This window comes from Hyperoodon ampullatus (genome assembly GCF_949752795.1).
Source record: "Hyperoodon ampullatus genome assembly, chromosome: 1".
NCBI classification, from domain to species: domain Eukaryota; kingdom Metazoa; phylum Chordata; class Mammalia; order Artiodactyla; family Ziphiidae; genus Hyperoodon; species Hyperoodon ampullatus.
Genome location: NC_136914.1, coordinates 198,728,961 through 198,799,571, shown reverse-complemented (window position 1 = coordinate 198,799,571; position 70,611 = coordinate 198,728,961). Strand labels below are relative to the sequence as shown.

The following is a 70,611-nucleotide window of genomic DNA, read 5'->3' as shown; positions in this document are numbered from 1 at the left end:
CTTAACCCAGCTTTAGTTTTCCTCATAGAACTTATCACCGCACGGCAGATTACACATACGGTCGTTGGCTCCTCCGTGAATGTAGGCTCCTAAGAACTGGGACTTTCCCCCATCTGGTCACTGCTGTAGCCCCAGACCCTTTTTTTAAATATTAAAAATCACTACACTAGCACACAGCACACAGCAGGTGGCTCGTGCCTGGAGTCTGGCCGCTGGGAGCTCCCGATGACTGACAGTCCGACCTTTGGGCCACTAGGGCAGATTGGAAGCCTTCCTTTGGAGTTTAGGATACCACAGACCACTGTGGATCGAGCAATGGTGAGGCTAAAAGAAAATCCAAAGAAGGAACTTCTTCCATGTTAACATGGTACCCTCCAAAGCCAGCTAACAGAGCACTGGGCACAGAGTAAATGCTTGTTAAATATCTGTCATCTGAACTGATTTACTTTGGAAATATATTCAGAAAAATCTAACAGCCTGGGAAGGATATCTGAGTTTCAATCAGACAAAGAAGAGTCCTACTAAGACATAGAAGATGAGGTTTTATGTGAAACGGGTTTATTTTCAACCCATTGAAACCACAGGAGGCAAAGGAGACACTTGAGAAATGTGAATTCAATAGAACAAACGCATGAAGAAAGGACTCAGCTCCTCAGAACGTTCTGCCCCAGGCCCTTCACTCATTTCCTCTGAGGGGTTTGGCTTTTTCTGCGGCCATCTGCCAGTTCCGACTAAAAGGGCTGGGTCCCAGCATACCTTGTCATAAAAGGTCCCTAGGAGACAGCACTATCCAGGACCCCACCAGCTACCCACCTGTCCACACATCAACCTCAAAGGCTTCATGCCACAGACCCCTCACCACTGGTGACTGCCCAGCAGCCCCGGCCAGGCTCACTTGCTGAGCCAGAGAAAATCAACAGATGTGGCAAAAATCCCTGATCAGCTCACCTTCCTAGTACCTTCACCCCATGTCATGTCCCCAAATGACCCCAGAAACCAAAATGGGAAAAGGTTAATGCATCAGCATTCAGTCCAGAAGGAAATAATAATAATAGTTATAATGTGTTGACTGCTTATTCTGTGTGAGGAACTATGTTAAGTGTTACACATAGATTTTCTCAATCCTCACAACGACCCTCTGAGGAAAGCACTGTTACTATCCTCCCTTCAGAGATGAGGAAAATTAGGCCTTAATGGACAGGTTCAAGAACTTCCGAGGCCACACCAGTGGCCCAGCCGGGATTCTAGGTGGGTCTCTCAGGAGCCTGTGTTCTGACATCGAGCAGACACAGAGGGAGGCCAACTCCATGGTGAGACAGGTGGCTCCCTCACATGGGCCGCTTCTCAGAATTCCTCCCCACATTCATTCACAAAAAACCCCTGGCCCCTGATTCTTACCCTCATTCAAGGTGAGGAACAAGATGTTGAGGCCCAGGCAGGTCAGCAAGGAACACAATGGTGTCTGCCACCTACAACACAGAGAGTCCTGGTCACTGAAGACAGCTGCCCCTCCAGCCGGGAAGGGGAGACGGGCACACAGGCGGGTCTTCAAAACCAGGAGGAAGAGGAGGCCCTGGAGCTCAGAGGGTCAGGGAGAAATGAAAAGTGGGTCTCTCACTTGGACAGGCGACCGGGAGAGGAGCTGAGGTCACACCTTAGGCCCTGGCGTGAGAAAGGGCATCCTCTCAGAGCCTGAAGACCTATAGAACCTTTTCCCAGGAGGAGGAAGAATTTATGAAATTATCTGTTAATGTTATAACCCTGTTTAACCTGTGTTTTGTAAGGTTCTATTCTCTTTAAGAGGTGCCGATGACATTCTTCTTAAAAGAGTTTTCCTTTATTCTTTGTATTTACTGAGACAGAGTTGATATGTAACGTATTCTTTTTTTACAATTTCGTAAGAACACATGCTTACTGCACAAGACTCATCTAATACGGAAATTGAGAGAACAAAACATAAAGGATTTCTTTGACCTTGTTTGCGACTTTCTCTTATTTCTGTGATTTTGAGAGTTTGTTTTAAACATACATTAATTCCAAAGGAAAGAAAATAATAAAGATTTCATTTCAACATATAAAAAATGAAGACAAAACCAGGGTTGGCATTCCCTCAGCAAACACGCCCAAAGTGAACTGGAACTTCTAGAAGCAAACACAGACCCAGCTCCCACCACCACCAAATGCCAAGCAGAAGCCCCCAAAGACGGAGGAAAGAAAATCAGAGACAGGTTGCTGAGGACAAGCAATGCTGCTGGCTTAGTCCTTGATAAAGGACATTTAACAGGGTAAAGGGAGCACAGACGTAATCACAAAGCCACTGACACCTACATTCTAAAGAGCAGTGTCAGTGGATATAAGGTAGGCCCTCAGAGGAGAGAGTCAAATAGAAAAATCGACAGGTAAGTTGCAATGTATTCAGAACTTCAATGCATTTTCTTTTGCTCTAATTGGGATATTTCACAGCTACTAAATGAGGTTAACTAATTTATGGGGTGCTTTTTATAACAAGAGTTATGAGTAAAGAAGTGAAATGACCTCTCTCTGCCTTTGTCTTAAAATTCCATACACTCCAACTACACCACCCTAATTAGGCCTCAGACCCATCTAGTGGCTGCTACCAGGGTAAAAGCAAATTAAAAGTCAGGTCTAAGGCCAATCCCATCTCAGAAATAAAAATATCACAGAGCCACTGAGATCGCTTTCATTTTAAAAACTCTCTCTCTCTTTTTTTTTTTTTAAAGATCTGGTTGTTTATTTTTTGGCCATGCCATGTGGCATGTGGGGTCTTAGTTCCCCGACCGGGGATCGAACCTGCGCCTCCTACAGTAGAAGCGCAGAGTCCTAACCACTGGACCGCGAGGGAATTCCCAGCCTCTCCCATTCTATCTGATGTCTTTACCGACACTTTGGTCATGGAGACCCACCTACTGGAGTAGCTGATCCCAGAAGAGAGAAGTCTTTTAAAAATCTACTGTAGCTCCAGGCTTCAGACCTCATAGAAGCTCAAGATTAGATCCCTCTGCAAAGTCAAATCCTCTTTACTAAGAAAAGGACAACCAAACACACAAACTAATCTGACAGCCACTTTCACAGACCAGCACTCCATCTCCCAGCGGCTCAGAGACCATAAGCTCCTGGGGGCTTCCGAGTCCCAATGCTTAATCAATCCCACCACATCCTCAGATTTCTAATTTCATAAAATGGAAAAATCCTAATACATTAGTGCCAAGAAGCACTAAGAGACCAGTGCTGGAAAAGGAGAAGGGCGGGATATAGTTAACTTCTGTGCTTTGCCACGAAAAGGCAAAATACACATACGTACATACACACGTATATACATACACACAGGTGCTTGCGCGCACGCGCACACACACACACAGTAGAAAATGCCAGAGAGCACAGCCCCGTGGTTTCCAGAGCCCACACACTCCCCTAAGGAAGACCACAATTCATTTCAGCTAGTTGGTCATGGTGGGATTACAAAGCGAGCCCCTCCTTACACCACCTCCTTACCCCTTACATCAACAGCATGGTCTTCTAAAAGTAGAGAACATTGATCTGGAACACTGACCAGCTCATCTCTAGGGATAATGCCGTAAATTAAAGGGGTTCGGGCTTCCCTGGTGGCGCAGTGGTTGAGAGTCCGCCTGCCGATGCAGGGGACACGGGTTCGTGCCCTGGTCCGGGAAGATCCCACATGCCACAGAGCGGCTGGGCCTGTGAGCCATGGCCGCTGAGCCTGCGCGTCCGGAGCCTGTGCTCTGCAACGGGAGAGGCCACAACAGTGAGAGGCCCGCGTACCGGAAAAAAAAAAAAAAAAGAAAAGGGGTTCTGGGGTGAACAAGAAAAACTCAGGGCCTTGGTGAGAGTTAAAAATAAACCTCCCACTATTTCCAGACTGAGGTAAGAATAAATACTCCAGAGCACTCTGAGAGGTTAACCCAACCCTACCCGCCCTTGTCTCCTACCTGTGTCTCTCAGGCATCTGAGATGGTTGAAGGCCTTTAAAAGAATCTGATGAAAACTAGAAGCTTCTCCCTAGAAATACGCACATGTGTGCCCACACTTTACATGCAGGTTCAGGAGATTCACTGACCCCGAGAGCCCCACCCACAGGCTCTAGATGAAGAACATCTGCTCTTTAGGACAAGCTGGTTTTATGTGACTTCCATTACAATGCAGTATTAGGAACACATAACCTTTGCACACACACAAAAAATTTTTTTTTTTACTCAGATCTAATCCAACCTTTAAATTTAACTTCCAGTCTGCACCAGGAAGAAGCAGCAACCAGACAAATCTAGGTAGGAAATTCTCCAGCAAGTCAGTGTCGTGAAAGAGACCATTTGATTGAGAAAGACCTAAGAGACATAATAACCACACAGAATGCATGGTGCTGGATCGGAGCCTGATTTGACCGAAACAATGGTAAATGACATTCTTGGGCCAACTGAGAAAATCTGAATATGAACTGGGTATAGGGTGACATCAAGGAATCATTGTTAATTGTGTTAGGTATGATGTTACCTTATTTTTTTTAAAAAAAGTCATTATTATTTAGAGACAAACTAAATAATGTGTTTAGGGAGCAGAATGGTATGTATCTATAATTTTCAATACTTTAGCATAAGAAATAAAGTGAGCTGAAAGGAGAAAAAAGAAAATTACCAATTATCAAAGCAGAACAGGAACAAAAACTTTTGAGAGCCATAATCCTAAAGGATTAGTGAAAACAGTGCCTGCTTATTCATAGTTATTTGCATCCTAATTTTAATATGCATTATGCTAATGTTGGGAGAGAAGGGAAAAAAAGCCTGCTCTGGATAGAGAAGGCCCAATGGTCAAGGCTAGCTAGCAGTCCTGAGGTATGAGCTTATTCAGCCACAAAGAAGAAACCCTGGTGAAAGGCCAGATGGTTCCCAGTGCCTGCCTCTCCTGGGTTGGGCCCGAGACACAGGGTCTAGAATAAGCCCAGAGGCCCAAAGGACCTCCCAGAACTGTTCCTCACCAGCGCAGAAAGGATAACCCAGCCACTGCCTAAGTGGCCAGCGCAACTACAAAGCAGGAAGGCAGAAGGCCCAGCAGGTTAGAGCAACCCTAAATAAAATCTGTACCTGAGCAAATACCGGACACCATCACCTGCATCCTTCAGAGGTTCCAGGTAGATCTCCAGCCTCTTGTAGGATAGAACCAAGTTGAAAAGATCAAATGCTGGGGACTTGGCAGGAGCAGTTGGAGACTCCAGGGGAGCCTCGGGGACCATGCTGGGGCTCACCTCTGGCCCACACCCCTCTCGCTCTGAGGTCTGCATCCTGTAATCATAAGAATTCCTGACATTTGCATTGCACTTCCAATGTCCAACACACTTCTACTTGCATTATTTCATGTGGTGCCATAATAAACCTGAGGTAGGCAGGGCTACAGGTGGAAAAGCCTATTTCACAGAGGAAGACACATTCAGCAAAGTGAAGTGAATGACCCAGATAGAGCTGACCCTTGAACAACATGGGTTTGAACTTCATGGTTCCACTTATTATGCAGATTTTTTCCAACAGTAAGTACTACAGATCTACACAATCTGCAGTTGGTTGAATCCTCGGATGCCCAACGGCCGATACGGAGGAACCGCGTGGAGGGAGGGGGTACTGTAAGTCATATTCCAATTTTTGACTTCACAGAGAGTCAGCGCTCCTAACCCCTGCGTTGTTCAAGGTTCAACTGTATAAAATCCTGCTCTTCTGACTCTCCATCTAATGTTCTTTTCCCCACAGACCCATCAGGAGTATAAACCATAAAGACCAAGCACACATGGTTGCTGGTGAGAGGGAGCCTGGGGTCTCAAGTGAAACGATGTCCTGAAATATTTTTCTCCCACTCTTTACTTAGTTAATTCCTACTCATCGCTCAGGTATCGGCTTAAACACCACTCCCTTGCTCTGAGAAGTCTTTGCCAACAACTCCAGTCTGAACTGGGAGACCCTCCCCAACGCTCCCAGAGGATCATGTACTCACCCTAACAGCATTTATCACACCAAAGCAAAACTCCCTTCTTTCTTGCCAGTCTGCCCCTCTTAACTTTGAGTTCCAGCAGGTCAAAGACTACGTCTTCCGTTCACCACTGTTTCCGCACGCAATGGGAATGGAATAAATGCTCGCTGAGTGAGTGAATTAATTGCCCACCCTCCGGGACCCCAGAGCTTTCTTCCACCCTGCTCATCCTCTAAGCTTTCCCTCTCCCTTCTGTTCCCAACAACCTCCTGAACCATCCCTGCCCATTACCCGCCCCTTTGTCCCCTTGAACTCTACGGGGCAGTCACCACCTTCCATAAAACCACATTCCCTTCTCTCTTCTCTGATGGGGATAGCCACAGAACTCTCACCCTCTCTCCTAATTTGAAAGTCCGACCCAAACGCTAAGCAGTAAATAAGGAGGTAGACCCTTGGCCCACAGCAACAAAAGCCAGTTCCAGGCAAGGGGCTGCGATCTGGGACGATGGGGGGAGGAGGGTGCTTGAAGGAGAGGGTAACAAAGGGGCCACCAGGAACCCGAGACCCCCTCAGGCGGAGATAGGACGAAAGGACCCAAGGCGGGCGCGAGGTAAGAGCCCAGGAAGGGGTGAAGCCGGTCTGCGCCAGCAGAGGCCAGACCATCACCCCTGCAGCCCAGGGAGCCGGACGGGGCCCTGAGACCCAAACCACAGAAGACCACACCCAAGGTCGCTGGGCCAGCAGGTGGCGGCCCCCGCGGCGTTCTGGCGCCCAACTCTGCACAGTCGGAGGACACACCAGGGTGGGGTGGGGGTGGCACCTCACCTACGCGGTCGCTGCGATGGTGGGGAAGGGGCGGGGACGGCCAGGAGGCACTGATAGGGCCACTGGACCCCGGCGCGTTTCCTCAGGCCCGCCCCACCACGAAGCGCCTCTTCCCCAGGCCGCTCTGAAGTCGCAGTACTGAGAACCTCCGCCGCCTCCCCAGCCGCCGCTTCCGGGACGCGATTGCTCGGCGGCGGCGGCGTGCCCTTGACGTCATCGCTCCCGCCCCGCCTCCGGCCCGACTCCCGGGTTTAGCTCCGCCCGCTCTAGGACAGGTGAGCGCCCTCGTTCGCACTGCGCCTGCGCGCCTTTTCTTCCTCAGCCAGGATCCTGGGCTCAACTGTAGTCCCGCCCGACAGCGGTTCGCTAAACCCTGGGAGCTTAGGGAATCCCACCCCTCGCTGCCCCCACGTCGTTTTGGATTCCGGCAGGGAACAGTTGGAGAGAAGCTAATCTGAAGAATTTACGTCTGCATCCTCCCCCCACCAAATTTGGCACTTACCTCACCCCCTGGGGACCGTGAGCTTAGAAAAGGCAGAAACCATATCCCTGCATGCCCGATGCCTAGCAGAGAATGCAATTCCGTTCAGCGTTTCCTGAGTAGCTACTGTGTACAGGGTCCTGGGCAAGCCCTTCCCAATTCAACACACTTCTCACTGTGTTGCCCGGTTAATCGCCCTTAAAGCATGCATCCGATGCCTTTGCATTAATAATAATAACACTAACATTTATTTACGGAGGGCTTACCAGGCGCCAGGCACTGGACTAAGCTCTCTGTAGGCATTATCTTAGCTAGTCCTCCTCCAACAATGCTATTAGGGTTATCGCCATTTCACAGATGAGGAATCTGAGATTTGTCAAAGAACTTCAGTGTCTCTCAGCTAGTATGCAACTGTGAGCTGGAATTTTAACCTCTGTGTCATCTGACCCCAACCACACCATCACCACCTTAGTCTGCATTTACTGGCCTCATCCCCTGCTACTCCCCTACAGGAGCCTCTTAACTTCAGCCAACTGAACTCCTCCATTGTTACCTTCAAGTGCCCCTTGCATTCTGGTCTTACATTGCTTGTGCTGTGAGCTCCAGGAGGAATGCCCTTCTCCCACTTGTGCTTGGGTCCAAATCCAACCCATTCATCTAGGCAGGAGTCAAATGTTTGCACTCCTTCCCTGATTGCCCCAGCCAGAAGTAACCACTTCCCCCTCCAAACACCCAGAAGGTAGACAGATACAAATCAGCCACTCACCACTAAATCATATTCAGAAATCCCCTTGCTTTTTAGAGGAATGGGCCTGGCTTTGTGGCTGGGCCAGGCTTGTCTGATGGACTCTGCCTCTCCTTTAAGATGAGGCTAGGAGAAGCAGAGAAAGAAGAATGTTTTTTCTTCATTATCTTTACCTGTAATTCCACCTTCAGTAATTTACTCCAAAGGTAGATTTCACTTTCTTTGAAATCCCTCCTTCTTAGGTCTGCCTGGACCATTGGCCTCAGGCTGACTGTAGCTAGTAGTTTTATTGGTTCTCTCTCCTGGCAGCTATAGAATTGAGGGATATCATTCCAGAACTCCTAGACATTATTTGAGGAAAACACTGGAGGATACAAAAAGGCTCTAAAGACCAGAAGGGGACAACAGTCATGGCCCATCAATGAACAAAGGCTTCCCCTGGTAACTAGAGACTGGTCAACTGGAGTCTGCTTTCTGGGGCCTGACTCTGATTTTTCATAATCAAGTTCTCCTGGTTCCTTCTTTCCCTTCTCCAGCATTCTGAGTCTTCACTTCTTGCCTCAAATCCTGGTGCCACTGATGTTTTCCCCTGGATAGCTGATAGGTGGGAGAGACTAAGGGAGAAAATAAAATAGAAAAAGAGGATAATTAATACCTTAACATGACATTTTTCGGAGGTTAGTCTTTGAATCTATAAGCAAGGGTGTATATGGCCCACAAAATTGAATTTCACTGGGGCTCTTGGAGAAATATTAGCAAGAAAGAGAAGGGAATGTCTAAGCACAGATTTCTCCACCAGATGGCGCTCTCACCCACTCTTACGCAGACTTCTTCAGAAGCCTCTCTAAACTTGGGGTTTCTGGCGGTGGTCTCTCATGCCACCACTTCTTGCACATACCAGATCTTCTCATGCTTCTAGCTGCATTAGTTATCTCTTGCTGTGTAACAATTATTTCAAAACTTACTGGCTTATCAGAACCGCAAAAAACCAAAAAACTTAGCAACTTAAAACAATAATAAATATGTATTATTTGGCTTTTGGGTGGTTTTTGCAGGAAACTGCAAGCAGCTTGGTGGGTGGTTTTGGCCCAGGGGCTTTCGTGAGGTTGTACTCAGATGCTGGCCAGGGCTGCTGTCATCTGAAGGCTTGATGGGGCTGGAGGACTGGCTTCCTCACATAGCAGAGCAGTTGGTGCTGGCTCTTGTGCTGACAGGCTGGCAAGGGGTTTCAGTTCCTCTCCACCTGGGACTCTCCAGAAGTCATCTTGAGTGTCCTTGCGGCATGGAGGCTGACTTCCCCCAGAGCAGGAGATCCAAGAGGGAGCAAGGCAGGAAGCTACAAGGTCTTTTATGCCATATCCTCAAAAGTCACACACTGTCAATTTCACAATATCCTGTTGCTTTTACGGGTCCGAACTAGTCAACATTCCAACACATAATGGGAAGATTATACAACAGCATAACTACCAGAAGGTGAGAATTATCGGGGCCATCCTGGAGGCCATCTTGGAGGCTGGCTGCTATGTGCTGCTCTGTCGGTTTAGATTACCCTTCCTTCCACCTCATCTCCCCCTGCTCACCTTTTAACATCCAGCTTGAATATCAGGCTCTTTGTAAAGACTTCCCCAAATAATTCCTCACTTCCTCCTCTGTGTTTACACAGAACTCTTTCATCTCTATTAAGCACCTATCACCTTGCATTTCTTTTCTCTTTCTTTCTTTTTTTTTTTTTTTTTTTTTTTTGGCCACGCAGCATGCAGGATCTTAGTTCCCCGACCAGGCATCAAACCCACGCCCCCCTGCAGTGGAAACTCGGAGTCTTAACCACTGGACCGCCAGGGAAGTCCCTCACCTTGCATTTCAATCTTTCTCTTGAACATGACTATTTCCCTCATTGTGTCCTGAATTCCTGAGAGCAGCGGGACTGTGACTTAATATCTTGCCAGTCCCAGTTTCTGCCAAGTATATAGCACAGCCCTGGCATAGTAGGTACTCAATGAATGCTTATTTTAAAATAAATGAGTAAAACAGAAAATAACAAGTGTTGGTGAGGATGTGGAGAAACAAGAACCTTGTGTGCTGTTGGTGGGAACGTAAATGGTACAGACTCTATAGAAAACAGTATGGCAGTTCCTAAAAAAGTTAAACAGAATCACCATATGATCCAGCAATGCCACTTCTGGGCATATACCCAAAAGAACTGAAAGCAGGGTCTCGAAGAGATATTTGTATACCCATGTTCACAGCAGTTTTAATCACAAAAGGTGGAAGCAACCCAAGTGTCCATTAATGGATGAATGGATAAACAAAATGTGGTGTATACATACACAATGGGCTATTTTTACTTAAAAAATAAGGAAATTCTGACACATGCTACAACATGAATGAACCTTGAGGACATTGATGCTGAGTGAAGAACTCAACCAGTCACAAAAAGACAAATACTGTATGATTACACTTATATGAGGTATCTAGAGCAGTGAAATTCATAGAGACAGAAAGTATTGAATAGTGGTTGTCAGGGGCTGGAGGGACGGGGAATGGGGATTTATTATTTAATGAGAACAGACTTTCAGTTTTGCAAGATGAGAAGAGTTCTGAAGATGGTTGCCCAACAGCATGAACATATTTAATACCAATGAACTGTACATTTAAAAAATGGTTAAGATGGGGACTTACCTGGTGGTGCAGTGGTTAAGAATCTGCCTGCCAATGCAGGGGACACAGGTTTGATCCCTGGTCTGGGAAGATCCCACATGCCACGGAGCAACTAGGCCCGTGAGCCACAACTACTGAGCCTGCGCGTCTGGACCCTGTGCTCCACAACAAGAGAGGCCGCGATAGTGAGAGGCCCGCGCACCGGGATGAAGAGTGGCCCCCGCTTGCCACAACTAGAGAAAGCCCTCGCACAGAAACGAAGACCCAACACAGCCAAAAATAAATAAATAAAAACAAATGTGGGGTTTTTTAAAAAAAATGGTTAAGATGGGAACTTACCTGGTGGTGCAGTGGTTAAGAATCTGCCTGCCAGTGCAGGGGACACAGGTTTGATCCCTTGTCCAGGAAGATCCCACATGCTGTGGAGCAATGAAGCCCGTGTGCCACAACTACTGAGCCTGTGCTCTAGAGCCTGCGAGCCACAACTATTGAGCCCGCGAGTCACAACTACCAAAGCCCACGCGCCTAGAGCCCGTGCTCCACAACAAGAGAAGCCACCACAATGAGAAGCCAGTGCACCGCAACGGAGAGTAGCCTCTGCTCGCCGCAACTAGAGAAAGCCTGTGTACAGCAACAAAGACCCAACGCAGCCTCAATAAATAAATAAATAAACTTTTTTTTTAATGGTTAAGATGGTAAATTTTATGTTATGTGTATTTTGCCACAATTTTTTAAAATTTTAAACGGAGGAATGATGGATAAAGAAAGTGTGATATATCCATTCAGTGGAATATTAATATTTATCATAAAAAGGAACAAAGTATTGATACATGCTACAACATAGATGAACCTTGAAAACATTATGCTATGTAGACACAAAAGACCACATATTGTATGATTCCATTTACACTAAATGTCCAGAATAGGCAAGTCCATAGAGACAGAAAGTAGATTGATTAGTGGCTGCCAGGGACTGGGGGGAAGAAGGAACTGGTAGTGACTAATAGGTACAGCGTTTCTTTTTTGGGAAATGGAAAAGTTCTGGAATTGGATAGTGGTGATAGTTGCACAACTTTGTGAATATACTAAAACCACTGAATTGTACACTCTAAAATGGAGAATTTCTGCATGAAATTTTATCTTACAGGAACTGTTTCAATTTTTTTAATGAATGAATAAATGAAAGAAACATTTGACTGATATGTATTTTTAGATTCTCTTTAATATTTGGGTTTACTCTAGTATTTAAACTTAATATTTGGGTATATTTTTGGATTAATAACTCACTGCCATTGCTCTGAAAAGTGTTCAGTAAATAACATCTTTATGTTCTTGTACCTGGGAAAGAAGCCCTCACGAATAATGAGTTTTCCAGCTGTGACACAGTGAGTTATTGGACAAACACAGCAAGGAAATGAATGTCTGCTGTTATACTCTTACTCAACAGCTCTTGGCAGCCATGAAAACAACCATTCATCAAACACAGGGGCAAAAAAAGTCTCAAAGAGCAAGGCAATGAAAACCTCAGCAATAAAACCTGTGGCCTCCCAGGAAAGAAGCAGTTAACTGTCCACCCAAAAGTCCTTTTCCCTCTTCCAGGGTATAGAGTTGTAGCCGGGCAGCTGTTGCCCCACCATGGAGTACACCTTCCAGCCTCCTTGCATATAGATTATTCGGTCATGTGACTCCCCCAAAAGAAGTGAGTGATGAGAGTCACTTCTAGTCTAAGGCATTTAAATGTCAGAAATCTACTCCTCCCGCTTTTCTCCCAAATGCCAGCTCAAAGCAGAGGGGATGGCTGGGCCACAAAGTGGAAGGAGCCTAAGTCCCTGAATCATCGCATCATGGAAACCTCCCACTGACCTGGAATATCCACAATAGACAACTATGTGAGGCAGAAATAGATTTGTATGTGAACAACAAATAGACTTTTGTTATATTAAGCCACTGAAATGTTGAGGTGTGTTTGTTACAGCAGCTAAACACCAATATTTATTAATTCCACCAAATAACTACTTATTAAGTGCCTTTCATGGGAATATAAAGAATAGCCTGGAATTCTTCCCTCAAAAAATTCTCATTCTAAATTGGAGAATTAGATGAGAGAATTAACGGGAGAGACAACTTGAATAAAAATGCCACGAATGGAAAGGCAGTAAGTGAGCCACAAAAAACCCTGCATAGACCAATTACCATTAACGAAACTGAGAGAATTAACCAAAAAACTTCCTAAAAGGGAGTTCCCTTGTGGCCTAGTGGTTAGGACTCCAGGCTTTCACTTCCAAGGCCCCGGTTCAGTCCCTCATCGGGGAACTGAGATCCCACAAGCCGCACAGCTTGGTTAAAAACAAATAAGTAAAACAAAAACAGCTTCCTAAAAGGCATCACGACCAGGTTATTTTGTTGACAATTTTATTAAACCCATCAGTAAAATGATATGGTTAAACTATTCCAGAGAACAGAACAAGATGGAAAACTTTCCAATTTATTCTGAGTCCAGAATTACCATCCATGATACAAATGGCAGGCAAGAGCACACACACAAATAAACAAATTTCATCTGGAACATAGGCAATAAAAATAGCAAAAGAATACACCTACCACACAGCTAAGCCACTCCACTGCTAGGTATTTAACAAAGAGAAATGAAAGTGTATGTCTTCACAAATATTTATGCATGAATGCTCACCGCAGCTTTATTTGCAGGAACCAAAAACTTGAAACAACACAAATGTCCATCAACAGGTGAATGGATAAACAAATTATACTATATCCATACAATGGAATAATACTCAGCGATAGACAAAAATGAATGAACTATTGGTACAACAACAACATGAATGAATCTCAAAATTATTGAGTAAAAGAGGCCAGACACTGCCCCCTCCGATGGGGTGGGGGGAGGAAATCCCACATACTGTACATTCCACTTATATAAACTAATCTATAGTCATGGGAAGCATCAATAGTTGCCTGGGGTGGGGAGATGGAAAAGGGAAAAAGAGATTACAAGGGGGCACAAAAAAGCTTTGGGGCACAATGGATATGTCCACAGTCTTAACTGTGATGGCTTCACAAGTGTACACATACATCAAAACTCATCAAAGTGTACATTTTTTTTTTTTTTGGTTGTGTCCTGTGGCATGTGGGACCTTAGTTCCCTGACCAGGAATCAAACCCATGCCCCCTGCAGTGGGAGCACAGAGACTTAACCACTGGACCACCAGGGAAGTCCCCAAAGTGTACATTTAAGCCATGTGCAGTTTAACATAGAAATATACCCTAATAAATCTTTGTGTGTGTATATGTATAAATATAGATAGATAGATAGATACATAGATAGATAGGCAAACACTTCACCTCTCTGAGCCTCATCTACAAAATGTGGTTATTATCTATGCTGTTTATCTTTTCATATAAGGATGAGATGAAATAATGAATGTAAAAATATCTTTGCAAGCTGTGAGTACAAGAGATTGGGACATGTGTAATCTTTATTACTATTAATGCCATAATCAACAATAATATCATCATTTTTATCATCACTGTCACAGTCGCTACACACAGATCACATCACCTCAGCTTTCTGGCCCACTAGGTTAAGCTCACTGAGGTAGTTCACCAATTTAACTTAAAAGGAAAAACAAACTCAGCAAGTTCACTAGTTCCTAGGGATGGCTGGGAGAAGATGCTGACAAGCTGAAAAATACAACAGAGTTTACCAGGATGTGAGGAAAGACATGTTGTGAAATGCCGAGATAGGAAACAGCTAGGGAAGCCAAGCAAGTAACTGTTTCTGGCAACGCGCTGTGTTCCTGGAATAATTTTGACTTGAATGCAATCATGGAAGATCTTGCAAACACATAAAGAGGGGAGTCTGTGAATGTCCCACTACTGACACCTGAAAACTCATGGTCAGTTCGTCTCTCCAGATGGACTGGAACACCAGGAAACAAGATGAGAACAGTGACTCCTTTCAGGCTGAAAGGAGGCAGAACTTCTTGGAGCACAGAGGCTCAGCCCAGGAACTGCCAAAGGGAATAAAAAGGAGAGCAAAGATGGACCTCAAATTCCGTAGGGAAGAAGGAGGTCCTGACCTTCAGGAAAGTGACAATAATTTTTAACACCTCTGTGCGTCTTTTCAAGAAAACTCAAATGTGGACACAAGAAAGACCAGTAGAGGCTTCATTCCATGGCTGGTGAGATTGTCATTCCAACACGGAATCAGGGCAAGATTGCAAAAGACAGAGTTCAGTATCCAAATGTTCAGAGTCAGATCAGATGGCCATACCTATGGCACCGGGTCTCAAGAGGGAGAAGGGCAGGGTGGAGGAGCAGTTTCACAAATGTTTCTTACATCCAGCAGACAGAGGGAGAGTGACCTCAGCACAGTGAGCTGATCAAACCTGAAGGTAGGGCTTCCCTGATGGCGCAGTGGTTGAACGTCCGCCTGCCGATGCAGGGGACGTGGGTTCGTGCCCTGGTCCGGGAGGATCCCACATGCCGCGGAGCGGCTGGGCCCGTGAGCCATGGCCGCTGAGCCTGCGCGTCCGGAGCCTGTGCTCCGCAGTGGGAGAAGCCACAACAGAGGCCCGCATACTGCAAAAAAAAAAAAAAGGAAGTTGGATAATTACCTTCAGGTTTTTTGTTTGTTTGTTTGTTTTTTGCAGTATGCGGGCCTCTAACTGTTTACCCTTCTGAGCCCGTCTCCATGTCTGTTAAATAGGGGTATATGCACGGGCTCGTGAGAATGCTAAGGACGTTACATAAGGCATCCACCATTTGTTCCCTTTCTCCCCTCTCCCCAACTTTGTCTCAGAAGTACTTTACCTGTGGCCTCAGAGAGCCCCCCTTCAGGACACCTGGAGATGGCAGCTAGGACAGCCTGCCTCCCACCCCCAGGGAGATGCAGCTATCAAGCTGCAGAGGGACTGCCTCTGGGAGCTGGCCCTGCACCTCAGTGCTGGGGAAGGAACACCACAGCCTTGGTGCCTACAAGATCCCAAATAGCCACCCAGTTCAAAAGGAATGGGGTCATACATATATACACTAATAGGTATAAAATAATGAGAACCTGCTGTATAGCACAGGGAGCTCCACTTCGCTGTACAGTAGAAACTAACACAACATTGTAAAACAACTCTACCCCAGTAAAAATCAATATATAAATTAATAAATAATGGGGAAAACACAAAAAGGAATGGGGTCGTGGAACAGGGAGGGCAAAAGAGCTTCCAGATTACGAGCCCAGCTGGGATTTCCACAGGCTGATGAGGTTGGTGTGGTGGCCCTTGCCGTCCTGCTGGCTATGCCCAGGCCTCTTTGGGTTCTGGCCACCTCCCCAGCATACCTCTCTTTTGCTCCACAGGGTCCAGAGAGTTGTCAGGCCCTCCACACCTCTCTCCCGCTGCCCCCACTCACCCTAGTCCCTGGTGCTCCTCTTCCCAAGACTGGCCGTGACGCCAGATACAGCCGTCCTTCTGCTCCCTCCCCTCCTGGCTACTCTTGGCACCCTGGGGGTAGAAGGAGCACAGACCCCGGAGAGCCACTCCCCATCCTAAGCCTCTATTCCTCATCTGTAAAAAAAAAGGGCCAGTTTTTACTATGATCTCTATAGAAAGCAACCAAGGGAGTTAGCCAAAGTGAGAAAGTTATAAAGGCTCCCGAAAGCCCACAAAATTCTTGCAGTCTCTGACTGTTTATCTGAACATTTAAAAAGGGCTAGAGGGACTTCCCTGGTGGCGCAGTGGTTAAGAATCCACGTGTCAATGCAGGGCACATAGGTTCGATCCCTGGTCCGGGAAGATCCCACATGCCGTGGAGAAACTAAGCCCGTGCGCCACAACTACTGAAGCCCGTGGGCCTAAAGCCTGTGCTCAAACAAGAGAACAAGAGAAGCCACCACAATGGCAAGCTCGCGCAGCGCAACGAAGAAAAGAGTAGCCCCTGCTCTCTGCAACTAGAGAAAGCCCGCGAGCAGCAGCAAAGACCCAACGCAGCCAAAAATAAATAAATAAAATACATAAATTTTAAAAAAAGAATAAAATAAAATAAAAATTCCCACTGTGGCAGTGGAACTTTTCTCCAAAAAAATAATAAAATTAAATTAAAAGGACTAGAGCTATATTATTATATCATAGAACATTAGAAAGTGTTTAGAACTATATTATTGCTAAATTTTAAAAGCAAGTTGTAGAAGAGTCTGAATATATATGTGTGTATGTGGGTGAGCATCCAGATATTTCATTAGTTATAAAAATTAAGGAAGAAGGCTTAATAGTGAACAATGGCTTATTGCTCAGGTGTGAGGTTAGGATGATCGAATGACTTCTCTTTTTAATTTGTACACTTCTGTACAGGTAAAAAAATTTAATGGGTATATATTGCTATTTTATTCTACAAATAACAATTGTAACAAACAAAAACAATAAAAATATAAATAGTGCTAACGAGACCTTTCTCCCATATCCCTGCCCTTTCCTTTTTATGCCTGAAAAGGAATTCTTAATTCTCCTTCCTCACCACTGACCATCCCACTCCCATCCCTAGAAAAGCAGGAAAAGTAATAGATAGAAATGAACAAATCCCTCAGATTCCCCAGACCCAAATGGGCTCAGTTATGTCCCCGAGGAGCAGTGTCTTATTTCAAAGTGCCCCCAGCATTAAACAGGAAATGTCAGATTAGACCATTCCTGCACACCTGGTCTCTAGGAGGGAAAACCAAACTCCACCTCTACCTCAGAGCCTGCCCAGAGGCCCACAGGGCTTAGCAACTGGCTGCTGAGGATAGTAAGAGAACATCTACTTTCCAGGCCCAGTCCTGCCACTTGCCAGCTATGTGACCATGGATAAGGCCTTCTCCTCTCTGGGGCTCTATTTCTTCTATTGAATGGGGGTGACAATGCCAACCTCTAAGACTGGTGACAAGATCAAATAAGGTAATGCAAGTAAAAGCACATTTTCAATTGCAAATATTCCACCGAGCTAAAGTAGAGCAGGTGGCTTACCAGCCTTTGCATAAAGGCCACTTTTTATTTTGTGGGATATTCACTAATTGACACAAAGGGAAGAGGGGAGAAAGGGAGGATCTTGGGCAGCTGGTGGCATTCTCCTCCACCCTGGAAATGCAAACCATAAAGAGGAGGATGAAAGAGAGAGAGAGAGTTTGTGCTGTATTTTGAGGAGGGTGCTTTGAAGAGAATGGGTGTGGAGCACACACAGCATCAGATCCCTGCCTGGAGCTGTTCCAGGTGTGTTTTGAGATCTGCCAGTAGAACTCTATGTCCTGGCTGTGGGCTTCAGGCCCAGGTCACAGGAGGGAGGAGCCGACAAGAAGCCTGTTAACTGCCCTCCAGCCCTTTCCAGGGTACCTCAGTCAGCAGGCTGAGGCTGGAAGGCAGAGAGGGGGTACCAGATTGGGTGTGTCTAGAAGGCAACACCAGAACAATGATCTGCAGGAAAGAACCAGAGCCTGGGCTCCAGGAGACCCCACGCTGGCCCCAGCCAGCTCTGTGACATTAAGCAAGTTGCCACTCCACCCTGGGGTTCATTTCCCCTTCTGTAATATGATGGGCTTGGACCAGAACAGGACCCTCTGGCTCCGTGACCATAGTCATTCTGTGCTGCCTATCAGGCAGTGGAACTTCCCAAACAGAGGGCCCATTGAGAGCAGGGGTGGGAGCTTCTGGAATTCCCTTCAGCCTCAGTCAGGGACAGACACAGGCAGTTTTCTTCCTGATGCCTGTGTCCTGCCCTAACTGTACTGGAAATCTATGACCTCATTTTCCTTTCCCTCCCAGAAAGAAGGGGAAGCCAGGGAGGCAGACAAGTGTGGCAAAATGAGAAGATGGAGGGAGGCTAGGGGACCTGACACAGAGTGTTACTGCAGGGGGCAGGAGAGAAGACACATACACCCAGATCAGACAAACAAAACTTTATTCAGAAAAGCATATTAGTAATCACCACTAAACTACTGAATGAGGCACATCGGTCCCCTCTCCCTACCCTCCCTCACCCTCCCACGCACACCCTCTCTTTGGCCTTTGTAGAATACTGAAGAAATCCTCTCCTGGGCCCACAAGTGGTCCCAGACTTTTGGGCTGGGGGCAGCCCACAGCAGTGTCAGGCTGGATCGAGTCCTGGAGTCCAAAGAGGGAGGCCAAGGAGACTGCCTCCAGTATCCAAAAGTTCCTGGCCAGCTCAGGTAGCCATTCCCATGGCACAGGGCCCCGAGGAGAAGGAGAGGATGGGTGTGGGAGCTGTCTTCATGTCTTTCTCACATCTGGAGAAGCCGCAGGAGGCCAAGTGGGAAGGCACATCTAGACGAGCCAATGAGCTCTGGAATGTTTCAGGCACATGTGGCTGTATAGGTACCATGAAGGCCAAGGAGACGTCTGTTCCTGAGTAAGGTCAGCTAACCACAGACAAAGCACTATGGGCTGGGGGCTAAGAAGAGGTCCTCAAAGGGCTGGATCTGAGCTGAGGATGCAGCTTATGTGATGATCTAAAAAAGAGAAAAGAACACATGCTGGAGCTCAAAAGCTGTTGTTTAGGGTTCAGGGGTGCACGGCTCAGTTCCAGGTATCTGGAAGCTCGTGCCCAAGTCATAACGCAAGCAGAATAGGAATTTCTCTATGTCAAGGCAAAATGAACCTTCACCATCTTGGCTCTTCCACTGAATGACGTGGAAAGGGAGCTGCTGGGCAAAGATTATTCCCTCTCCCCACCTCCTTATATGGCCAGTGAAAACACTGAAACCCTCTGCTGGCCCAGGGAAGTGGGCCCTGGGAGAGGTCAGAATGACTGGCTCTGGGAGTCTCCATGGCCTCAGCGACATGGAAACCTGCAACAGAAGAACCAAAGTTGCTGGGTTTCCAAGACACCCCCAGTATCCCAGTAAAGGCCACCCCCAGGTTCTGGCTGGCACCAGCGGTGGGCGCTGAGGAAACAGGTACCCTGCCTGGAGCATGGCAGCAGGACCCCAGCCTAACTGAGACGCTGAAGGGCTCAGTGTTCTGGGATTTCCCGGAGGACAGAAAACAATAGCAACAACAATAACACAAATAACCACAATTTTAATGGATACAGAGTTTCAGGTTTGCAAGATGAAAAAGTTCTGGAGATGGATGGTGCTGATCGCTGCACAGCAATGTGAATGTATTTAATGCCATTGAACTGTACGCTTTAAAGACAGTTTCGATGGTCAATTGTATGTTATGAATATTTGACCACAATTTAAAAAAATTTTTTTTCCAAAGATAACCTTGGGGATTCCCTGGCAGTCCACTGGTTAGGACTCCGCACTTTCACTGCTGAGGGTGCGGGTTCGATCCCTGGTCTGGGAACTAAGATTCCACAAGCCACGTGGTGCGGCCAAAAATATTAAAATAAATAAAGATAGTTAGATAACCATGTTAACAGTATCTAACATGTACTGACCCCCTACTGTATATAGCACAGCCTGGTTCTGAAGGGGTCAGACCGCCAGAGTTCAAATCCGAGCTCCACCACTCACCACTCACCAGCTGGGAGACTCTAGGTAAGTCACTTAACCTCTCTGTGACTCATTTTCCTCATACAGAATATGGAAATAATACTAGAACCCAGCTCAATAGGGTTGTTGAGAGAATGAAATGAATACGTAAGTGCTTTGAGCAGCGCCGGGCACAAAGATGTAAAGATGGTGACTGTGTAAAACTCACAAAAGCGCTCCACGTCCCCACCCAGATCTTCACCACTACAACAGAGAAACCTAAGAGTTTTCTTCCTAAACTCTACAAACATGCTCACAAAAACGCATTCTGGCCTCCCCTATTCTAGTTCCTAATCCAGAGAGGATTGAACTTTTCCAAAGAGCAGACCTTTGAAGGATTTAGCAAAAAGGTTGAATTGTTGTCATAACCCTTTGGACACTGTGTTTATTACTGTCACCCCTTCAACTTGCTCCTGAATAAAAACCTTTAACTTTTTTTTTTTGCGGTACGCGGGCCTCTCACTGTTGTGGCCTCTCCCGCTGCGGAGCACAGGCTCCGGACGCGCAGGCTCAGCAGCCATGGCTCACGGGCCCAGCTGCTCCGCGGCACATGGGATCCTCCCGGACCGGGGCACGAACCCGTGTCCCCTGCATCGGCAGGCAGACTCCCAACCACTGCGCCACCAGGGAAGCCCAAACCCTTTAACTTTTAGAAAAGGAGCGGACTCTGGGTTTTTTTTTTATTCAAAGGCCTATGACCTCGCCAGAAAGCCAAGAGGCATCTTACCTTACCGAGGCTGGGCCAGCTGTTCATCCCAGATCCCGAGTTTTCTTCTCTGTTTGGTGTGACCCACCCCTGCCAGTTGCTTATGGTCAATGCCAGCATCTCTTACAGGTGATGTTCCTTTTGACTGGGAAACCAGGAAACCATCTGGACAACCTTGGCTTCATTTCCCAAACAATGTAAAGGAATGTTCAATCCACAGTTTCCCCAGGCTCTCGCTGGCCTGGCAGGGCCAGCTATCTTCTCTTTAATGGAGGGGGTGCGGGGCCTCCCTCTGCTATAGAAATTCCCTGGGAAAGAGAAGGAGTGCCCCTTGTCTTCAAACAGACCCCAGCCAATGGGTCGGGACCCTTGGTGATAAATGAGAGCCAGGACGACACACGGATGCTTGGAACCTTAGGTGGAAAAAACTGGTCCAGGTCCAGAGGCAGTTAACACTGTAAACTAAGTTACTTGGGCTTCTTTTAGAGCAGGACTTCTCAGAGCCTTTCGTATGCTAGTGAGCATTGTGAATCTTCAAGAAGGGGAGAAAGCACCTTAGACAAACCCTTTGGGCCTTGAAACCCTCTATTAGAAGGTAGCTCCAGAGTCCGGATTCCTGGGAACAACCAATGCTTTAAACAACGCTAGACTGGGAGTCCAAAGACCAGGTTCTAATCTTTTTCTGGCTGTTCGCAAGAGCAAGCTCTGAGTCTCCATCTGCAAAAAGAAGGGGGTGGGGTTCGCCTAACATTCCTTGACGCTGGTGTGGTATCCCTAATGCAAAAAAGATATTGGGAGGTGGGGACGGAACAGAAACCTGTGAGAGGAAGGCTGGGAAGGCGAGGCCAGGGAAGCTAGTGGGCGTTAGGAACTGGCCTCCGCGAACCGCGAGGACAAAGGCGGAACAGGAGGAGGAGAAAGAAGACTCCAAAGGTGCAAGGGTACAGCCCCCTATCCATCCTCACCTTTGCAGATGGGCCCCAGCTCAAGACATCAAAGCACCGAGGGATGGCCCGGAAGGACTGCGCAGGATGCCCGCACAATCCCAAACTAAAACCACACCCGTCGCTCATCCCAGGACCAGTGGAGGCCCGTCCCCAGCTCCGCCCGCGGCGTCATGCCTGCCGTTTTCAGCACTCGGGGCTGGAAGAGGGGCCAGGGCAAGGGGGTGCTCTTCCGAACGCGGAGCGGGAGGGAGGGGGCAGTGGCGCCGCCAGTAGACTGGTTCCAATTTGGGAGCCTCCCCCGGATCTACGCGGCGCCTGTCCACGTCTCGCTCTCGGCCGGGAAGGGGAAGAGGAACCGCGAGGCTTCGCCTCGGGGCGGCCCGACTGAAAGAGTGCGTCCGCCCCTCGGATGCGGCTCTGCCCTGGTCCCAGGAGACGGCGCAGCTGTCCGGACTCTGGCCTGCGGCGAAGCCGTCGGACGGGAACTGTGATCCGGGCGCCGGGGCGCGGGCGGCGGCGGGAACGCAGGGCGAGGGGAGGGAGCCGGGGCGCACGGGCGCGGGGCGGCGGCGGCAGGAAGGACGGGTCCCCCGCCCCGCGGCGCAGCGACCTCACGCAACCTCCTGCTCGCCCTGGTAGTGGCGGCAGCAGCCGTAGAGCGCTGAGAGCAGGTAGAGGCCGAGGCAGAGGCCGCCGCAGACGGCGGCCGCCAGGAAGGCGTGGTAGGCGCAGGACATCTGGTAATCCTTGAGGTTGCAGTAGCTGTGGCTCTGCGTCTGGCTGATCATGATGCCCATCGCGGCGCCGTAGAGCGCGGCCGCCAGCAGGTCGTGCGCCACGTTGACCACCAGCCAGCGCGAGCCCAGCACGGGCACCAGCTCGTGCTTGCCCAGCAGCGTGAGGAAGTAGAGGCCCAGGGTCAGCAGCCAGAAGAGCACGGACACGAAGAGCGCGAAGTGCACCGGGCCCTGGTACCTGCTTGTGGCGATGGTGATCCAGAAGGCGGCGCCGGCCAGCAGCTGCAGCAGCCGCAGCACGCCCAGCGGGCCGCGCAGAAAGGCCCGCTGCAGGCTCACCGCGCCGCGGGCCGCCCGCGCCTGGGGCGGCGGCTGGCGCGGGGGCGGCGGGAGCATGGCCCCCGGGCGCGGTGGCGGCGGCGGCGGCGCCCCGAGCAGCGGAATGGCGACGTCTGGCTCGCGGGGGTGGCCCGGCCGACGTGCCCCTGAGCCCGCCGCGGCCTCCTCGCTCCCCTCCGAGTCCTCCTCTCTTCCTCTCCCCTTCTCCCCACTCTACCTCCCCTCTCTCCTCCCCTCTCTCCTCCCCGCAGCCCTCCTCTCTTTCTCCGTTTCCCTCTCTCTCCACCCCTCCTGCCCGCCCTCTCCCTTCCCCTCCTCCCTCTCCACCCCCACTTGCTCCTCCAGGCTTCCTGCCTTCTCGCTTTGGGCCTCGCCCACCACTCTGGTGCCCCCCTTCCCGTTGGCGCCAAATTCCCAGCTCGGATTCCTTCCTCCTCGGGGCAGGGCGGAGGGCACCCCAGCTGGCCGCGGGTCTTCCGCTCCGTCTGACTGGGCCGAGTTTACCACAACTGTCCACCCTGCCTGCCCTGGCTCCCTGGCTCCGGTCCAGCCTCGAAGCTGAGAGCCGTCTTCTGGAGGTGGAGCGTCCCCTCAGTCTTAGGCTGGGCCTTTTTCTTTCTCCTCCCTCCTGTCCTAATAGTTCACTAGGGCCTCCTGGCCCTTCCTTGGCTCTGGAGGAGAGCAGTGCCAGGCTTAAGCTGCCATCTCTTCTCACCTGGACATCCGAATATCATATCCTGCCAGTGCCCACCCCAAACTTATTCTGTCCAAAGCTGGGCTCAGACTTTGTCTCAGCCATCCGAGTTCTCATGTCAGTGAAAGGGACCATCACCTGCTCCAGGCCCCACTGCCCCTCGCGTGCCACAAAGCAAAGTCCTATTAGTCCAGTCTCCTTTTTCCAACCTTCTTTGCCATCGAGCATATTAAAAATAGGCTTCCCAGCATGACCAGGACACAAACCCAGCTCTAAGAGACAGCAAAGCCCAACAATGCTTTACATTATTGCTATTACTGTGCTTTGCAGGAATTCTCATTTAAGCCTCAAAGAACCCCCGAGATACATACAATTATTTTCCTCATCTTGCGGAGGAGAAAAACGGAGCCTAGAAAGTTTAAGACCATCAAACTGGTAACTGCTGCTGGTCTCTCTTCCCTCCCCTTCTGATCCAACCTTTGTGCACTGTGGCATCTTTCTAAAACACAGACCTGGTTGTATATACACTGCTTCCCCTACTAACCACAGAATAGGGTTCTATCTCTTCTGTGGGGTTGTTTCACAATCTGGCCCCAACTGACTTCCAATTTCCTGGTTTTCCACCTCCTTTTCTTTCTTTTTTTTTTTTTTTAAGAAGATGTTGGGGGTAGGAGTTTATTAATTAATTTATTTTTGCTGTGTTGGGTCTTCGTTTCTGTGCGAGGGCTTTCTCCAGTTGTGGCAAGCGGGGGCCACTGTTCATCGCGGTGCGCGGGCCTCTCACTATCACGGCCTCTTGTTGCGGAGCACAGGCTCCAGACGCGCAGGCTCAGTAGTTGTGGCTCACGAGCCTAGTTGCTCCACGGCATATGGGATCCTCCCAGACCAGGGCTCGAACCCGTGTCCCCTGCATTAGCAGGCAGATTCTCAACCACTGCGCCACCAGGGAAGCCCTCCACTTCCTTTTCTTACCCATGTTTGCACCCAGCATGCCAACCCCGCCAAACCTCTTAAGGTTCCCAAATAGGCTCAGAATGCCCTTCATTCCCAGACCCCATTTGTCTGGCAAATTCCTACTTATCCTTCAATGCCCAGTTTAAATGTTCCTCCCCTTGGTTTAGCCTCCCAGGCTGTTGATTGCTGGCTCTTCTAGGCCCCCCTTGGAGGTTCCCTCTGTAGTAGTTGAGTCAGCTACATCATAACCATTGGTTATCAAGCCTTATCCATCTTTTCCTGTGCCTGGCACGTAAGAGACTCAGTAAATGTCTGTGGAATGGAAGACTGGGTGGCTGCAGGAAAGCAGTGGAAGTGAGAGGACCCCTCTTGTCCTGGGGACTGTGCATGTGTCAGACCCCCAGCTTATCCTACCCTACAGAGCTCGTTTCTCGTCTCTTGGTCATGGGATGAGGCAGCTGGCCCCTGGCTCCCCTTGAGGGAGAAAAACTACGTGGCTTCTCAGGGAGCTAATGCCTCCCACTGCCAACTCAGCCCCACCTACAGGTACCTGAATGCATATTTTAAGTGAACAAATGGTGGTGTATACCACCCGCATTTTTTGGTAAGACAGCATGGCATAAAGGCTCAGGGTGTAAACCCTGGAGGCAGACTGCCTGGCTACTTCTCACTGCTTTGCCACTCCCTGGTGCTGGGACCTAGGGGGGTCTGTACCTCAGTTTCCTCATCTGTGAAATCTTTTCATTCAGCAAATAGATATTAAGCACCTAGTAAGTGCTAGGCACCATTTGAGGGGCTAGGGATACATAATATATATGTGATTATTATGAATTGAATGCTTACTATACACTTTATATAAAGTGAGCACTTTATTGTTCTACCTAATCCTTATACCAACTTTTTAAAATAACTGGTATTAACTCTGATTCACTGATGGGGAAACCAAGGCTTAGAGGGGTAAGGAGGTGGACCATGCTCACAGAGCTGATGGGTGACAATTTAAATAGGAACCTGGGTGTGGCTGACTCCAGGTCCACATTCAATATGCTTTTATATACTTTCGCATATTTAATTCTCAGCTACTCTCACAGGGACCCAGAAAGGTTACATGACTTGCCCAAAGAAACACAGCTACCAAGTGTCAGTGTGGGGACTCAAACCTAGGTCTTCCGATCCCAATTTCAGGGCTGTTCCTTCAGCAACCCTGAGCAATCCCTGGAGAGACATCCTCAATGTCTTCAGGGTGCCCGTCTCGAGTGTGGTTGGGGCTAGGATGCGCAGCTGGGCACTGAATCTGGGTGTTGCACTGATGACAGGGAATTATGACAGCCACACAAACTGCCTCTGTAAGTGGGGGACCTAAGCCAACAAACATTTAGAGGCAGACAAGAGAATCCTTCCCTCTTCTAAAAAGGCATCTGGGGCTTCCCTGGTGGCACAGTGGTTAAGAATCTGCCTGCCAACGCGGGGGACACGGGTTCGAGCCCTGATCCGGGAAGATCCCACATGCCACGAGCAACCAAGCCTGTGCGCCACAACTACTGAACCTGCACTCTAGAGCCCACGAACCACAACTACTGAGCCCATGCGCCACAACTACTGACGCCCGCACGCCTAGAGCCCGTGCTCCGCAGCAAGAGAAGCCACTGCAGTGAGAAGCCCGCGCACCGCAACAAAGGGTAGCCCCCGCTTGCCGCAACTAGAGAAAGCCCGTGCAGCAACGAAAGCCCAACGCAGCCAAAAATAAATAAATAAATAAATAAAGAATAAATAAATAAATTATAAAAAAGGCATCAGGAGCGTTGGGGTGGGGCGCCACCTGGTGGACACAAACTTTTGGCTTCACAAGGCAAATCCTACTCCTTATAAGGAAGCGCCCTTGGCGGCTTTGAGGAGATATTTTTAGCCTCTGGAATCTTGAAGACATTCCAAAAGACGGTCCACAGACTCCGCAAAAGCATAACCATGCACAAAGATCTTGATACCTCCAACTCAACAAGCATGGTCTAAGCACCTGCTGGATGCAAACAATCTGGGTGTGGAACGCAGGAATGAAGAGGACCAATGCTTGCCCTCGAAGTGTTTGCACTCTGCTGGTAGGGGAGGGACAGATGTGGACGCAAATGGACACAAAAAAGAGGCATGGATGAGAATTACAAGGAAAATACAAAAGGGAAAGAGTATTGTGATGGGAGGGCTGAGGAAAGATTCAAAAACAAGTGCCATTTGAGGATGGATAGAGTTTTGACAAGCAGAGGTGGGGGATAGGTGTCTTGGATGAGGCAGTCTCCCATCAGGCAGGTCCTGAGCATCCCTGGATGTTATCACTGAGCATGCCAAGAATGCAAGGCCATGACAGCTCCTTCCGCAACCATTTCTCAGTGTTGTGTTTGCAGCCAGCAACTTTGAGAGATGAGGGAACATCTTCTCCCAGACACAGAGCAGACTCACTTATTGCTTACGATAAAAGTGGTGAGGTAGGAGGGGACTGTGGTGGGTTTTCCAAGCTCAGTGCTCCGCAGCTGTGACGCAAACCTGCTGCATGTGTAACATCCACCTGAGTCCCCCTGTGGTGCCCCCGTGAAACTTGAGAACAAGGGAAAGATGTGTAACAATGGTGCTAATGCTACTTGCTGTGCCAACAGCGGTCAATCCTTTGTCTCTGACTCAGGAATCCTGTGTCTTCTGCCAGCATTCATGAAATGACAGCAGGCTAGCTTTTTAGCTTAAAAATGGGGTAAATCCCAGCCCTGACAGGTGTTCTAGGCAGAGGGAACAGTGTGAGCAAAAATGGGGCTAGATTGTTTAGGGAACAAGTAGTGACACTAGATGGATACTGTGAGCCCCAATGCAATGACATTCGATATGCCCAGAGCGGGAGGCAACCTGTAATAAGGAGGAAGGTGTAGCCCACCCTGAGCTCCCACGATCAGCTCTTACTGTTCACAGTCAGATTCTATTCTGTTCTCAGTCTCTGGGCCGCTGTAAACATACTGCATATATAGACTCAACTCACAGTGGTTTAACACCTTTTATGTCCCAAGTCCTGAGCTGGCACTTGACCCAAATCAGCTAACAGCAAAGGCAAAATGCACAGTAAGAAAATAGATGGGTGCGGGGACCTGGAGAATCTTGCCTTGAATCTTATAGTTAAATTACTAGAAAACATTTCCTGAACACCTACTATATACCTGGAATTATGCTACAAAAGCATGCTGGAAGAGTCCTTAACGAGTATTTGCTTGACGCTTCTCATTTTATGGAAGGGGTAACAAGGCCCAGAGAGGGTATGTGACTTGCCTTAGGTCACACAGCTGGTTGATGACGTGAGTGCCAAGTTTAGAACTTAGGTGTCCTGACTCAGAATCCAGTCAGTGTTCACTTTGTGACACCATTAGGATGGCACCCAGACTCCTGTTCCCCGCAGCTGCAGGGCAGGGGGCTCTACAGGAGCTCTGTGAGCCAGGCCAGGACACGCACTCTCACCCGTGGGCCTCCAGGCTTGTTCCCAGTGTGGCTCCCGCCAGACTGTGGGAACAAGGGCTACCTGAGTAGTGGGTGGAGTCCCCTATGAATGGAGCTAGGCGGGACACTGGGGGGCTTTGAACTTGTTAATCCAGCTCCCAAGGAGTGCCTAGGCCTTTGCAGGAGGCCATGAGCAACTAAGCTAACTAAGCAGGCCATGGCAGCAGAGAAAGAACCAGAGTCGGGGAAAATCTCCATGATTCACCACATCCTTAAGAGGCCCCAGTGATAATGGGAGGTTGGAGACCCAAATAGTAGTGGAGGGGAGACCACATTTGCTTTTTTTGCTGTGTGGTTTGAGTGGGTCAGGTCTTGTAAAGAGTCTTTTGTGAGACTGGGGAAAGTTCACAGTTAAAGGGGATTCAGGGACTTTAAGGCAGCTGTAGCATTTCTAATGGTCTGGAAATCTAAATTTAGTTCCTAGCTTAATGTGTCTGAATCTCATTTTCTTCAACTGTCAAGTGGAGCTAATAAACGACCTGTTTCACAAGGTTTTGAGGGCTAAGGAGGTGATACAGGTTGGACACTCAGCACAGAACATCATCTGATGGGGACCCAGTGCCCAGGCCAGCCCTTGGTGTCTACTCCTCTTGCTTTAAAGCTCCTGCTGTGGGTGGAGTGGAGAGATGGGGGCCCTTTCCTAGGGCCTCCTTGCATAGCTGGGAGAGAAATGGAAACAACGTACACAGGCTCCTCAAGTGCAGAACTGGGGGCCTGTGACAACCACCCCACTCTCGGGGCCTCTTGCCTGGCCCTGACCTCTGACCATTGCCACCAGATTGGGACCATTCTCTTTGCCGCCATTCAGGGGCAGTCTTCTGAGGTCCTGCCACCTCCCAGACCAAGACTGAAGTCCAGATTTACATAGTAGGTAAAAGCCTGGATCTAGAAATCAAATATCTGAATTCCATTTTCCACTAGTTGCTTGAAACTGGATAAGTCACATAACCTCCCTGTACCTCCGTTTCTTCATTTTCAAGCAGAGGTGGTTTAACAGCTCCGACCTCACAGGGCTGTTGGGGAAGAGTAAATGAGACGAGTAGTGCGCCTGGCCCACAGGGAGTGTTCTGCAGGTGTGACTCCTGTTGGGCCACTTCCACTTTTTTTTTTTTGCGGTACGCAGGCCTCTCACTGTTGTGGCCTCTCTCGCTGCGGAGCACAGGCTCCAGACGCGCAGGCTCAGCAGCCGTGGCTCACGGGCCCAGCCGCTCCGCGGCATGTGGGACCCTCCCAGACCGGGGCACGAACCCGTGTCCCCTGCAACGGCAGGCGGACTCTCAACCACTGTGCCACCAGGGAAGCCCATACTTATCTGTATTTTTTAAACCATGAGTTCATACTTACTACGGACTGAATTGTGTCCCCCAAAATTCATATGTTGAAGCTCTAACCTCCGATGTGACTGCGTTTGGAGAAAGGAAGTCATTAAGGTTAAATGAGAGTGTCCATAAGAGTGGAGCCTGATCTGATAAGATTAGAGTCCTTATAAGAAGAGAAACAAGAGAGGTCTCTTTCTCTCTCTCTGTCTCCACCAGGTGAGGACACAGTGAGCAGGCACTGTCTGCAAGCCAGGAAGAGAGCTCTCACCAGAAACCGAGTATAGAAAATAAATTTCTGTTGTTAAGCCACCCAGACTGTGGTACTTTGTTTTGGCAGCCCAAACAGACTAATACAATACTGACCTTGAATTCTAATCTACATGAACGGTGTATTTTTATTTTTTATTTTACTTATTTATTTTTTATAAATTTATTTATTTGTTTCTGACTGCGTTGGGTCTTTGCTACTGTGCGCGGGGGCTACTCTTCCCTGCGGTGTGCGGGCTTCTCATTGCGGTGGCTTCTCTTGTTGCAGAGCACGGGCTCTAGAGCGCAGGCTCAGTAATTGTGGCACGCAGGCTCAGTAGTTGTGGCTCGTGGGCTCTAGAGTGCAGGCTCAGTAGTTGTGGCGCACGGGCTTAGTTGCTCTGCGGCATGTGTGATCTTCCCGGACAAGGGCTCGAACCCGTGTCCTCTACATTGGCAGGCGGATTCTTAACCACTGCGCCACCAGAGAAGCCCCTGAACAGTGTATTTTTTTTTTAATGTTTCTATAATGCACCATTTGCCTGTAGAACTTTGTTGTTTTCAGCCTGTTCAGTTTGTAAGTTCACAGAAGAGGGTTGTTGTAAGTTGCTTTTTGTAACGTCCTAAGCAGAAGGGTGCTTTTTAAAAAGTTTAGAATGACCAGGTCATTTATCAAGAAAAATGGAGTTGACTCAAGAGTCCCACTGTTGCTTGTCAGGTGAGTGTGGAAGTTCTCTCTGTTCTCCCCAGAACAGAACATTCAGCAACAACAAACCCATGGGAACAAGTCTCAGTCCCACTGGGGGACCATTTGTGACTGTCCAGCTGCTTGAACAATTCCTGCAGCATACAGAGGGAAGGAGTCGAATGCTGCTTTAGTGTCTGTAGCAAGGTTTATATTATGCACTGTGCCTATAGCACCTTACTTCATCCTCACAGCAACGCTCAGAGGTGGGTATGATTATTCCCATTTAATAGATGAGAAAATAGAGAAGCAGAGAGGTTAAGTTATTTGCCTAAGGTTAAACAGCTAGAACCCCTTTCCTAGACTCTACTCCCCTAAAAACTAGCACCTTGCTGAGCCATATTGGAACCTAGGGTGAAAGGAAAAATGTGCGCCCCTATATGCACTTATCAAAACATCCTTCCATATTTTGAACCAAATGGAAAAAGGGGATAAAAGCTCTACGATCAAAAAACACAACCGGGGCTTCCCTGGTGGCACAGTGGTTGAGAGTCCGCCTGCCGATGCAGGGGACGCAGGCTCGTTCCCCGGTCCGGGAGGATCCCGCGTGTCGCGGAGCGGCTGGCCCCGTGAGCCGTGGCCGCTTAACCTGTGCGTCCGGAGCCTGTGCTCCGCAACGGGAGAGGCCACAGCAGTGAGAGGCCCGCGTACCGCAAAAAAAAAAAAAAAACCACACAGCCACATATAAAGCCCTGTGTTGCCCAGTCTGTTCGCACAATATTGTCAACACTCACAAAGCCAATTGGCAGGAGACACAATGGTGGCCTTCCTGGGAACCGCGGGCTGATTGGAAATGACTGTTCCCATTGCAAAATGATAGTGTCATAAAACAAACAACAGCCTGTCTTTATGTTAAATGTCAATACTTTGTTCATCATGGATATTTTGCATTATTTTGATTTTTAAAGATATTACATTAAAATATTTATCCTAATTATGGAGTTTTTTGTTGCCCCCTCAAATATTGCACCCAAGGAGTGTTCCACTTGCCTCAGCTTAATCTGATCCCTGTTAAAGCCAGGTCTTGGCCTGAATTACCCCAGGGCTCCATTCCCCAGGGTAGGCCTTCACTAAACAGGGCCCTGTTGGGGAGTGGATCCCAGATCCCCCACTCCTGCATGGCCTCACGGAAGTGCCTCATCTTCGCATCAGAAATACTGAATCACAAAGCTGTAGCAATAGAAATGGTTCCATTGTGTGGTAAGCACACAATGGTCACATGCCTGCAAAGATGTCTGGAGACACCAGATATTCTCTACCCAGCCTTAGTCAGATCTGACCCAGAAGACACAAGTCCCCAGTTCCTACCCTGGTATGCTCAGAGAGCTCATGGCATCAGAATTCTTAGCCTCTCCAAGCACTGATATGCCAAGAGTTTGGCTTTCCTATTGCGGAGAATGGAGTAGAAGGAGTTCCTGGTTCAGAAGCCCAGATTCCTGGTCTAACTGTCTGCACAGTACTCTCCTTAGCCAAGCAGTTGGATGAAAGGCTTTGCAGCAATACTTTCTATTGGAGATGAACATTGCTGATTTCTTTGTTTTTTTCAATATTTCCACAGGGCTTCAGGAAAGCAAAGAGAAGCCACTGTTAAAACCCTTTAAGCTACAATAAAGCACTTGCTGATACTGTTTTTGTGCAGGACACAGAGAGGAATTAGAGGCCGTGGGATGAGGAAGAACAGCTCCCAAACATACCCTCCACCTTGCCAAAAGGGACCCACAATCCCAGTGTGCTGGCTCTTACCGTTCTCCCCTGGGAACTTTTACAAAAGAGAACTCAAATGACTACAAAGGTCAGCTTTGAAGTGAAAAAGAAGTCAGGGAGACTCAGCTGCCTATTCGCAGGTGCCCTTTGTGACCATTTTTGAACCAGTGCACAAACAACTCCTCATCTTCCAACGAAGCAAACAAGCACTTATCAAGGGCCTACTGGACACCCTGCATCCACTCCTGTCCCCCTAAGTTTCAAGCTGCAGCCAAAGTGAATTTCTAAGAACACAAATTTGTCGTGAGGATGAAATGAGCTACTATTTGTAAAGTGCTGACTGGCATTACTGGCACATAGTAAGTGCTATAACGTATCTATTAAATAAACACATACAATGCTATTCCCCTCAGAGGACCAAATGGAAACTTCTTCACTACCTGCCTCTGCCTTCTGCTTCCCCACCTCTCTCCCTTGCTGACCTTACTCCAGGCCTCATTTCAAGTCCTCCTGAGTCAAGCTGCCTCCTGGCCTTAGCATGTGCCTTTCTCTCTGCCCAGACCCACTCCTCTTCATTTGATCAATTTCAACTCCTCCTTCACAACTCATCTGAAATGTTACTTCTGCCTTCTAGGACCTCCCCAAGGGACCTTAGGTTCCTTCATGTTTATCACAATTGTAATCACAACTAAATGTTTTAAGTTTTTAAATGTCTGCCTCCCTTACTAAGCTGTAAATTCCCCCAAGGCAAGGCTTATTAAAGGTGTCTCCAGTTCGCTGCTGGTCAAGGAACTCGGACAGGGTGAATCCCTAATGGACCATTGTCTAAGGCATGAATGAAACCTTTTTAATAGTGTCTCATTAGGAGGTTGGCCCGAGATTGCACAGCTGATTCAAGATTCGAACCCACGACATTCTGGCTTTGAAACCAAAGGTCTGACCACCGCACTGACTGTCCCTTCCTCTCCCGCAAAGCTGCAGCCAGAAGACAAGTGGTCTGGGAGTTGAGTTTAAGGAGCTGCAAGTCTATTTGCAGAGGGCCACATGATGCAAGGAACTCGGCGCCGCGCGCAAAGGCCTCGGGCCCAGGGGAGGGGAGCATCCATCACGTGTAACCAGCAGGGCCAGCCGTCGCCGCACCCCGGGGCAGGAATGCAGCCCCGCCCCCGTTCCCGAGCCAGCAAAACCGCGCTCTTCCTGAGGACTGACGTCAATGAAGGGGGCACCTCCGCGCGCGGCGCGAGGGCCGCCTGGGGCGGAGGGAAAGGGCCCGGGAGGACCCGCCCCTCTCTGCTGCTCCGCCGCTGATTGGACCTGGCACACTCGGATTTCGAGGCCTTCGGAGAGAAGGGGGCTAGGTGGGACACGCCCCCCGCCCCTCTGCCGCCGCCGATTGGCTCACGGAGTCTCCGCGTTCGATTTTGGAAGGCTCGCGGGGCGCTCACACCAAAGCTCGGCAGAGGATTGGTTGTTCCCGAGCCAGGGAGCGCTTTCTCTGTGGAACCGCGGCTGTGACCGAGGTGGCCCGCCTCAGGCGGCCAGGTACGTAGGTTCGGCAGCCTGGCTTGAGCTGCGGTGGAAGCGAGTGGGCGGGCCGTCAGAGCAGGGGTGTCGCCGGGACCCGAACTCCCAGGTCCACTTAGAGCCCGTCGTAGTGCGAAGCGGCCACGTCTGAGCCCCGGGGGCGGACCCGTGCTGGGGATATCGCCGTGTGACCTCGACCAGGATACCCCCTCCCAAGGTCTTGTCCTGTTGATGAACGCCGTCCGGTTCCTGTAAGCACCGTCGAGGCAGGAAGCCCAGAGCTGCTCCCGGCCTTTCGAAAGCCGTGCAAGGGGTTGGGGTGGGTGCATCTTAGCTGACCCCATCCCGATTTGAGGTCTGTCGGCTCTGCCCTTCAGCGTGGTGAGTAATCGCTCTAACTCCCCGTGGGGCGGTGGAGTGTCGAGGGCACAGAGGCTGGCTTGGGAGACCTGACTTTCGACCCCTGCGCCTTCCAAAACCCGCAGAAGCAGATAGCCCGTTTCAGAGCCTCCTGGGTCCTTCTTCCCCAAGAAGACTTCGTCAGCCATCCGACAGGAACAAAAATAGCAGTGGTTGAGAGCGTGGGCGCTGGGATCAGATTAGGGTTCCTATCCCAGGCTCATCACCTACCACCTGTGTGACTTTGTGAAGTTACTTAACCTTTCTGGGCTCAGCTTTCTCATCTGTAAAATGGGTGTAACAATAATAGTGCCTCCTCATAGGGGTGTTGTGAGGATTAAAGATATTACTCCTCAGAAAGTGCTGTTCTGCACTTGACAGGGAGCAAGCTGCCTCAATGGCAGCGATGATTTAAAAGTCCACAGATGAATCCATCTCCCTTTACTCTCTTCTCCCAAGAGTGAAGGTCCCTTTTGAGGGAGTTTCATGACAGTAGTGAGGATGAAAATGGCAATGATTCTATAGTCCCTGGTGGTTAAACAGCCTCTCTCCCTTGCATCATTCATTCACGACGTAATGTACTGGCATAGATGCTTTGGCATACTTTATCTCCCTATCCCCTAAGGGCTATTTATTCTCACCATTTTGATAATGTGCAAATTGAGGCAGGGGAAAACCGAGGCCTGCCAAGGTACCCAGTTATCAGGGGCAGAGCCAGAATTCAGGGTTCTTGAACTCTTGAGTTATTCCTAGATCTAGCAGGAGTTTACTTCCAGGTCATATCTGAGAATTGATCTGGGGGAAGGGTCCATTTCCTTTCGTTACTTCCTGGGACACAGAATTGGAGACCAACCTGTGTCCAGTTCTCTCCTGGCTGAGCTAGGCCCACAAGGCCATTTGGACTGAGCCTCCTGCTTGAAGGAGCCACTGATTTTGGCTGCTGTCCAGTGGCATGTCTGTGCAGGGAAGCAGGCCAAGGCCACAGGTGTTGATTTGGGCCTTGGGCCAGAGCCTCCAGCTCTTTTTCTAAAGAGGCCCTTGGCCTCTGATTACAGATTATTACCATCACCAGCATTATCTGAAGGGGGTGAGTGAGGGCCCAGTTGCCGCCCAGGTCATACAAGTGTGTTGTGCCTGTCATAGTTCCCAGTACCTCCCTGAGACTACAGAGAAAATGACTGTCTGAGCTGAGCTTCATACATTACAAAGAACGTTCAGTTGGGCACCATATTTATGTACTTCAAATTCAGTGCATGGTGAGTCACCTTTTAAATATATTTCTTTGTAAGAGCCCTGCAATTCATTTATTGCCTGTTTCAAAACAAGTTGAACTTCATTTTCAACATTTGATATTTACTTTGGGAGTTCATTTCTAAGCTAGTTTGGATCAAATTGAAGTATTTCACAATTAGTCTTTACGCATTTGCTCACAGACCCATACCTATTTTTTATGTCAGCTCTGAAATGAAAGATCCATTTATAATCTTTTAATAGATCCGTGGTTTCATTTCCCAGTTTAAAAAACTGCCATTGTTCAAGTACACACTGATTTCCCTGGATTCAGGTCTTGTCCAGGAAGTTCGTGGGAAAGTAACACATTGAATAAGACAGGAAATTTTTTTCTGATAATTAAAGCGTTCTGATTCAGTTTTCTCAAAGTTTACCAGATGGTCCTCCATGAAATCCACTGATTTCTATTCCCAGCCTCACTCTGCTATCTGAATCCCAGAGTGGGAGGCAGAGCCAGGAGTGAGGGGCCTCAAAATCTGGAGGTGCCAAGGCCTCTCGGGGTTCATGGAGGCTGTGGTTGAGGCTGGGGGCTCAGACTCTCCCAGATGGTTCCTCGTTGGTGTGTTTGTAACTCACTGTAGCTCTGTAACTGGCCTCTGGAGGCTAGAGGCTGGAGGCTAGAGACTAGAGGCAGGAGGCAGGGCCTTGCAGCCCTGGCAGAGGTGGCTGGACCATCTGGGAGGTCAGGCTCCAAGCCACATCCTCCCTGAGGCAGATGCTGCTACTTGATCCCATTGCCATTCTCTCTGAAGGGAGGGTGAGATTGCCTGAGTCTAAGAGAAGAACTGTCACCCCTTCTCCCACCACCAAGATCAGTCTGGGAGTCTGCTCCAGGCTTGGCCATAGCCAGCCTAGGTCACTAGAGTGCTTTAGAGCAGTGAGTTCTCTGTCTTCTACCAGACCCTAACCCTACAGCCCACAGCAGCACAGCAGGGTCTGGCCTCCAGGGAAGACTGAGGAGGGCAGAAAAGGGAAGCTACTGGTGGGGAAGTTCCCTGGCACTGAATAAGCCAGACCTGTCCACACATGTTGCTCCTGGGCCCTGGCAGACAAGCAGACCCATCTCTGCTTCCCTATGGACCTAGCCTTGTCATGGAATCATTGACTCCCAACACCAGCACACACCCTTGGAGACCACAAGCATCAACCTGTCCTTTCAGATGTAAGAGGGAAACAGGCCCACAAAGGCCACGTGAAGTGCCTGAGACCTTTCAGCCCGGGAGTGGCAGAACTAGGGCTCGAACCTAGTCCTCTGACTCAGAAGCCAGTGCTCTGTGCACTGGGCCGGGTTGCAGTTCCAGATTCCTTTGGTGGAGGCTGGGGATCTTCCTCCTCAGAGTGCCACAGGTTCATGGCTTCAAGGCTGGGCCAGCCTGTCACCTGGTAAAGAGCTCTGGTGCTAGTGAAGATTAAAATAAATTCCACAGCCCCACTCGTGCCTGGCATGTGGGACATTCACTGTTCTTCCCTTTCCACTGGGAAGTTTCCCCGCTTTGTGAATTAGATAAGAATAGTGAAACAGTCCTCACAGAAATGATGGGAAGAACTGTGCTTTGAGCGGCCTGGCTCTGAGGGCAACTTGGTGGTTTAAAAGCTCGGGCTGCAGTCATTAAAATGAGGTTCTGGCCTTGGCTGAGCCAAAGATACATATTTCAGCTACTCTTTAGTCCCCTTTGAATGGCAATGAGGATAACAGTGCCTGATTCCTAAGAACTGTTTTGAGGATGAAATGATACCATGCATGTCGCTGATTCGGAATAAACACCCCATAGTTAGCTTTTATTTCTCTTTATCAGCCTGAAAGTGTTACTGGGTGACTGTTGTTGTCTGGTCACAGTATATTTATATCATCCAGTGCTGGGGGTTTAGTTACCACACATATTAGGTCTTAACTGGATTCCCATAATTGTGCCTATGGAGAGGCAGATTTTAAAATTCCCATTTTCCAGATAACAAGTACTTTTTTTTTTAACTTTTTTTTTTTTTTTGGCCACGCCGCGCAGCATGCGAGATCTTAGTTCCCTGACCAGGGATTGAACCTGCGCCCCCTGCAGTGGAAGCGCAGAGTCTTAACTGCTGGACCACCAGGGAAGTCCCCCCAAAAGCACAATTTTTATGAAGTTAATTTATCTGACAGTCTTCTGAAGGTTTATTTTAGTTATTAAATCTTTTCAAAAGAGAGTGGGGTTCTTATGATAGAAGACCTAGAAACTGGGACAGGGTGAGTGTGGAAGTTACTGGAAGGAGGATGGCTACTGGGATGAGGAGGAGGGATGGCCAGGGCAAGGAGGGGGACAGTCATATCTGAGGAGTCTGAATGAGAAGGAGAGATGGCTCAGATTCTCAAGAGCATAAAAAGCAGGTGAGAGTAAGGGTTACTTCGGCAGGTGGGCTGAGGATGGATAGGAAACTGGTGATGCTCTTATTTATATGATTCTGTTGGTTTTTTTAAAATAAATTTATTTATTTATTTTTGGCTGTGCTGGGTCTTTGTTGCTGCACGCGGGCTTTCTCTAGTTGCAGAGAGCCAGGGCTACTCTTCGTTGCAGTGCGCGGGCTTCTCATTGCGGTGGCTTCTCTTGTTGCGGAACACAGGCTCTAGGCGTGCGGGCTTCAGTAGTTGTGGCTCACGGGCTTAGTTGCTCCGCGGCATGTGAGATTTTCCCGGACCAGGGCTTGAACACGTGTCCTTTGCATTGGCAGGCAGATTCTTAACCACTGCGCCACCAGGGAAGTCCCTGATTCTGTTCTTTTGCACTTTTTACGGTGAGCATGTACATTTTTAATTTAAATATATTTTAAATTTGATTTCCCCCTTTGTAAGCCAGTTTCTGTTTGATAGGTATCTCTATAGCTGGCTGTGGAATGAGGTCTGACTTAGCAATCAGGCCTTCCTTGTTAGGCCCAGGACTGTGAAGGGTGAAGGGAGCACAGGCAGGCCTTCAGCTGGCTCAGGCCAGGCTGCTCAGAGGAAAGGGAGGGTCTACATTACACCCCTGACCCAAGTAAAAAAGTCAAGGATGCCAAGAAGAGGGGCATTTGCATTTATTTAGCTCCGATTGGGGACCTGATACCACACTAGACCCATTTAATCCTCACAGTAATCCTGAGAATTGATTATTAACCCCATTTTACAGTTAAGCAAACAGGCTCAGAGAGGTTGAGTAACTTGCTTAAGGTCACAGCCAGGAAGGTGGCAGAGCTGGGCTTCAAACCCAATTCTGTGTAATGCCAAAGTCCTTGCTCTTCCTGGTCTCCAGTCTATTTTCCAATGCCATAGCTTTTTCTGGCTGTAGTGAAGATAAGGATAAGGTGGGTGAGCCTCTTATCCCTTTATCATTCAAAAACAACTGTCTAGAACTGAGGTAATTCAATTTTCATTTCTTGCATGTGAGGAGACAGGGGCATTGACCAGAGCCTAACTTTTATTGAACTTAGTATCGATTTCTGCCTCTGCCCTGATAGGATATTCTAACCCTGTAACCCCTTCCTCGGCCCCTACCTTTGCCTCTGTGGTCCTTTGGACTGTGGTTAGATATGATTGGTCTATATCATACTGTGTTTACTAAATTATATGGACTAGGTTCATCCCCAGGGTCTTGAAAATAGAAAATGGGATGACTCTTCTCAATGTTGTAGATGGAAAAGCAAATGAGTGGTCTTAATGCTTTATGTGTCTTCACTCAGTCCTCATAGGAGCTCTACGAAGTAGGTACTAGTATGGCTAAGTTACACAGGAAGCAGATGAGGTGTGGAGGGTCACCCAGCCAGTAAGTGGTACAGGCGGCCAGAAGCCGGATTCCCACCTGGGGAGCCCAAGTCCACAGCCCCTCTCTTACTTCTGTGCCACAGAGCTTAGGTCTCAGCATCAGAGTATTCTGGATTGTTCTTCAGTTTCCTCATCTGTGACATGAGGAGGTTAAAAAGTACCTACCGGGGCTTCCCTGGTGGCACAGTGGTTGAGAATCTGCCTGCTAATGCAGGGGACATGGGTTCGAGCCCTGGTCTGGGAGGATCCCACATGCCGCGGAGCGGCTGGGCCCATGAGCCACAACTACTGAGCCTACGCGTCTGGAGCCTGTGCTCCACAACAAGAGAGGCCGCGATAGTGAGAGGCCCGCGCACAGCGATGAAGAGTGGCCCCCGCTTGCCGCAACTAGAGAAAGCCCTCGCACAGAAATGAAGACCCAACACAGCCAAAAATAAAAAAAAAAAAAAAAAAAAAAAAGTACCTACCTCATAGGGCTGTTGTGTTCATATTTCAACGATGTTATGTGAATACAGCTCTTACAGTGAAGCCTGATACATAAGTGCTTAACACGTTTCAGCTGCCGCTGCTACGGGCGTTATCACTAGGACCCGGGCTCTGCGTGGGCTCCACAGCCAGACAGACTTGGGTTCTACTTCTGGCTCTGCACTTACACATGGCTTTGTGCCTGCAAGAAAGTCATTTAACGTCTGGGGTGTGCTTCTTCATCTGTAAAGTGGAGATAAACAGTCCTCACCTTCTGTGACCATTAATACATACGTCAGGCACATAAGCACTTTATAGTAAAGTTTGACTGTCATCATCATTATTATTTCCCCAAGGTGCCCTGGGAAATTAGAGTGATTTTAAGTCAAGACTTCCTCCACTTCGGCTCCTGGAGAATAGAAACACCAGAAGCCCTCGCGTTAGTCAGGACCCCAGGGCTTGGGAAGGGCCCGCTGAGCTGCTGACGTCCCTCCCTGTTCCTTCCTCGGCACGCAGGATGGGTACCCCCGCCTCTGTAGTGAGCGAGCCACCCCCCGGGCAGGCCCCGACAGAAGCCCAGGGCCGCAAGCAGGCCTCGGCCAACATCTTCCAGGACGCTGAGCTGCTGCAGATCCAGGGCCTGTTTCACCGCAGCGGGGACCAGCTGGCCGAGGAACGAGCGCAGGTCGTCTGGGAGTGTGCAGGGGACCACCGTGTGGCGGAGGCCTTGAAGAGGCTGTGCAGGAAGAGGCCCCCTCGGCAGAAGCCCCTGGGCCCCTCGCTACACCACTGCAGCCGGCTCAGGTAGGCCCCTGGGGCTGGAGGGCCGCGGGGAGGAGAGCGCTAACACACCCACTCCACCCTCTCCCGGCTCTGGGGCCTGGAGCTGCTAACCTGGCCTCACCGCTAGGTACCTACCACTGGGGTTGTTGTGAGGTCTACACAGCGCTTACTTACCACGTGGTTGACACTTAGACGTTGCTCTTACTACTGGAATCATCTATGACCCTAACCCTACTCCCATGGGAACGGGTGCCTGGGTCCTCTCAGGGCCACCTCATTTCTCAGTGATTCTCCACCAGGTGTGAGGGACTATGGTCTGGAAGAAAAAACAACCCTGTTTACCTGTTGCTGAACAGGTAACATTCAAAAGTAAGCCTGGTGAAAACCTTGGCTGTGGGATTACTAAGAAAATAGCATAAGAGAGTACTGTAGAGACATCAGGGGTTAAAAACGGTTGAGAAACTTTACCTTAAACTTTCCCTAGTCCTCCACCTCTTTGCTTATTAGGTCACTGCCAGCTCAGGAACAGCAAGCCCGAAGAGATCGAGTTGAACCACATGGCCTAACCAATCGCTATGGGTTACACGCTGGGCCCACAGTCAGAATATCAGATCCGAGCAGGACTTCTGAGATCATCAGGTCCAGGGACAGCAAATCAGCTTCATTGCTCATATTAGTTCCAATTGATTAGTAATCCCTACTGAAATCATCTTGAGATGGATACTTGCCCTCTGGTCTTGTATCAGGACAGATTAATGATGTCTGCCATGAGTACAGGATGAGGAAGATGGAGAAATGCTGAGTGTCACACCCCCTGACCTAGCCCCACTGTCTTTACAGAAGAGCAGTCTGAAAGCTTTGCCTTGTCATGCAGCTCTTTGGGCAGAGATGAGACCAGAGCCCTGGTCTCACTTGGCCCTGAACAATGTTTGTTTTGTTTTTTAGTATTTATTTATTTGGCTGCATCGGGTCTTAGTTGCAGCATGTGGGATCTTTTAGTTGCGGCATGTGGGACCTTTAGTTGTGGCATGTGGGATCTAGTTCCCTGACCAGGGATCGAACCCGGACCCCCTGCATTGGGAGTGTGGAGTCTTAGCCACTGGACCACCAGGGAAGTCCCCCTGAACAACGTGTTTTAATAGTTCACCATGACCAAAATCTCTTCAGTCCCTGTACTGTCCTTCCTATTGATGTTGGCTTAAAACACACTTGTTCCCTGCAGAATCACAGAGGCCCGCGCTCCACTGGCCGACCCACAGAGCAGTGCCACGGAGATGGCTTCCAGCGGGCAGTATCTGAACTCCAGGAGGACCAGTGCCAGGATCCACCGGAACTGGAGGAAGCCAGGTCCCACAAGCTACCTTCATCAGATCAGACACTGATCCGGGGAAGGGGCTGGGAACAGCTCTATCTTCCCCAGAATTCATAGAGACTTTTGCCAAAGGGTCTGGGGAGGCGAAGAAGGAAGAGAGTTGGAGCAGACAGCCCCACTGCTGCCACTGGCCTGCTCAAGTCAGAACAGGCCCGGAGGCTTCCATTGAGCTGTTATATGGGACCCATTCCTCACCAGATTGAGGAGAAACAGTGACCGTTCCTGCCTCAGCCCTTCTCAATTTAACACTATACCTGGGCTGCATGATATTCCCCTGGGAGTCAAGGACAGGCACTCAGACTCAGCATCTCACCACTCCTGCTACTGACCCTCCTACTACTACCGTAACCCGTCGTCCAGCAGCTTGTCCCACACCCCTGCCCCTTCAGGCCAGCACAAGGAAACCATAGTTGAAGTGGCAAAATAAAACCGTTCACATCAAGAGCTTTGTGAGTCTGTCACAGAAGGGGAAGATCCAGGATGGACACTCCGGAGCTGGGGGTGAGGCACTGGGCTCGCTGCAGAGAGGGAAGGAAAGAGAAAATAGGGCTGGCCTCCTTGACCAGAGGCTGTCAGACTGGGAGGCGAGATGGAAGCCTCTCCATAGGCAGTCCTGGTCCAAGATGAGGAGAGAGGGTTCTTGGCCCCTAGCCAGCTCTCGAAGGGGAGACTATTACAGTCAGCCCTGCATAGTGGGCCGTGACCCTAGGCCGGATGAGTCTGCCGTCAGTGTAGTGGGCACCAGCTCCTCAGCTGGCTTCTGCATCCCTGTGGAGCAACCATCCTGAGGCAGCTCGACAGCTGCACCAATCGTGCCTTTTGCATTACTGAGGCTTCCTGTAGCCTGAAAACCCTTGAGATGAGGATTTTCGACTACTATTCTAGCTTTGGCTCAAAAGAAGCCTACTATATGTTCATTAGCATTCAGCTCCCCTCACACCCATCCTATCTGCTTGATTATCCCTCACTTAAAGGAGCCAGGGTTCAAATTGCTCCAAGTGGGCAGTGATGCACACACAGAGCAGAGCTGCCCTCTTATGGCCAAAAAGAGAAGCCAGTCCACATTCATTACCCCAAACCTCTGGGAGAGATGATTTTGTAATTTAGAATTTTTTTGGCTTTTAGAAAGGAGTTATTGCAAAAACTGTATAATCCCTATTGGGGGAACATCTCAGAACACTAATATTTCTGTAACAAATATTCACAGTAAAAGGGATACATGATGATTACAAATAGCTTTGCATCTGTGTAGGTGCAGGTCAGGTGTTGGTGTCAAATGAGTTATGAAAATATTTTGGGAATTGAGGACCTGTACCTTCCTCTGCTAGAGGAAGAGACTCAGGAGCCATATCTCAGTAACTCACTCCATGGCAACACAGGGTTCTTTGTCCTTAAAATTGCATCCTACCTTGTCTTCCTGCCACCAAAGAAAACTAGACAAAAAAGGTCAGAATTGGACTTGTTATTCATACATCTGCATTGATTTAAATACATTACATACAATTTCTACAGTGCATTAGAAGAACAATACAGAGGCAGCTGCACTCTACAGCCCAGCCTCTACTCCCTGACACTGGGAGACAGAGCCTGTGGCTGGCAGAGGGCCGGGCGGTTCCACGAGTGCCACCAGAAGCCTGCCCCGGCACTCGGGGCCCTAGCTCTCCCAAAGTCCACATTCAAGGCAACCTGAGTACAGGCTTCAAGGAGAACGGATGTGGGCCAGGAAAGGATGCCCCATACTCTTTGGCCTGCCAGGACTGGGACCAGCTCGATCCTACGTTGGACCCAATTTCCTTCTCATCCCAGAGCTGGTCTGCCTGAGGACAGTGTGCAGATCGGCTCAGTGAGGGAAGCAACCGGGCTCTTTAGACTGCTCAGGCTCTCTGAACACCCAGGTGGGGGCTTCACCAACACGTTCGTACACAGATGTCTGGAGGGTTAAACACACCTGGGTCCCCTCCGGCCTCTGGGAGCCCTGCTGCTCCCATGTTCTCGCAAAAATGGTCCCCAAGGTCAGAGTCGGGGTCGGCTCAATGGGATTGTCAGGGCTGGGGCCAGCGGGGAGCTGTGCCTTGTCCACAGGGCATGCGTACCCAGCTCCAGAGACTCTTCCTGTCGGCGGGGTGGAAGCCCAGGATAAGCTGGCTCCTGGGGGCTGGACTGGAAGGGGCCCAGCCTGGCGCAGCTGACGAGAGAGCTGCATACCTCCTGCATGGCGGGAGCTAGGCAAGCAGAGGGAACACAGCCATAGTCCTTGCTCCCTTTCTTTGGTTGTTCTTCAAACCTTCGAGATAGTTCCTTTCCAAGGCTGATTGACCAATCGCAGGACGCCGGAAACTTGAAATGTCCAGTAGCACAGGGCTGCCCCACAGCCACGGGTGGCACCCTCTTTACTCCCGCCTGAGGCCATTCTTTGCTTTGGTGTAGAAAGGGCTCGGACAGCTGGTAAGGGGGACAGCTGAGGGAAGAGAGACATGGAAGCAAGAAGATGCACACTGGGCTGGGCAGCCACCAGGGGGCAGTGTGAAGGCCTGTCTCCTTAGGGCCCTGCCTTTCACAAGAAGCCTTGGAAAAACTGGCCTGGAACAAGTCGGGGAGCAAAGGGAAGCTGCCAACCAGGAGGCGGAACACAAGTCCTGTTACCTCCAACAAGCAGCAGTGGTAGCGGAAAAAGAAGTCCAAGGACCTAATATCCTGTCCTCTTATGTGCTGAGACCCACCCCAGAACCCTCACCGAGAGCCACTCCAGAACCCAGAACTGAAGCACTAACTCAAGAGTTGAGAACAAAACATCTAAAACAACAGGAACAAATTAGCAGACTGGGAGAGTTTGTTACCTTTGGCTATGGCCAAGGACTAAGGAAGCAAGGCTCGGATAAGTTCACCCATAGACCATTACAGTTCCCAGCATATACCCAGGTGGTATGGATCACATTTGCATGCTGGGGAGTCAACTTCCTCCCTCCTGCCTTTGCCTGAGTGACAAGCAACCTACAGGCCTGGACTAGAGGGGTTGGGTCCCCAGCAGGGAATGGAGCAGAGGTGATCTATACCATCCCTGTAAAACTGCTGGGAGTTCTACAGCAAAAGTCTCCCCACTGTGAGAATCGTGTCTGGAGTCAGCCTATTGCACCGGTGGGAGGAGAAGGGGAAGAAGACTTGGCAGAAAACCAAAAGGAAGTGTGGCTTCTGTCTGTCCCAGCACTGCGAGTCACCTAGCTGCCTTGGTCCGTGGGGGTAAGGAACTGTGAGACACCTGGATGTCTAAGCCCATGCAAATTTAGGTCTGGATGAGAGGTTTTCTGCTATAAGAGGTTCTGGGATTCTGCCTGGGTTTTATATTTAAATTTGTATTTGTTTTTTTCTGATGCAGAATATAAGGAGGAATAGCTACAGAGCAGGGTGTCAGGAAGGGAAGGGAGTTTCCCAGCCTTCCCCCAGGAGATGCTGGAATGGAGATGCTCCTTCCCAGGCATCTGGACTACTTGCACGGAGCGCCAGCCCCCACCACGCCAGCTCTCAGAAGAGCCCAACAGCACACACTGTCCTGATTGTGCTTCTCCCTGCGCTTGGGAAAGCTCTGAGGGGGTGGTGAGCAGAGAGGGAGGGCTCTTAAGGGCACTGATCTCCGCCGGCTTCTCTGGCTCTTCCTGCAACCTGCTCCCCAGGCTTTCTCCCAGGCCAAGTCTCAGACAATGTGCCTTTGTCTGCCTCTGGGGCTACCACCATGAAAAGAAGGGCTTCCGACTCTGAAAGCTCTGTGTGTAGGACTCGCTAGCAGATCGCTGGTGGGAACGGGCCGTCTCGACAATCACAGGTGGCATCTGGACGAGGTGCAGGGGACTCTTGTTGTCTTTCAGGGCCTGGGTCAGATTTAGGATCTGCAGTGGGAAAAATGAGATCAGTGACGGCAAAGCCTAGGCATTCTGGTCTGCCTCTGAAGGGAGACCTGCAGATAGAGTGCTCCTATGAATCAAAACAAAAATAAACAATCCACTAATGGAAAATTGTACCAATAGGCTATTTACTAAAGTAAGAATATAAGTGGGCAATATACAGAAAATGGAAACCTCTCTACTCATTGAAAAAATACAAATGAAAACAAATATGTCCTATTTTTTTGCCCTTCTAGTTAGTAAAGACACAGAAGACGACGATGACGACTCAGCTGGGGGGAGTTCAGAGACGTGGCTGTGGGACTGGATCGTGGGACAGTTTTTCAGAAAGGCAAGTGGAACATAAAGGTTTAAAAGTAAACAGGCCCTCTGACTCAGCAACTCCATTTTTAAGGACTAAGGGAACAATCACTGACATGCACAAAACTCTTAGTTTCAATCAATACAGTGCAGTATTGTTTGTAACAGTGAAAATGATATAAATACCTGAGAGTATGGGATCAGGTAACAACTTAAGGGATTGGAAACAAGCAGTTAAAAAATATATTCTCTTGGCATGGAAAACTGATCACAATGTCTTAGATGGAAAAGAAAGGAGATAAGGAACCAGTATTATAGTGTGACCCCACCTTTATTTTCTTATCTACTTATCTACAGAGAAAAAAAGTCTGGAAGTTGGCAGTGATTATCTCTGGGTCAAGGAAGGTGACCTAGAGATAGGGTGATTTTTGTTTATCCTTATTTTCTGATTTTCCTACAAAGACCATGTATTAAACCAAAAAAAGCCATTTCAGTTGAATTGTCCCTCTCATGCTGTCTTTTCATCATCTTTTTTTTAAATAAAATTTTTACTTTGGAATAATTTTATACTTACAGAAAAGTTACAAAGATAGTACAGACAGTTTCTATGTACCATTTACCCAATTTCTCCTAATTTTATCATCTTATATAACCGTGGTACATTTACCAAAACTAGGAAATCAACATTGGAACATTAGTATTAACCACACTCCAGGCTTAATTTGGATTTCATCAGCTTTTCCAGTACTGTTCTTTTTCTGTTCCAAGATGCCACAGTGCATTCAGCTCCTTTCCAGTTTTTGTCTGTATTTTACATGTATTTCAGATATGTGTCCAAAGGAACACATTTTCTTCCCCTTGTCAAAATCATAGTCACCACCATTTATCTTCTCTGGTAGGACAGTACAAAAGCTGAAGTTGTCCTATGACAGCCTTCTTTATACCACTGGATGTTGAAGATTTTCACAGCCAGGCCAGACACATGGGAGGGGAAGCTAGGTGGCACCCCCAAATCACACAGGCCTCAAGCCATAAATATCCTTGGCCTACAAGTGCTGCCCCAAAAGAAGCAGAGATTCACCTGGAACAGAGGTCAGAAGTGAGAAGTCGATCCTACCAGTAATTAATTTCTTTTTTACTTCATTGTTTTGGTATTGCCAGCACCCTACACTGCTTCAAAGAGCCTTGAGTACAAGATCAGGCCAGAGAACTAAAAGGAGGTTCAAATGGAATTAGAGTGAATTGTGCAGGAGACCCGCCCAACTTAAGAGACAGGAGTTCACACCTGCCCTGGCTGGATCTCCCTGTGCTTTCTTTGGTTCTTCGGGTTAGAAGCCACCTTTCCAGCATGTTTAAGTCTTTGGGGTAAAATGTCAAACTGTCTACAACTTACTTTAAAAAGATTTGGCCAAAAACAAACAAACAAAATCTATCTATCTAGGGAGAGGGACAAATTATATAGATATATTAAAGAGAGAAATTATATAGATATATAGAGACAGATACTATTCAGATAGATAATATTTAGAGAAATAAGATAAAGCAAACGTGGCTAACTACATGTAACAATTGGTGAGTCTAGAAGACCCCACTCACTCTTTCAATTTTACTGAGGTTTGAAGTGTTTCAAATTAAAAAGTTGAAGAAAAATTTATAGCAGGCACATAATGCCTAAAAAGAAATACTGTCTTTGAAAATGTTATCTTAAGAAGCTTTCCCTCAGACTCTGCATTCTTTATCTAACTCCTGGTTAGAAGCCTTTATGGTGAGGAACAACTTCTATCACCCCACTCCATCTCTCTAGGAGTTCCTCATTCTTCACCTTTGACTCTGGGCCATTGTACAGCCCACTCTGTGATTACAGCTCAGGTAGGTAGAAGGTGGTGCCTTCCTTTCACCTGCATGCTAGGAGGAGGAGCTGGACGCTCATGGAACCTTATGGTTTCAGAGGGAGGCACTCTAGGTTGTAAGATGCCACAGGCCCTCAAAGGACATTAAGAGCACAAGTTGGAAAGAAAGCTAAGATTGCACTCTCTCAATCCACCCCGCCACCCTGCCTTTTGCTACTCTAGATAATGGTCCTAACTAAATATCATGAGAGGAAGATTGCTATGATGTTGGCAAGAGACTGGAGTTGGGAAGGGATTAGAGAAGAAACTACAATAGGGACAGAGGTCCAGCCTACATAAACTTGAGAAGTTTGTTCCTTTATGCTGAGTTCCATAATACCAGACTACATCACATGGCTTTTAAGGTTTCTAAAAATTCTGCCAGCCTAACTGGGCCCTTACATTATTTGGGAAATGTAGGAAGACCATGTTATGGTATTCAGGCAGCTATAATAACTGCAGCTCTTAAAACCTGTCTGTCCCATTTCTAGAGAAAATGGGCTCGGTAAGCTCAAGAGTTGCTCTCACCAGCAGCCTTTTGCTAAATGGAAGAAAGAGGTAAATGTATAATTATGACCGAGAAAACCCTCTTGTCCTTCAAAGCTTCTGTATACAGAAGCTGTATACAAAATCATAATCAAAATAGCTAACCCAGGGCTTGCCTGGCGGCGCAGTGGTTGAGAGTCCGCCTGCCGATGCAGGGGACACGGGTTCGTGCCCCGGTCCGGGAAGATCCCACATGCCGTGGAGCGGCTGGGCCCGTGAGCCATGGCCACTGAGCCTGCACGTCCGAAGCCTGTGCTCCGCAATGGGAGAGGCCGCAGCAGTGAGAGGCCCGCATACCGCAAAAAAAAAAAAAAAAAAGCTAACCCATATTGAGTACTTCAGTACACCAGCACTACTCAACTGTTTTCAATGATTTATCTCATAATAACCCAAGGAGGAAGGTGCTATTATTAATCCCATGTTACAGATGGAGAAACTAAAAGAAGGAGAGATTAAGTAACTCGACCAAGACCTCATGGCTAGTAAATGGCAGAGCCAGGATTCAAACCAGGCACTCTGACCAGTTTGTGCCCTAACCACTGAGCCATCCCAGCGATCTTTAAAACTTCAAAGTGATAAGCAGAATGTCAGTGTCCTACAGAGTTTTTAGACAATTTTCAAGCTATTCTTTACTATGCTTTGGAAGGTCAACAACACCCTGGGGGTTTCCTTGGTTCTCTTTGAAGGTGAAGTGGAGAAAAAAGAAATAATATGGCTTGTAACTATAACAACAAAAATTATAACCATGACCAGCATCCGAGTGCTTACCATGTGCCAGGCATTGTTTTTACTGAACACTTGATACACATTATCTTATGTAATCCTCTGGCCAACTATGCAAAGTATGATTACTGTCCCATTTTATAAACAAGGAAGCAGAGACTCCTGCCCAAGGCCATAGTGCTGGGAATGGTGAAGCAGCAGTCTGACTCCGGAGCCTAGCTCTTAACCACCGAGGCATATGGCTGCCTTGCGCAACTTGAGGACACAGACCACCAGGTAAATTTACCAATGAACTATCCAGCAAGTGGCACAGAGCTAAGCACATAGTAAGTGCTTCACCAAGCACCAGATACCATGGAAGAGGTGGGAGATTTGGGATGGCTACCTTTCCTCTCAGGTGTTAACAGAGAGTTACAAATATGTATGGCATAGACTAAGATGGGTTTAAAATACAAGCTTTACACATTTACTCAACGTGAGCATAAAACCCTCTCAGAGAGATCCCAGGGATGACACCAGGAGGATGTCCCAGGCTTACCTGTCCCCGCATGACAGCAATCTGCTTATGGAACTGGCCCCTATCGAAACCAGGATCTTTCTGCAAAAGAAGGGCAGAAGGAGATGGAACCTGCATGAATCCCTCAGAAGAACCCGTTTTCCTCCCCCAGTTAGAAACTTTCTAATAAAGAGAACCTACATGAAGTTTCAGAGACTTAGTGAAATTAACCACCACCCCAAGAACTCCCTGTTTCACAGATGGGGAAATAGAGAACAGGTAACTCTTTTGTCCTCAGTCTCATTATTAACTCTAGAGAACTCCAGGTGCTAGTGCTCCATTTGAAAATGAGAGCTCTGCAGATACACTGCAGCCACATGACACAAAGCACACAGACCAGTGTGATTTATCACAGCTGCCAATTTTTTTTCAAACCAACTCAAACCAGGTCTTGCTGTCCACAGGGGGGAATCTTGCTCTTCATTGGCTAACACAAGCCAGAAGGGTGTTTCCATTCTCTGTTGGCTTGTATCAGGACCAATTAGAAAAACCACTGGAATTCTTTCTTCTATATGGTTATAAGGCTGAGGTTCCCAGGGCTAACCTTGAAGAGTTCATATAGGTCCTCCTCCAAGTCCTTGACGAAGTTAGGGTCTGATATCTTCGGAAGAATCAGATCTTTGATCTCCTGAGAGAATGGGACTTTTGCCTGGGGCAACCAGGCCCAGTAAAAAGGATCTGAAAAGAGGAAAAGTCAAAAGCAAAGCTGGTGTTGAAAAAAATCCCTGCCCATCTATGTCCTCCACCTATCAGAGCACTGGCAAAAGTAGGATACCACTCTTATTTGAAACACAACAGAAAATAAAAGTTATAGGGGCTGTTAACCCTAAAGGTTACACAGTAAGTGGAGAAACTGGGCTTCAAACCCAGGTCTGCCTAATCCCTGAGCCTGTGCTCTTTCCCAGACATTATATGACTCTCCAAGATGTCAGCCTATCTAGAAGCAATTACTTGCCACCAAAACACTGAGATGCTCCTTCTGAAAAGACAGACAAGTACTGCAAAGGGACTAGTGACCCTCTACTTGTATTTTTCCCTTTCTAAAGGTTTCTCAGTTATAATGGGGGCAGGGGCTGGCTTCTAGAATGTCAACATGGAAGACAGAACACTGACAGCAGCTTGTATTTAGAAACACAAACAGAATAAATTATGATAAGACAGTCCTCAGAATAAGAAAAATGCAAAGCAGAGATGCAAAAACTCAACTCTGTGCTTCAAATGGGAATAATGTAAGGTAAAAATTATAATAATAGCTTACATTATGGAGTAGTTGCCATGTGCCGGCCATTGTGCTCAAGTGCATGAGCTGCATTATTTCATTAATTCTTAGAACAATACTGTGATAGAGGAATTATTATCTTCATTGCACACATAAGAAAACTGAGACTGAGCAAGAGAAGAGCCAGACCATAGCCGTCTTGAGACTTACACGCCCTCCAGGAGTCAGGATGTTTCAGGGGGAAAGCCAGCCCATTGTCTATGGCAGCCACCTTGATAAGAGGCTCCTTCACCACCACCCAGTCTGTGTCCTGAAGAGCAAGGGAAGACTAAATATTTATAGAGTCCCACCTGCCCCAGGCCCTTTAAAGTAGTAGCAAAGCCTCCCATCTCAACCTCCTCAGGCATCAGTCCTTACTCAACCTCTGAACTGGTTTCCATATTGTTACCTGACTTAATACATTCATGGCACTTTGACTTGGCTAATTCAAGGTTCCCGGAGTCCCTTTCTTATCTTAGAAAAGGTGCCCTTCCCCAAGAGTTGCCACAGTCCTTGGTAACATGGGAAATGACAATAACAAAAGATAACTATAAGCCATTCCTCCTAGGGAAAGGCAGTGAGAATCCTGCGAGTATAAAAAAAAAGTCAGTTATCAGTCAGCCAAGGTCCTTTCGTGTGGACCTTGACTCAGATGCCACTTCAGTGGTGGTGACCACATTTTCCAGTAAGATAACAGAACCATGGAAGATAACAGCTGGCTGCTCTTGCATAAGGGAGTCTGTTCCCCTGCTTCAGTGATACATTAAAAGGAAAAGGACGAGAGCTGAATGCAGAGAGAGTGGAGCAGGCTGCCTGGGACAGCAGCCCATGTCAGACATTCCATGACTGTCTACTTGGCTCCATGTTCAGGTTAACTAGTGCCACCACAGGAACAGGGCATGTGGGTCCAGGATACCTGCATCAGAATCCTCTGGGATACCTTATTTAAGGTGTGAAATCCTCAGTTTTATCCCAGACCTAATGGAGGAAAGGCTTGTACTTATCTTACGGAAAAACCCGAGTGAACTTTTTGGCCAACCCAGTAAAATCTGTACTTTTTTTTTGGCCACTCTGCACAGTGTGTAGTATCTTAGTTCCCCAACCAGGGAGTGAACCCGCACCCCCTGCACTGGAAGCACAGAGTCCTAACCACTGGACCGCCAGGGAAGTCCCCCGAATCTGTACTATTTTTAGTAAGCTCTTCAGGTGATTCTGATTACAGAATTTGAGAACCACTATTACAAAACGAGGTAAAAACACTATGAGGATGTGTTAACTAACCTTATTGTGGTAAACATTTTGCAATATATACATCAAATCATCACATTGTACATCTTAAACTTGCACAATATTATATGTCAATCATATCTCAATAAAGCTGGAAGAAAAAAAAACACTGTAAAGAATAAAAGCCAACCTCACTCTCCTTCTCCAGGTAGCCTTCCTGCTAATTTTTTTAAATGTGCAGATTGAACAGGGATGGGGAAGTGTGGTGGAGTATAAAAGCAATGAGAGGGTAAAGAAAGTTGCAGGAAGCAGCTTTTTCTAAACTGATGTTCTGCGGAATTGTATTCTTGTGAGAAAAGTATTCCATGGTCAAAAGGTTTAGAAATCACTGGGCCAAACAAAACCACACAGGTGCACTAATGCACTATTTCTCAGACCTTTACTGTGCTACTATGCAATGTGAATCTCCAAAAAAGGCACAAAGTATGTAATACGTTCCAAACTTATTTGTACTTTTCTTCATTCTATCCCTATCATTAGCAGGATATTCCTTAAAAAACAAATTGAGAAAAGCTCTTCCAAATATTAACCTATCAATTTTAAAGACATGTGCTATCCTGATTCCTCTGAACTTATGTGACCTAAATATCACCCCACTACATGCTTTCATATTATGCATATACTACACCTTATCCTCTCCTTCAAGATACAGATCAACCACTTACCCGAGAGCTAGCACTATCCATTGGACAGTCATATTTAATCAGCCAGTTGTCATTGCCTCGATCTGTGAACAGAAATATGAAGTTTGTAGAAAAAACTGGGGTGATTTTCACTTTCAGCAATGATGAACTAGATACTCTGGGCACTTGGGGACCAATCATCCTACTAAGAACAACTACAAAAAACAGATAAAATATTTTTAGTCTTTCTTTCTTTCTTTCTTTCTTTCTTTCTTATTTATTCATTCATTCATTCATTCATTCATTCATTCATTTAATTTGCCATGCCGCATGGGATCTTAGTTTCCTGACCAGGGATTGAACCTACTCCCCCTGCAGTGGAAGCGTGGAGTCTTAACCACTGGACCGCCAGGGAAGTCCCTGGATAAAATATTTTTAAATCTCTTGAAGGCACTGGAGATTTTATAAGACCCTTAAGAGTTAAAGTGTCATGATCTGGGAGAAAAAGGTAATCCAGAGAGGGGAGTCCAGCATTCGTGACTTCTTTTCTCTTACAGCACCTGCTGATTTGGGAAGAGGTGGCTGCGAGGTAGAACAGTGTTCTAATAGCGCTGGGGACCTAGGGAGACTAAGTTGTAGCCTGGTGACGGATAAGGTGGGGGAACCCTGGTAAATCATCCATGCTTTTGGTTGAAACCTGAAAGGCTACAACCCTGGAAGTAAGCAGAATTTCCCTGCAATATCTGAAGTTAAAGTGATCCTGGGTTGCTGATGACCCTAGCTGCTTGCCAAAAGCAAACATCTCCTTCCAGACAGGATTTATACCAACATCTTATGCCTCCAAATGTTTCTATAATTTCTGATATACGATATCTGACAATTAAAAATAACGAGGTAGGGCTTCCCTGGTGGCGCAGTGGTTGAGAGTCCGCCTGCCGACGCAGGGGACACGGGTTCGTGCCCTGGTCCGGGAAGATACCACATGCCGCAGAGCAGCTAAGCCCATGCGCCACAACTACTGAGCCTGCGCTCTAGAGCCCGCGAGCCACAACTACCAAGCCCACACACCACAACTACTGAAGCCTGCATGCCTAGAGCCTGTGCTCCGCAGCAAAAGAAGCCGCTGCAATGAAAAGGCCACATACCGCAATGAAGAATAGCCCCCACTCGCCGCAACTAGAGAAAGCCTGTGTGTAGCAATGAAGACCCAATGCAGCCAAAAACAAAAACAGAAAAAAAAGACTGTGCTCCCAAATGCAGGAGGCCCAGGTTCGATCTCTGGTCAGGGAACTAGATCCCATATGCTGCAACTAAAAGATCCCGCATGCTGAAACAAAGATCCCATGTGCCACAACTAAGAGCAACAAAGATGCCATGTGCCACAACTAAGACCCAGTGCAGCCAAATAAATAAATAATTATTTTTAAAAAGAAAGAAAGAAATCCATTTACAATAGCATGAAAAAGAATAAAATACTTAGAAATTAGTTTACCAAGGAGGTGAAAGACTTGCATAATGAACACTACAAAACATTGCTGAAAGAAATTAAAGAAGACATAAATAAATGGAAAGACACCCCATGTTCATAGAATGGAAGACTTAATATTGTTAAGATATCAATACTACTTGAAGTGAAGCAACCTAGAAATTTAATGCAATTCTATAAAAATCCCAATGATCTTTTTTGCAGAAATAGAAAAACTCAGCCTAAAATTCATATTGAATCTCAAGGGACCCCAAATAGCCAAAACAATCCAGAAAAGGAACAAAGTTGGAGGACTCACATTTCCTCCAAAACTTTCAAACTTACTACAAAACTTACTACAAAGCTATAGTAATCAAAACAGTGTGGTACTGGCATAAAGACAGACCAATGGACTAGAATAGAGACTATAGAAATAAACCTTTGCATTTATGATCAAACAATTTTTGACAAGGATAGGAAGACCATTCAATAGGGAAAAGACCATGTTTTCAACAAATGGTGCTGGGAAAACTGGATATCTATATACACAAGAATGAAGTTGGATCCTTACCTAACACCATATACAAAAATTAACTCAAAATGGATCCATGACCTAAATCTAAGACCTAAAACTATAAAATTCATAGAAGAAAAAATAGGGCAAAGCCTCATGACATTGAATTTGGCAGTGATTTCTTAGATATGACACAAAAGGCATAGATTAAAAAAAGGAAAAAAAATACTTCATGAAAAATTTTAAATTAATTGCATCAAAAGACACTATCAACAGAATAAAAAGGCAACCCACAGAATGGGAGGAAATAGTTGCAAGTCATGTATCTGATAAGGGATTAATATCCAGAATATATAAAGAACTCCTACAACTCAACAAAAATAAAACAACCCAATTCAAAGATGGGCAAAGGACTTGAACAGACATTTCTCCAAAAAAGAAATGCAAATGGCCAAAAAGCACATGAAAAGATGTTCAAGATCACTAATCATTAGGGATATGCAATCAAAACTACAATGAGATACCACCTCATACCTATTAGGATGGCTACTATCAAAAAAACAGAAAATAACAAGTGATGGTGAAGATATGGACAAATTGGAACTCTTGTGCACTGCTGATGGGACTGTAGAATGGTGCACCTGCTATGGAAAACAGTACGGCGGTTCCTAAAAAAATTCTCAGCATAGAAATACCATATGATACAGCAATTCCACTTCTGGGTATACACTCAAAAGAGCAGAAAGCAGGGTTTCAAAGATATCTGTACACCCATGTTCATAGCAGAATTATTCACAATAGCTAAAACGTGGAAGCAACCACGAAGCAACTTTCTGTAGACAGATTAATGGATGAGTGAAATGTGGTATATACACACGATGGACTACTATTCAGCCTTAAAAAGGAAAGAAATTCTGACACAGCCTACAATATGAATGAACTTTGAGGACATTATGCTAAGTGAATAAGCCAGTCAGAGAATGAAAATGCTGTATAAATCCACTTAGATGAGGTATTTAAAGACAAAACTGTCCTGTGATAGGCTGGGCTACCATGAATGACTAGAGATCAAGGATAAGAGGACTCTTCACGTTGCTTTGGAAGAGCCAAAGGGTCTTCTGTCTGGGACCGGGAAAGAGGCAAAGATAAAACATAAATACTCACCACTCCTGATAACTACACATGATGTGCCTGAACAAGGCTTGTCTAGGAAAAGTATTTTCAAGACCCTCTCCAAATGTGCATAACCCTTATGTCTTAGACTAAACTCATCCTGATAGGGTACTCTGATACTAAGCTCTGCAAGCCTCCAGGTCTCCCCCGTGCCTCATCAAAGTCTGGCACAGGGCACAGGACCACCCACAGCTGCTCACCAGTGTTGCGGATGATGTAATCCAGCACCACCAACCGCTCAAACTGCAGCAGTAGTTGCCGGTTAGTGTTCTCAGGGAGAGGTTCTGCTTCAAAACGACGTAGCCAGTAGTCTGCATCTTTGTACCCTTCAACAAAGAGCTGGAATGAACCAACCTGCAACCAAAAAGGAAGAATAAAGGTATTTCCCTACAGCCCAAGTGCAAAGATCCCAGGAGTAAGCCAGGTACCCACTAAGGCCCTGTGGAGTTTATATCAGGAAAGGGTTGTGACAGTAATTGCTCATCCAAATTCAAGAAGCCCAACTAAATGGTCCAGAGGAGTAAAGTGAGAAAGTTAGGGTCTCTTTGGAGAATTATTCCTCAAACCTTAGGCCCTTAACAGAAATGAGCAAGACAGAAGCCTCTGGGCAGGCTATTCAAGTGTCCATAGGTAAGTCTGTAGACACCTTGCTTCATCACTTGGATGATTATGCCACTATAAATCATCACCTTTGGTAAGCCACCTAGGCGCAGTCTATACCTTTGGCGGTAGCCCGATGCGGTTAAACCGCTGCCCAACTTTTGGCACTTTTTCCAGCGCAAGCCGCTTGCCCCTGGACTTCACTCGGTCAATGGCACTATAGTTGAAGGTCTCACTGGCCAGGTATACTACCTACAGTGGAAATAGAAGAGACACCTAGGTTAGAGTCAAATTTAAGGAACTGTACCACTATGGCAGAGAATAGCTAGATGCTCACCAATACTGTTCCTCTTCCGGACATAGAAGGAATGCATTTCTCAGCCCTTCTAGCTGCCAGGATAGAGTATATGACTAGTTCAGGCCAAGAGAATGTTGACAAAGTGATATATGCCCATTACTTCCAGGCCTGGCCCCTAAAATCTCCCATGATCTTTAGCTCACATTCCCCAATCTGTGCAGCTGGAAATGAAGGGCTCTGAGATGGCAAAACCACATCATGGAAAGATCCTAGATCTCTTGCCGCTACCTGGAGTGACATGGGATCTAGGAGAGCTGCCTAACTGGCATGGGTCTTGATGTGAGCAAGAAATAAACTCCTACTGTGTTAAACCACTGCAATTCAGGGGTTGTTACAGCAGCTAGCATGAATTACCCTGACCACTACAGCTACCTCCTGGGTTAGGAGAAGATGGCCCAGTGCCTATCTTCTCTCCAAATAAAAACAAATTGTGGGCTTCCCTGGTGGCGCAGTGGTTGAGAGTCTGCCTGCCGATGCAAGGGACACGTGCCCCGGTCCGGGAAGATCCCGCATGCTGCGGAGCAGCTGGGCCCGTGAGCCATGGCTGCTGAGCCAGCGCGTCCGGAGCCTGTGCTCCGCAACAGGAGAGGCCACAACAGTGAGAGGCCCACGTACCACAAAAAAAAAGAAATTTAAAAAATTTAAAAAAAATAGCAATTTACTCTATACCCTTTTTATTTCCTGTTGAATTCTGTACTATGTACAATTATTTACGTTCAAAAATTAAACAAATATTAAAATTGGTTTTAATTTTTAGTGAGTTGCTATATATTTACGTAGACTGTATCGAGAATATTACACAAGATACTAGTAATAACAGCTGCCTCTGAGGAAGGAAACCAAGTGGCTGGAAGACAGGGGTGGGAGAGAGGCTGAATTACTCTTCTTTGTTTACTCTACTGTGCCTTCTAATTTTTGCACTAGATGCATGCATTACCTATTCAAAAAAATTTTTTTAATAGGCCACCAATATTACACTTGATTGTCAAACTGCAGTGATATCACTGTAATCCATAATCCATATGTGTGTCCATTATCACACTTATAACATTGTCTCGTGATTATCCATTTCTATATCTAACTTGTTTCTTAAGACTAAAGAAATGTGGGGTGGATGAGAACATCTTACTTACATTAGCATCCCTAGTACCTAACACAGTGCCTGGCACATGCTCATTTATTAAGTGAATGAATGAATGAGTTACGAGCTTCTTTCAGAGATAGCTATAAGTGAGTTTTACCATATAAATACCTAAAATCAAATTTATAAGAAAATTCTTTCTTTTCCTAAGCCTTGCAAAATTCATTACGAATAACTAATTATTTTGCCCCCGAAATCTCAGAGACAGCATAAAATAATTCCCTTCCTCCCATCCATCCATCCATCCATCCAGTTTTAACAGAGTACCTAAAACGGATGTGCAAAGTACTGTAGGTTAGCACTCTCTGCCTTACAAATCTGGAAACACAAGCACAGGAATAAAGGGGAAAAAAGGCTTTCCTAAGACTACCTTGCCAGTTTCCATGGTGAAAACACTGGCTCTCAAGCCATAAACCACCCTTTCCCCCCATCAGATTTATTTTCCATCAGTTTTTGTAACAAACCACTCTTTCCCTATGACTAATGAAACTATCACCACCTGAAACCTTGCAGGAACAGAGAGCAGAGATAGCGATCGAGTGAGAATTACAGCCTTACTGTTTGAAGCTCCATCTCAACGTGAGCCTCGTTTCCATAGTGACAGATGCTCTGATCAACTGGATAGAATCCTGTCACAAGGGTGGGGAGGGAGGGAGGGGAGAGATTTCCTCTTACTATTGTCCAACAGCTGTAATGTAAAGCTTGCAAATATATGTGGGTTTTTTTGGCTTGTTTGTTTTGTTTTAGCATTATTTACTTATTTCTTTATTTTTGGCTGCGTTGGTTCTTCGTTGCTGTGCATGGACTTTCCTAGTTGCGTTGAGCGGGGGCTACTCTTCATTGTGGTGCATGGGCTTCTCAGTGCAGTGGCTTCTCTTGTTGCGGCTTCTCTTGCTGCGGAGCACGGGCTCTAGGAGCACAGGCTTCAGTAGTTGTGGTGCGCAGGCTCAGTAGTTGTAGCTTGCGGGCTCTAGAGCGCAGGCTCAGTAGTTGTGGCGCATGGGCTTAGCTGCTCCGTGGCATGTGGGATCTTCCCGGACCAGGGCTCGAACCTGTGTCCCCTGTATTGGCAGGCAGATTTTTTTTTTTTTTGCGGTACGCGGGCCTCTCACTGCTGTGGCCTCTCCCGCTGCAGAGCACAGGCTCCGGACGCACAGGCCCAGCGGCCACGGCCCACGGGCCCAGCCGCTCCGCGGCACATGGGATCCTCCTGGACCGGGGCACAAACCCGTGTCCCCTGCATCGGCAGGCGGACTCTCAACCACCGTGCCACCAGAGAAGCCCGGCAGGCAGATTCTTAACCACTGCACCACCAGGGAAGTCCCACAAATGTATGTTAAGCTTGCAAAGTTCTGTCTCATCTCAGTCTCATGGAAGACAAGTGTTTTTGTTGTTGATTTTTTGATGTAAAGGATCCTCAGGCCTCATTAAGGTTCTCTAACAGGGAAAGAGGAAGCCCAGAGATAGGGAAGAAAGGGATTGTGTGACATTAATGATTAGAATAGTCATAAAAATACCACAGGCGAAGATGTATGGAGTGTTTACACTGTGCCAGCTGCTGGGCTACATGTTCAGCATGGATTAACTTGTGCAAGCTTCATAGCCACTCTCTAAATTAGGACCTCTTTATGTCCCTATTTTTATAGTGAGGAGACTGAATGGGTAAGGGATGTGGGGGTGACTTGCCCAAGGGTCACCCAGTAAAGAGCTGCAGCACCAGAATTTGGACTCAAGCCCTCTGATTCTTAGGCACTGCACTCGAGAAGCACAGGCAAAGCAGACAGGCACAAGGCATGGGTGGTCTGCTATTTACCTAGCAAAGAAAGGAAATTACAGTGATGAGCAAGGAGTACTTAGAAGCATTTCTAGAGTCTAGGAGGGGCCTAGTAGGAGGATTTCAGGTTAGGCAGGGGATCTTAGGGGTTTTAATTATCATACAAGATGTTCAATGTGCCGTTTAACTATACGCACACAGAGAGAACTAAGTATAAAGGGAAGGAAAGAGCTGCACAAGGCCAGGCAGTGACTTAGGTGTCAGATGGGAGCTACAAGCCCGGAACTACAATCAAACATTCTCTCCATTGGCCTGAGGTTGGGGGATCTCTGTTACTGTTTTTTCATGGTTTGGTATCTATCCACTGATTCCGCTGGTACTTAAGGAATGCTTACTATAAGTACAGTACTTTGCTAGGTGCTGAGAATGAAAGAAGGAAATTTCAAGAAGTGGTCCCTGACTTCTACAACCTTAACAAATTAGTTGGCTTATTTGAAGTTTGGTGGCAAAGGAGCAGACATAGTTAAACATCCACAACAATCACATTTTCTTCTAACATACCCTGGGAAAACAGAAAAAACAGATTTGAAGGGAAGCTCCTGTCTGCTGTCAGGCTCTTTGCCCACAGCCTGCTATCTAAACCGGCAAAGAAAACCTTAAGCAGGGGTTTTTAATCTAGATCCTATGGGTCAAAGGGTGGACTTCAACTTGTCTATGAACCATCCTCCTGAAATTATATGCAATAATTGCAAATATATGTATTTTTTGTGGGAACAAGATTTATAGCTTTTATCAGATTTTCAAAGAGGATTAAGACCCAGAGATACAAAGATGCCCCTGCATCCTTAAAGCATCAGATCAAAGTTCCACCTTAAACTGTTACTAAATCTCAGGGAGCCACATACTAAGTGAGTGACGACGTGCCCTTAGATGTTCATATGCTGACCAGCAGATTTCTTCCCCTCAGAACCCTTGGAAGGTTTCATGAGACACCCTGTAGTACAGGGGTTCTTAACCTAGTGTCAGTAACCTTCCTGAAATTTTATGCAATAAATTCTATATTAAAGCATGTTTTTGCAAGGGGACGAGGGGGCGGGGGCGGGTATGGTCCAGACCCTTCAACAGAACCTCAGCTAAGTCTATAACACATACAAGGTATGTACAAATCCATTCTAAGTGTGGCATTGCCTGGATCTGGGAACCCGATTTTGTTATGTTCAGACAAGTACCAGAATTCCATAGCATAAAGATGGGTGAGGAGAATTCCATGTCAGTTCCCTGTAGGTGTTCAGGCCAGACCTTTACTCTAACCCTCAGCCAATCCTAGAGTCCTCCTTGGCAGACCTTGCATTAGTGCTTAGCTGACATCAGCTAGTTCATTCTAGACTGTATCTAAAATCCTGGAAAAGCTCAGAAATCTAACAGAGTAAGCTACAAAAGTAGCTAGGTTTCTAACCAGCTTGGGGTTACCTGGGATCCAAAGACCCAGGGAGCCCATACATGTGCATCAGGTCAGTGAACTTCCTTAAACTGTGTGCAGAAAATTTATGTGTATCCTTCTCAGGATAGCTTTCATCACATGATCAAACCATGAGCTTAAACCTACCACCCCCACCAAAAAAAGGGGCTGAGAACCCTAGACTCAGGGCACAAATAGCCCTCACTGGATCTAGCGGTCCCACTAACACGTAGCAGGGCTTAGGTCCAGGAAAACTCTGGCCTGGCCAGGCAGTAAGGCTTCCTGGAGACTAACCTTTGTACGGGGTACAATGTTGAGTTCCAGTTTTTGGTCCACCAGGCTGGCCCCTGCCTCTGAGAGATAGCCCTGGTTGAGGACAAGGCAGTCACGGCCAAAGCAGCAGGGACAGCACAGCTTTTGTAGCCACTTGGTCCACTTAGGATTAAGATGCCCATATGGCTCTTCATTCTTGGGTTTGAAAACAGCAATGATTTTCTACAGAGACAAAAGAAAAAGAGGATGTTAACGGCAAGTTGATTAAAGTAGCTCACAGACCAGGTCAGCAGTAATCTAGAAAGAAATGAGAGGGCATAGGCAGACAATCCCTACGTACAGTTAGACACTGGCTTCTCCCCCAGCTTGTAAGGGGAAGATACCAGCTCATATGAGCAGCTGAAAGACCCCCTGCCAGAAAGGGCTGTGGCCAGAGAAGATGCCAAGTCTGGTATATATGGTTCAACAGATTTTAACACCATCAAACCCCAACTTCTAAGGTACACTCATACATGCTGTTACTCTGCATCAATTATGGAAAGACTCAAAAAAGTATCAACTGAAAGGAAGTTAGTAAGGTCTTATAGAATGAGGTTAAGAAAGTTCTTTCATCAGTGGTAGTTTCCTCTATCGGCCTTACTATGCCACACCCACCCCCTCCGCGTGTTAACAAACCTTAAAAAAGTTTAGGGATGACAAACTAAGAAAGCAAAGGAAGAGAAAAATGACAGTAGGAAAAAGGATCTGCAATCTGGTTAGAATGGGGTTCTTTTAAGTAATTCTGATAGGCAAGAGATCAGGACATGAGAGGCCACAAAGATTAAGATCCATCTTCTCTAGCAGACAGTAACTTAATCCTCAAAGATCCTTGGACATATGGGAAGCTGCTGCAATCTAGAAACTAAGGCCTTCCCTCCTGAAGGTTTCTTCCCCAAGCCAGTCAGCCCTCTGAGGTTGTTTTATATTTATGTCATTCCTTCCAGTCCCCAAGCTGGTACTTTCAAAGGAAGAAAAGTAAAGTAAATACGCTATTCAAGTGATTCATCTTTATATCATATGACTCTCCCTCTTCCCTCACCCCACAGCCAACTCAAGCTAGTCTAGGTCATAAGACATCTTCCTGTGGGTGTCACTTCCTGAATGGCTGGTCACAGCAAAAAACACAAATCCATCTGCCTGCATTAAGTACTCACATTAGGAACTGGCTAGGCACATGTCTAAAACAATAACTGGTCAATCTTGAGGACAGTCCCTTCAAGAAGCCTTGCAAGGATTTGAGAGGGCAAGAGAAATACAGAACTTTCCTCCTCCAAAAGAATCAATTTATTCTTAATGATAAACTTACTTATTCACCAGAAAAGTCAAATGCGTATATTCATATTGTAAGTCTTCAGAATTGCATTCTTATCTAAAGTGGCTAGGAAGAGGCCTATTTTAGCAATCTTCCTCTCTGTCTCTGTACCCCTGGAACCCTGGGCTCTGAATCACACAGCAGCAGTAGTAAGTGGCTTACCATACAGAGAATGACTGATGACTCCAATGTAACTCTCTGGAACCTGGGCACTGAAACCACAGTACAACTTGAGGCCCATCCCAGAACCCACCAGTCAGTTCAACTGAGGCACAATGTGGAGTTCTGCAAGCTGGTTCCCAGTGAAAGGGAAACCAAGACATTCCTACTATTAGTGAGGCTGAAAAATAACAGGGCTGAGGCTTAAATACTTCCACTTAAAGAAAGCAGAACTTGGGAATTCCCTGGCAATCCAGTGGTTAGGACTCTGCACTTCCACTGCAGGGGGCACAGGTCTGATCCCTGGTCGGGGAACTAAGGTCCCGAAAGCCACATGGTGCAGCCGGAAAAAAAAAAAAAAAAAAAAAAAGAAAGAAAAGAAAAGAAAGCAGAACTTGAAGGCCAACATTGCAGCCAAGCATCTTTTATAGACTGACCTCTCAAACTTCTCAATTTCCTTCCACCATAAGGAGAATCAGAAAGCATTTTGTTGACTCTAAAAGCATTAGTAATCGTGGTTCTCTCAGTATTACAAGGGTTTCATTAAATAATAATGCCTGGAATGGACAAATAGGAGAATGGTAGGGTGGGAAGGATGGAGGAACAGAAGGACATTCAGACAGAAGGGGAGACAAGTGCCTTTCAGGACTAAGTGTTGCCTCGGTTCAATTCAATTCTGCCAACATTTGCTCAGTACCTAGTTCTTATAAGACAGTGCATCAGCACTCTGTGGGTTTCCTAGATAGACACATAAAGCAGCCTCTGGGCTAATTTCCAAAGCTAATGTTAACGTCACATAATCAACTGTGTTACAGAATACTCAAGAATATTCTCCTAATTCATAGAAAACAAACTCTAAAGCCACCCACCAATATTTGGTTGAGAAAGAAAATAACTACTGCCTAATTTGTTTCACCAACCTTTCTCTTCTTTAATATACTTTCAGTTCCTTTATTACATTTAGGAGAAAGCTTCAGTTTGATGTCAATATTCTAAAAACACCCTCCCTTAACACCCACTTACTAAAACCCCTTTTAATAAAGGGGTTAAGGTGCAGGTAGCTCAAGTAGCAGCAATCCATGAACTTGGGGATAAAAACAGCACTGCACATGGAACCCAAAGGGTTTCCTGTATCTGTGCAGCAGGCCCACGGAGGAGAGTACTATTTTGTGCTAAAATCTAACACAGTTCAAGCACATCACTCATACTATGCAGTGAAATATGCAAAAATAACACATAATAAACAGGGGTTTTTTTTAAGTTTGGTAAACACAAAGTGGACGGTTCTCAAACTTTTTGGTTTCAAGGTCCCTTTAAACTCTTAAAAACTAGTAAAGACCCCAAAAGCTTCTATATACATGGGTGAAATCTATATTTGCTGTACTAGAAATTAAAACTAAAATGTTAAAACTATTTATTAATTCACCTAATCATAAAAATAAGCCTATTACATGTTAACATAAGTGACATGTTTTTATGAAAAATAACTATATTTTAAAAAACATTTAGTGAGAAGACTGGCATTGTTTTACATTTTGCAAATCTCTAATGTTTGGCTCAATAAAAGACAACTGTATTCTCACATTTTCTTTAAAATTCAATCTGTTTCAATATCATACATCATGCGACCTCTGAAAATCTCTGCTGTACACTCATAAGGAATGAAAAAGGCAAGTCTGTATTCTGTAGAGGTTGGATGGAAACAGCATTCTTCGACTTAGCTATTTAGGTAGAGAAGCCTTATTTACATGTTAACTTTTACAAAAGAGAGGGATGGACTACTCCAAATATATGAGACCCTGAAAGAAGATGGGATCTAAGTAGAATGTAATAAAAGAGATTCAGCCTGTATTTATTCTCCTATCCACTGCCATCGACCCAAACTGCCTCATCCATTACAACTTGTGGCCTGGGACAGCTCCCTATAACAGATGGTAGATGATGCTTAAAAATCTCCAGAACTTCACCTATATATGGTATACAAACATGACTGTGTCTTAACATTTTAGTAATAAAAAAGTTACTCTGTTTGAGATCTTTATTCTTTATTTGGCTATTAGTATCATTCTCAACCAAATGTTAGGACATCAAAATTTCCTGGAGGGCACAGGTGGTTAGAAGAAACATATTCAATACTACAACATAATTTTATATTTGAAAAATGGAAAATAATACTGTACTGTTTTCATGACAAACTCTTGGTGAATAAAGTATTTTTAAAAGGTTGAAAATTACTGATACAAGGCCAAGCTCCTAGAACATGTGAGCAGTATCTGTAGAACTGTGTCACAAACACCAATGAGCATTATCTAATGAATTACTATTCTCAATATGAAAGGATCATCTCAGAATTATACTACTTTTGCTTTATTCAGTGCCACGTATCCAAGAAAGCCTAATCCAGAGGCCAGTGGGCATGTAACTTAAAAACGAAACAGGGCTTCCCTGGTGGAGCAGTGGTTGGGAGTCCGCCTGCCGATGCGGGGGACGCGGGTTCGTGCCCCGGTCCGGGAGGATCCCACGTGCCGCGGAGCGGCTGGGCCCGTGGGCCATGGCCGCTGGGCCTGCGCGTCCGGAGCCCGTGCTCCGCAATGGGAGAGGCCGCAGCGGTGAGAGGCCCGCGTACTGCAAAAAAAAAAAAAAAAAAAAAAAAAAAACGAAACAAAACACTCTGAATTCCTGCTAAGCACCAGGAATTAGGCCAGGGGCTTTCATGTGTGGTATCTCATTTACTTCTCCCAATAAACTAGTCAATCACATGCTGTTCTATGTTTTGGCAACATGAACACCTAGAATTACTAGCCTCTCAAAACAGAAAATGCTCAAAAAATACTTTCATAGATGATTGAGCATGAGACCTGAAGCACAAGGATGTATGTAGATGAGGAGAGTAATATGAGCACTCTACCACGACTCCTGATCTAGCATTTTCCATCTTACTGTTCCAGGTCCCTACTTGCTCATCCTGAGGAAGGAACCACCCTAAAATAGGAAATGGAATCAGGGCTGTTATCTTTAAGAACCTTTCAGACTGTCCAGCTCCAAAGTACCTGTGGCAGAAACTGCTGGTTCCCCCAATCTCTGTTCCCTTTTCTTCCTTGGACACAGGTCCCTGATTTTTAGCTGGGCAAAATAAAGACTACAGTTCCCAGCCACTACTGCAGCTAAGTTCTGGATGATGGGATGTAAGAAGAGTCTGGTGCAACTTCTAGGAAACGTCCTACAGGGAAAGGGCATCCTCTCCCTCTTCCTCTCCCTCTCCTTCTTCCAACTGGCTGAAAAGCAGGCAAGATGTCTGCAGTTTGAGCAGCCATCTTGGATCACGAAGTGGAAGCCACATGCTAGGGATGGCTGACCAGCCGGACGGTCGGATGCATATTGTTCATACTGCATCCATGATAAAGGAAAATGCCATCCCAGCTCTGAGCAGTCTGTAGACTTCTTTTATGAGAGTCAAATGTACTTTTATTCAAGTTATTACTATTTTAAATTTTCTGTCACACACAGCCAAATTTAGTCTTAACCAATATGGTAGCTGAAAAGAGAAACCAGAGATTCAGATGACTAACTCTGAGGCAGCAGGACACCGTAGTTAGGAGCATGAACTCTGGAGCCAGTCTGCCTGGGTCTGAATCCTGCCTCATACTTAATAGCTGTGAGACCCTGGGCAAATTAGGTATACTGTGTGCCTCAGTGTCATCATCTGTGGGGGCAATAATAGTACCTACCTCTGAAGGTGTTATGAGTATTAAGTGAATTATTATTTGTAAAGCATTTTAAATAGTACCTGGCATACAGTAAATGCTATCTACGTTTGTTTTTGTTTTTGTTTTTGCGGTACGCGGGCCTCTCACTGTTGTGGCCTCTCCCGTTGCGGAGCACAGGCTCCGGACGCGCAGGCTCAGCGGCCATGGCTCACAGGCCCAGCCGCTGCGTGGCATGTGGGATCTTCCCAGACCGGGGCACGAACCTGTGTCCCCTGCATCGTTAGGCAGACTCTCAACCACTGCACCACCAGGGAAGCCCTATCTACGTATTTTTAAATAAAATAGTTAAACACATTTGCAGCAGGGCCAAAGATGACAAAACGAACTACGGTGAGGCTGTGGTCCAGTATAACCCACCATAGCAGTTAGGAAGTGATCCTCTGCTCTGAACCACATTTTCCTCAGTGTGAACAGCATGGTTACACTAATAAGTTTTATCCAGTCATATGTGTCTTGACTTCCCCTCTAAGAAAGGACAGTGGCCAGGAAATTTGAGAGACTAAGATCCTGCAAATCACCAAGAAGCATACCCATAGTTTGTCATTCTCTGTGGCCTATGTACTGAGGTGGTAGTACTTTACCTGCCAGGTAGAATCGAGAGATTATATTACTCCCACCTGTCAGAGCACCAGAACACTTCTCTGCTGACCTGACACACTTCCAGTGTTACAGTGGAGCTGTAACAGTGTCATGAAAGAAAAACAAAAACCTTCCTCCTGCTTCTGTACCTAACAAAGATAATCTTAGCCCCTTCTTACATCAGCCAACAAGCAAACAACTAGAAAATAAAGTAAAATCCATTCATATCTTAGATCTCACTCTGGTTCCTAAATAAAAAAGATGAAAACATCTTGCTAACATTTAAACCTCAGGACACCCGCCTTTCTTTTCTTCTACAAGTGATGGTTCCTGTTTGAGCTTTCGATTTAACTCACTGCTCCCTTATTTGAAAGACTTACTACTCTCAAAGCTTTCCCCCATCTCAGTTTATGTTAACTGATTTGATGGCAGAATTGCTCTATGGTTCTTGGTGATAATTCAGGGACAACAACATCTGGGAGAATTAACTGAATCCTTTAATGAACCTAACCAAGAGCTACAAGTCACAGTCCATCCTGGCCACTCAGCACTCCTACCAAAAGAACACACCACCCATCTCAAGAGTTCACACAAGAGAGGTGCAGAGAAAATGTGAGGGAGCTCTGATACCCATCATTTTAATAAGCATAACAATAATACATTTTCCCAATAAATCATTCTGGTCCATCTGAGAACTTTAACAGGGAAGATTTGATTTTTTTTTTTTTTGATTCACGGATATTCCAAAGTTACCTCTAGTTTGATCTAAATGCTTTAAACTCTCCTATGGTTATCAAAAGAATAAAGGTCACTTTTCAGCCGCCCTGGTCACTCCATGCCCCATCCCATCTCCCTTTAAACACATACAATGGACAAAACAATGGTCAAACACTCTGCCTTTCTTAAAAAAGCAAACTGCTGACAGTCCTGGGTGAGAAATGAAAGTAGAAGGTAGCTGACGGTCCCATGTTTCTCAAACTTCACATTCTAAACTGAGGAGCCACAAGAAGGATTTGAACAATTTCCCAGAAGTGAGCAATAACCAGGACAAATGAAACTGATGAGTCCACCCACTCTTACAACAAACGTCTGCCAATAAGGAGCCTGGGTTGGTGGCAGGAGACGTCCCCACAACAGAGAAGGCTGGGAATGAACCCTCAGAGCCCCTGATGGGTCACCCGTCCTCCGCAATGAACAGCGACAACACTGGTTCGGTCCAAAAAGAGAGGATGGGCTCAACGCTCAAAGCAGTACGTCAGTGGCCGAATAAGGAACCTACTAGAAAGCAGCATCTCCCCGCGCGTCTCTATCCAGAGGCCGACTGCCCCATCACACCGCTGGGCCCCTCGCCTGTATCTGGTCAATTTCCTCTTTTCATTCTCCGCTCCCTCCTCCCCTACCAAATAAGTTCTGATTTATTTCTTCATTCCGGACAGCTTCTCCGTCTCCAGTCCTCAGTAGAATTCCAAAATCCTGCCAAGGGGCTCTAAACTGTGAAGTTTCTCCCTTTCTTAGCCTTTCAAACCCCCGTTCTCCCTCTGGCTGTGCGAACCCTCAAACTTCCCCGGACAGGCCCACCCTCCCCCATGCCGGCGGCCGCGGTCCCCAGCCCGCTCTCACCCCCTGAGGGTCCTTGACGAAGTAGCTTCCGCTGGAGCCCTGGTAGATGCGCTCGGGGAAGATGCAACGCTCGATGGCCACCTCGGCCTGCCGCACCACCGCCTCGAACTCGGGGTCCTCCGGGAACTCGTTCCGCTCGCGGTGGGCCTGCGCGGCGTGCGCCGCCGCCGCGGCCTGGGCGGCCAGGGCTTGGGCCTGCGCCGCCACGGTTTGGGTTTGACACTGGGCCGCCGCGCCCCGGGCCCGATCCAGCAGTGGCTGCCGCTCCCGGTCGTGGCCTGGAGAGCCCTGCGGAGAGGGGGCCGGGCCGGCCACCGCCGCCACGCGGACCGCGCCCCCCGGCACCTGCGGAAAGTGAGCGGCCGAGGCGGACGGAAAGGTGTAGTCCGGAGGTTGGGCCCGCTCAGGGGACACGAGTGGGCTAGTCTCGTCCATCCCTCAGGCCGCGGGCTCCAGGACCCGGTGCGCTTCACACAGCTGAGATCCCGGCTGGGACCAATCCGCGAAACTCCCAACCCTCCCCGGGCCAACCAGGTCCCGACGCCTCTTTGGCCCCGCCCCTACCTCCCCTGTTTACTTGGCGACGAGTAGACACGACCCCTCGCGGGCGAACGGTAGCCAATCAGAAACAACGCCTACGCAATCGCATCCTCAGCACTTTTCGCCGGTCACTTTCTGTGAAGACTGCGCATGCTCCAGGAGCCAGCCCCGGGTCAGACACGCCTTCTACTCTTACCAGCCCAGCCCCGCCCTTAGATTCCGATATCTGGCCCTAGTTTGGAAGTTTACAATAAAGCAGCCAAGCTCCTCAGTTACACATTCTAGTGGTGTATATATGTCATTCCTAATCTCCCAATTAGTCCCACCCTCTCCTTCTCCCCCGGTGTCCTCATGTCCATTATCTACGTCTGTGTCTCTGTTCCTGCCCTGCAAATAGGTTTATCTGTACCATTTTTCTGGATTCCACATATACGTGTTAATATATGATATTTGTTTTTCTCTTTCCGGCTTACGAAAGCACGGAATCAAACTCTGCGCCAGAGAGGTCCTACATCATTGATCTTATAGGACTATATATTTGGTCAATCATTTCAAGTGTGCTAATCATCATTAATTTTATCAGAGGCTCAGTCACACATTTGGTAATGTGAGAAACAATCCTGTAAAACAGGTAGAATACAAGTAATATAGCTAGTAACATTAATAAAGTCATAAGTATTTATGCTAAGAACTTCTCTTACGTGCAGGCTAGTATCTCCCCAGGTCGTCTAATCAGTCTGTTCTTCACTAATCGCTATCTTTAAGGGAAATGATACATTGGAATTGTACATAAAGTTCACCAAATATGTCTGCACACACAAGGATTGAGAAAGGAAAGTTATTTTCTAAGGAGTTATATGGTTGGCGCCAGAAGAAAAATTGATCTTTATGGTTGAGCAGGTATTTCTGCCATTGGGGAGGTCTGGTTAATGCATAATGCACACATTGGAAGAAAGCCCAAACAGGCGGAGAAAATTTTTAAGTTTTTCTTGTCTTGCCTTAAAATGTGAATG

The 70,611-nt window shown here is 47.2% G+C and overlaps 4 protein-coding genes and 1 long non-coding RNA gene across 28 annotated transcripts in view; 1 reads left to right on the top strand and 4 right to left on the bottom strand.

Moving 5' to 3' along the window:
• The window catches only part of ZFYVE27 (zinc finger FYVE-type containing 27), a gene marked incomplete at its 5' end in the record, with an annotated part of 20,273 nt that extends 14,962 nt beyond the window's left edge, over positions 1–5,311 (bottom strand). For 9 of the 23 annotated variants that reach the window (XM_079703001.1, XM_079702998.1, XM_079702999.1 and 6 more), the window contains 2 exons: positions 1,399–1,469; positions 5,115–5,311. In XM_079703001.1, coding sequence (XP_079559127.1) covers positions 1,399–1,469; positions 5,115–5,311 — 268 coding nt within the window. Of the gene's footprint in view, positions 1–1,371; positions 1,470–5,114 lie in introns of all 23 variants that reach the window. The other 14 variants (XM_079702993.1, XM_079702989.1, XM_079702991.1 and 11 more) reach the window with 4 other exon arrangements.
• A 13,304-nt stretch (positions 5,312–18,615) lies between these two features.
• LOC307050402 lies at positions 18,616–21,637 on the bottom strand. The gene is made up of 2 exons (XR_013810793.1): positions 20,957–21,637; positions 18,616–19,200 (listed from the first exon to the last, which is right to left on the bottom strand). It is a non-coding gene; the product is annotated as an uncharacterized lncRNA (long non-coding RNA).
• A 609-nt stretch (positions 21,638–22,246) lies between these two features.
• On the bottom strand, positions 22,247–23,087 carry MARVELD1 (MARVEL domain containing 1). The gene has a single exon (XM_079700409.1). It carries the CDS (start codon positions 23,013–23,015, stop codon positions 22,494–22,496), a length of 522 nt encoding a protein of 173 aa, XP_079556535.1. The 5' UTR covers positions 23,016–23,087; the 3' UTR covers positions 22,247–22,493.
• A 10,540-nt stretch (positions 23,088–33,627) lies between these two features.
• Positions 33,628–42,189, top strand: AVPI1 (arginine vasopressin induced 1). 2 transcript variants are annotated; one of them, XM_079715262.1, is made up of 3 exons: positions 33,628–33,687; positions 40,109–40,396; positions 41,598–42,189. In XM_079715262.1, exons 2-3 carry the CDS (start codon positions 40,110–40,112, stop codon positions 41,755–41,757), a joined length of 447 nt encoding a protein of 148 aa, XP_079571388.1. In that variant the 5' UTR covers positions 33,628–33,687; position 40,109; the 3' UTR covers positions 41,758–42,189. The 2 variants fall into 2 exon arrangements, with proteins under 2 accessions (XP_079571388.1, XP_079571389.1); XM_079715263.1 differs by lacking the exon at positions 33,628–33,687 and adding an exon at positions 33,755–34,050.
• Positions 42,190–45,466: 3,277 nt separating this feature from the next.
• Positions 45,467–69,493, bottom strand: PI4K2A (phosphatidylinositol 4-kinase type 2 alpha; the record flags this gene model as incomplete). The annotated part of the gene is made up of 9 exons (XM_079715251.1): positions 45,467–45,628; positions 49,640–49,699; positions 50,202–50,335; positions 51,087–51,186; positions 52,868–52,929; positions 56,178–56,331; positions 56,698–56,829; positions 61,604–61,804; positions 69,059–69,493. 9 exons carry the CDS (start codon positions 69,491–69,493, stop codon positions 45,467–45,469), a joined length of 1,440 nt encoding a protein of 479 aa, XP_079571377.1.
• Between the last annotated feature and the right edge of the window lie 1,118 nt (positions 69,494–70,611).

Excerpts from the sequence above, each read along its gene's own strand:
- MARVELD1 (XM_079700409.1), bottom strand. The coding sequence starts at position 23,015 with ATGCTCCCGCCGCCCCCGCGCCAGCCGCCGCCCCAGGCGCGGGCGGCC.
- AVPI1 (XM_079715262.1), top strand. The coding sequence starts at position 40,110 with ATGGGTACCCCCGCCTCTGTAGTGAGCGAGCCACCCCCCGGGCAGGCC. Across the intron at positions 40,397-41,597 it reads CACCACTGCAGCCGGCTCAG|AATCACAGAGGCCCGCGCTC; the intron begins GTAGGCCCCTGG and ends TGTTCCCTGCAG.